Raw genomic sequence first — 72,089 nt, forward strand, 5'->3', positions numbered from 1 at the left:
TCCTTTTTAGAGAGACACTCATGAATCGTGATTTATTAGAATACTATATGTGCTTCACTTATATCTTTTGAGCTAGGCAATTTTGCTCTAGTGCTTAACTTATATCTTTTTAGAGCATAGCGGTGGTTTTATTTTATAGAAATTGTTGAACTCCCATGCTGCACTTATATTATTTTGAGAGTCTTTAAACAGCATGGTAATTTTCTTTGGTTATAAATTTAGTCCTAATATGATAGGCATCCAAGAGGGATATAATAAAACTTTCATATAAAGTGCATTGAATACTATGAGAAGTTTGATTCCTTATGACTGTTTTGAGATATAAAGATGGTGATATTAGAGTCATGCTAGTAAGTAATTGTGAATTTGAGAAATACTTGTGTTAAAGTTTGTGATTCCCGTAGCATGCACGTATGGTGAACCGTTATGTGATGAAGTCGGAGCACGATTTATTTATTGATTGTCTTCCTTATGAGTGGCGGTCAGGGACAAGCGATGGTCTTTTCCTACCAATCTATCCCCCTAGGAGCATGCGGGTAGTACTTTGTTTCGATGACTAATAGATTTTTGCAATAAGTATGTGAGTTCTTTATGACTAATGTTGAGTCCATGGATTATATGCACTCTCACCCTTCCACCATTGCTAGCCTCTCTAGTACCGCGCAACTTTTGCCGGTGCCATAAACCCACCATATTCCTCAAAACTGCCATCATACCTACCTATTATGCCATTTCCATAGCCAATCCGAGATATATTGCCATGCAACTTTCCACCGTTCCGTTTATTATGACACGCTCCCACTACTGGAATCAGAAGATTTGCCGTCCGCCCCATTTTTGCCGTCAGCTAGCGGATGGCAAAGAAAGGCTTTGCCATCAGCCAATGGAAAGCAGACGGCAAAGAGGCAGCCGACGGCAAAGGAAGGCTTTGCCATCAGCCAACATTTTGTCGTCCGCTAGCTGACGGCAAAGAGGGTGTTGGGCCAACTGGCTGTTAAGCCCTAACGGGCCCCCTCTTTGCCGTCCGCCAGCGGTCGGCAAAGCGTCTGTTGCCCTCAGCTTGCGGACGACAAAGGCGACACGGACGACAAAGCTTCAAAATAAGTTAACGGCTCGCGCCCCCGCCGTCGCCCTATCTCTTTCTCCTCTCCTCTCCTCTCCTCTCCGCCCAACGAGCACCGCCGCCGCCCCGTCGCCCCACGGCCCCGCCGCCCCACCGGCCCACCACCTCTCAGTCGCAGCCCCGTCGCTGCCCCCCCTCCCCGCCCGGTCGCCGCCCCCTCCCTGCCTCCCCACCCACCTCCCGAGCCTCCTCGCCGCAGCCGCCGGTGGACCGCCCCTGAGGAGCACCGCCCATCGCCGCCCCCTCCCCGCCCCCGAGGAGCGCCGCCCGTCGCCGCCCCCTCCCCCAAAGTGAGCCCCTGCCACCCCATCTCCTGTTTTTTTTTGTTTTTTCTGTTTTTTAGTATAGGTTTAGGTTATTTAGTTTAATTAGTTCATGTTTTTAGTTTAGTTAGTTTAGGTTTAATTTGTTTAGGTTATTTAGTTTAATTAGTTCAGGTTTAATTAGTTTAGGTTGTTTAGTTTAGTTAGTTTAGGTTTAATTAGTTTAGGTTTTCTAGTTTAGTTAGTTTAGGTTTAATTAGTCTAGGTTATTTAGTTTAATTAGTTTAGGTTTTTTAGTTTAGTTAGTTTAGGTTTAATTAGTTTAGGTTATTTAGTTTAATTAGTTTAGGTTATTTTTTAAGAATAAACAAGAAATATGAAAAAAAAGAAGTAAAAGAAGAAGAGGAAGAAGAAGAAGAAAAAGAGGTGTCGGGGTGTCGTGTCGAGGGTCGAGGGGTCGGGGTGTTGGGCTGTCATGTCGAGGGTCAAGGGGTCGAGGGTCGCCGAGGGGTCGAGGGGTCGAGGATTTGCCATCCCGACCATGACACCCCGACCCCTCGACCCTCGACCCGACACCCCGACCCCTCGACCCTCGACACGACACCCCGACCCCTCGACCCTCGACACGACACCCCGACACCCCGACCCTCGACACGACACCCCGACCCCTCGACCCTCGACACGACACCACCGACACCCGGACCCCCGAGGGTTGCCCAGGGGCACCCCGACCCCGACAGAACACCCTGACACGACACCACCGACACCCCGACCCCCGACACGACAACCCGAGATCCCGACACGGCATCCCCGACACTGACACCCCGATATTAATTAGTTAATGTTATTAGGAATTTAATTTTTTATTATGTTCATGATGATGATACACACTAATTTTTTTATTATGTTTATGTTGTACTAATTTCGTTTACTCTTTGTCATTGCAGGTGTTGACAGATGGTGGGCTTGGGTCGAGAGCGCTCCGAGCCTCCTACCTCGGTGCGTGGGAGGGGTGTTATTATTGCACCCCAGAACCTTCAGAGAGCACTGGTAGATAGCATGCATACACCCCCAGCACCTTCGGCGGGCGCTTCTTCTTCGGCCGAGAGAGGAGGTCGGGGGAAGAAGAGGGGTGGAGGTAGAGGTGGACGGGGCGCTGGGAGAGGTAGGAAGGTTGTTCCGCCTTCCTCGCCGCCACCCCCCCCCCCCCCCCCCCGCTGAGTCTCCGGACCACCGGAGTGCTCCGTCTCAGGTGGACCCGTCTGACCTGGACCTGTGTCGGACTCCGGTCCACGAGCCTCAGGTCGACGAGCCTCTGGTCCCAGTGTCTTCCTCCCAGGACACTCGGGTCCCACAATCTTCCTCCCAGGAGACTCCGGTCCCATAGTCTTCGTCACACGTGACTCCGGGGACTAGCGACCATGGTGATGGTGTCGAGGAGACCTTATCTGAGGATAGCTACAGCGAGGGTGCGCTGGTTGAGGAGGGCAAACAGGTCTACCAGCGTGGTGGTACTAAGCTACCGTCCGTGCCGGCGACCCGCGACCAGAGGTGGTTGATTCAGCCTAACGGGGAGAAGTAAGTGTTTGTTCAAATTAATATCTTTTTTAACCTTTTGCCTTCATGTTTGTTCAAATTAATATCTAATGTGTTGGCCTTGTCATACTGCAAGGGTTGGATACACGCAGATAAGGTCCGCAGGCCCAACCAGGTCCTTGGTACTCTAGTCCGGCACCACTTCCCGGGGTGGGTCATGTTGCCCGGTGAGGGTGAGCTTCCACAGCTAGCACTGACCTGGGAGCTGTACGGGGCTACCCCGGCCCCACCGAGGGAGATGGTCGACGGTGTCGTGTGTGAGACGATGGCCGACATTGTGAGACGGCGGTTTTGGGTAATTTCTCCTTTATAGAATTAAAAATCAACAGTACCTAGTGATTGTACTAATCAGTGTTGTCTTGTTTGATTGCAGACCTTCTACAGGTGTCTTGAGGAACACGAGGCAGACGCGGCTATGGTTCTCGAAGCTGAGTGCAGGCGCCTACTTCAGAACCTACGTCACGAGGCTCGGGTGCAATGTGTTCGAGACTACTACGCCTCGACTAACATCAGGAGGGAGAAGAAGAAGTGTCGTGCCAAGTATCTGAGTAAGGACAAGTACATGAAGGTAATTACCTATTCTTAAGGCCTTGTACTAGTTTCCTTGATTTGATTCGTAGGCGTAGCGCTGAAATTTCTCTTTGTCTAACTTAGGCGCCCCCGAGATGGTGTGCGGATAAGATGGGCTGTTGGGAGAGGTTGGTGGATGAGTGGTGCTCTCCCCAATGGCTAGTCGTCCACAACAAGAACAGGGACAAGCGTGCCCAGATGCAAGGTGTGCCGCACCATCAAGGGAGCTCCAACCTGTTTGAGTACGGGAATCACTGGGTATGTGGTTCGAGCCCTTAACGATTCATGCAATTTCATGCTTCATGCTTGCTTTAATTACTAATTTACCATGTTCCTCTCTTTCAGGCGTGACACAACAAGAAGGAGGTGCCGCCGCTGTACGACCTCTATGCCATGGCCCATAGTGCCCCGTACAAGAAGGCCAAGGCATTCTCGGAGGATGACCTCGATCATCCAGAGAGCTTCACCAACATCTCCTCCCACGACAAGCTTGTGAGGTACAGAGACTAGGGGAAGAAGATGAAAGGTGAGGAGTTCAACCTGAGCCAGAGTCCTTTTGATCCTGAGCTCGTGATGCTATTTGGTGATGGGAGGAAACATGGCTCAGTAGCCATTGGGGATGGACTCATACGTTGTCCTAGAAGTCTCCTGGAGATCAAGAAGCGCCAGACGAAGTCTCTTCCCGAGATGAGGCCTCGACCACGGCCAATGGAGCTCGCTATCGAGGCTAGGGCCAAGGAGCTTGTTATGGAGGCAAGCAAGCAGGCGGAGGAGAAGGTGAGGGAGATGGAGGAGAGGACGACTATTCTGTTGGAGGCGGAGAGGAACCGGAACGATGCGGGTCACCGGGCCCTATACGAGCTCCTCGTGGTAAGTTTCTCCCGCATACTAGCCAAAAAATGGCATAACTACGTAGGTTAGCTCCAAAATGACCTATTTACCTAGCTTAGCTCTAAAATGACCTACACACTTGGCATTTTTACCTACCTTAGCTAAAAAAATGGCATTTTCACCTACCTTAGTTAAAAAAGCTTCCATCTTTCCTAATTTGCAGATTTGCTTGAGATGAGGAAGCAGCTAGCATTGATGGAAACTTGTTGCAAACTTTACTTGTGCTCGTGCTTCCTTTTTATTTATGGAAACATTTTGCAAACTTGTTGGAAACTTGTATGTATATGTTGATGTTGGAAATGTGTATATGTTCTTGGAAACTTATTGTTGGTATGTCAAATTGATTGTTGAAATTATGTTGAAATGTGTATATATATGTGAAATTCTGTCAAATTGAATGAATATAGGAAAAAACAGGAAAAACAGGGGCTATATAGCCACTTTGCCGTCCGCTGGCGGACGGCAAAGGTCTTTGCCGTCAGCCGCGGACGGCAAAGATTCCACGTGGCAGCTACCTGTACAACCTGGGGCGGAAGGGCTGGCCTATTTGGCAGATTTGCCGTCAGCCAACGGACGGTAAAGGCCCTTGCATCTTTGCCGTCCGCTGGCTGACGGCAACGATGCAAGGGCCTTTTCCATCAGCTGGCTGACGGCAAAGCATGTCGTTAACCACTTAACGGACCTGAACTGCCACGTGTGTCATCCAGCCTCTTTGCCATCTGTCAGCGGATGGCAAAGCCCTTTGCATCTTTGCCGTCCGCCAGCGGACGGCAAGGAGGCCTTTGTCGTAGCCTATTCGGCCGAACCTGTAGTCGTCCGCTGGCTGACGGCAAAGGTCTTTGCCGTCAGCCATCCATGCCTTTGCCGTTAGCCATGGCTAACGGCAAAGTGCCTGATTCCTGTAGTGTCCATCATTGTCATATTGCTTTGTATGATCATGTAATTGACATCATATTTGTGGCAAACCCACCATTCATAATTATTTTATACATGTCACTCTTGATTCATTACACATCCCGGTACACCGCCGGAGGCATTCATATAGAGTCATATTTTGTTCTAAGTATCGAGTTGTTCATAATTCTTTAAAAGTGTGATGATCTTCATTATTAGAGCATTGTCCCATGTGAGGAAAGGATGATGGAGACTATGATTCCCCACAAGTCGGGATGAGACTCTGGACGAAAAAAAGAGGCCAAAAAATGAAAAAATATGAGAGAAAAGAGAGAAGGGGCATTCATATACTAGTGGGAATCTTTAATTATAGAACTTGGCTTGTATATTCCAATGATGGGCTTCCTCAAAATGCCCTAGGTCTTCATGAGCAAGCGAGTTGGATGCACACCCACTTAGTTTCTTTTTGAGCTTTCGTAAACTTATAGCTCTAGTGCATCCATTGCATGGCAATCCCTACTCACTCACATTGATATCTATTGATGGGCATCTCCATAGCCCGTTGATACGCCTAGTTGATGTGAGACTATCTCCTTATTTTTGCCTTCTCCACAACCACCTTCTATTCCACCTAAAGTGTTATGTCCATGGCTCACGCTCATGTATTGCGTGAAAGTTGAAAAAGTTTGAGAACATCAAAAGTATGAAACAATTGCTTGGCTTGTCATCGGGGTTGTGCATGATTTAAATATTTCGTGTGATGAAGATGGATCATAGCCAAACTATATGATTTTTTGGGGATAAGCTTTCTTTGGCCATGTTATCTTGAGAAGACATAATTGCCTTGTTAGTATGCTTGAAGTATTATTGTTTTTATGTCAATATTAAACTTTTGTTTTGAATCATACGGATCTGAACATTCATGCCACAATAAAGAAATTGCATGGATAAATATGTTAGGCAGCATTCCACATAAAAAATTCTGTTTTTATCATTTACCTACTCAAGGACGAGCAGGAATTAAGCTTGGGGATGCTTGATACGTCTCCAACGTATCTATAATTTTTTATTGTTCCATGCTATTATATTATCTATTTTGGATGTTTTATATGCATTAATATGCTATTTTATATTATTTTCGAGACTAACCTGTTAACCTAGAGCCTGGTGCCAGTTCCTGTTTTTCCCTTGTTTTTGAGTTTCACAGAAAAGGAATACCAAACGGAGTCCAAACGGAATAAAACCTTCGCGATGGTTTTTCTTGGACCAGAAGACAACCAGGAGACTTGGAGATGAAGTCGGAGGAGCCACGAGGCGGCCACAAGTATGGAGGGCGCGCCCCTACCCTTGTGGGCCCCTCGTGCACCTCCTGACCTAATTCTTGCGCATATATATTCCCATATATCCCCAAACCAATAGAAGCATCCATGAAAACACTTTTCCACCGCCGCAACCTTCTGTACCGGTGAGATCCCATCTAGGGACCTTTTCCGGCACCCTGCCGGAGGGGGATTCGATCATGGAGGGCTTCTACATCAACTCTATTGCCCTTTCGATGAAGCGTGAGTAGTTTACCACAGACCTATGGGTCCATAGCTAGTAGCTAGATGTCTTCTTCTCTCTCTTTGATTCTCAATACCATGTTCTCTCGATGATCTTGGAGATCTATTCGATGTAATACTTTTTTGCCGTGTGTTTGCCGAGATCTGATGAATTTTGGATTTATGATCAGCTTATCTATGAATATTATTTGAATCTTCTCTAAATTTTTATATGCATGACTTGATATCTTTGTAATTCTCTTCGAACTACCAGTTTGGTTTGGCAAACTAGATTGGTTTTTCTTGCAATGGGAGAAGTGCTTAGCTTTGGGTTCAATCTTGCGTTGTCCTTTCCCAATGACAGTAGGGGCAGCAAGGCATGTATTGTATCGTTGCCATCGAGGATAAAAAGATGGGTTTTCATCATATTGCTTGAGTTAATTCCTCTACATCATGTCATCTTGCTTAATGTGTTACTCCGTTCTTTATGAACTTAATACTCTAGATGCATGCTGGATAGCGGTCGATGTGTGGAGTAATAGTAGTAGATGCAGAATCGTTTCGATCTACTTGACACGGACGTGATGCCTATATTCATGATCATTGCCTTAGATATCGTCATAACTTTGCACTTTTCTATCAATTGCTCGGCAGTAATTTGTTCACCCACCGTATTATTTTCTATCTTGAGAGAAGCCTCTAGTGAAACCTATGGCCCCCGGGTCTATTTTCCATCATACAAGTTTCTGATATATCATATTAGTTTCCGATCTACTCTTTTTGCAATCTTTTACTTTCCGTTCTATAAACCAAAAATACCAAAAATATTTACTTTACCGTTTATCTATCTCTATCAGATCTCACTTTTGCAAGTAACCGTGAAGGGATTGACAACCCCTTTATCGCGTTGGGTGCAGGTTGTTTGATTGTTTGTGCAAGTATTCGGTGACTTATGCGTTGTCTCCTACTGGATTGATACATTGATTCTCAAACTGAGGGAAATACTTATCTCTACTTTGCTGCATCACCCTTTCCTCTTCAAGGGAAAAACCAACGCAAGCTCAAGAAGTAGCACTGCCGGAGCTAGCAGGGGCAGCCACACGACAACCCCGCTGAGTAGCCGGTGCTTCGGTCGTTGCCCCGGGTGTTGTGTCGCCGCAAGTGGACACCTTCAACAGCCGCCAGCCCTCCAGAAGCCGTAGAAGCGGCCGCCGCCCACCCTCGACGGCCTACGTGAGTACCATCAAAGCTCGGACCAGCCGCCAGCTGGTTTCTTCCACCTCGCACACAACATGTTCGACAAAATTCCCCCAAGGTAAAAATTCGTACAAACCAGGAGTTTTTTATCGGGCATGAAGATGTAGTTTGACGGTGATTTCCGTATTTTAGATGAGATCGTGCAACTCCTCTTTTGGGGAAGATTCCTCATCAGATGAGGAATTCTATTTGACCAAAGAAGAGGACATTGCTATGCTAGTGACAATACACAAGAAGAAGCCGAAGCACGGTGGTTCCGTGTTTGGCCATGAGTTCATCTAGAGAGAATGGGTTGAGGCGCATGAGAGATTAATGCGTAACTATTTTGGTACACCACCCATTTTTCTAGAGAGGTAGTTTCGCCGCCGGTTCAGAATGTCCAAGGATTGTTCATCTACATTTGCAATTCCGTGAAGCAAAATGATCGACACTATGAGCAGTGGAGGAACTGTGTTAGTTTGCTTATTGATGAACAAAGCTTATGGGTTTTTGATACGTCCATTTTGCATGATGATTTCCTACTGTTATTTATAATGTTTTTATGCATAAGAATGCTTTATGGAGTAATTCTAATGTCTTTTCTATCATAATATGCAAGGTTTACACAAAGAGGGAGAATACCGGCAGCTGAAATTCTAGACCTGAAAAAGCTACGTCAGAGATACCTATTTTGCACATCTCCAAATAAGATGAAACTTCACGGAGAATTATTTTGGAATATATAAAAAATACTGGAGCAAATAACTACCGGAGGGGGGCACCTGGTGACCACATGACACCAGGGCGCGCCAGGCCCCCCAGGCGCGCCCTTGTGGGTTGTGGCCAGCCCGGCCCACCTCCGGTGCCCATCTTCTGGTATATAAGTCATTTTGACCTAGAAAAATAAGGAGTGGACTTTCAGGACAGGAGCACGTTTGCCCTTCGGCGAAGCGATTCCGCTAGGGGAACTTCCCTCCCGGAGGGGAAATCGAAGCCATCGTCATCACCAAGAACCCTCTCATCTTTGGGAGGCCAATCTTCATCAACATCTTCAACAGCACCATCTCCTCTCAAACCCTAGTTCATCTCTTGTGTTCAATCTTTGTACCAAAACCTCAGATTGGTACCTGTGGGTGACTAGTAGCTAGTGTTGATTACATCTTGTAGTTGATTACTATATGGTTTATTTGGTGGAAGATTATATGTTTGGATCCATTATGCTATTTAATACTGTCAGATTCCGGGCTCCGCAGACCCTTGAGAGGTTCGAACTCTGGGGTGCGTGCGAAGAACTCAACCTCTCCAGTCTGCCTACTCGCCAATCTCACGGCCTAGCTCGATGAACATGAAGGAAATGGGACATGGGAGTTTACCCAGGTCCGGGCCACCTTGCGGTGTAAAACCCTACTCATGTTTTGTGGTGGATTAGCCTCGAGGGGCTGAGGATGAACTGGTATAGTGGGAGAATAGCCTCAGGAGGAGGTGTGTTCTTGTGCTCAAGTGAGCTGGCGAGTGCAAGGATGGAATGGATCCGATCCGATCCGCCTTTCTACGGTGGTGGTTTTGCTCTACTTATAGCGGCCTTGGTCCTCTTCCCAAATAAAGGCGGGAAGGGATCCCGCAATGGCCAAATTCGAAGGGAGGCAACTAGTACATGTTATCCTCACAAAAGTAGTCTTCGCCTGCAAAAGCCTCTGGTCGTGACGCCGTGGTGGGCTCGGCGATGACCTCCGTCCTGGCGGTCTTGGTCTTGTTGCACTTGAATGGAAACCTTTAGTTGATTCCTCGGGACTCCGCACCTGCGCTTGCCTCCTTAGCACCAAAGAGGAAACTGCTGCCTTGTGCCCGTTGGCGCCCGCCTGGCCTTGGTAGTCATGGCTCACATCACCCGAACCTCCCGAGGTGAGGCTTGCATAGAAACCTCCGCTCCTCAGGAGCCAACCTGAGGAGGCCGCTCCTTCTGGAGGTCTTGGTGTCGTCCGCCTCGCGAGGGTCTTGAGTTGTTGATGCCGAAGGTGAGCCGTACCAGGCCGTCGATGAAGCCACGCCGTGAGCCGCAGGCAGGCAAGTCTGGATACCCCCGTTCCCAGAATGCCGACAAATACCCCTATGATCTTGAGCATGAATATCATTTGTGAGTAGTTACTTTTGTTCCTGAGGTCATGGGAGAAGTCATGTTGCAAGTAATCATGTGAACTTGATATGTGTTTGATATTTTGATGATATGTATGTTGTGATTCCCTTAGTGGTGTCATGTGAACGTCGACTACATGGCACTTCACCATCTTTGGGCCTAAGGGAATGCATTGTGGAGTAGTCATTAGATGATGGGTTGCTAGAGTGATAGAAGCTTAAACCCTAGTTTATCCGCTACTTCGTAAGGGGCCGATTTGGATCCAAATGTTTAATGCTATGGTTAGATTTTATCTTAATACTTTTCTCGTAGTTGCGGATGATTGCGAGGGGCTTAATCACAAGTGGGAGGTTTGTTCAAGTAAGAAAAACACCCAAGCACCGGTCCACCCACATATCAAATTATCAAAGTAGTGAATGCAAATCACACCAACATGATCAAAGTGACTAGATGAAATTCCTGTGTGCCCTCAAGAACACTCTGCTTATTATAAGAGACCGTTTTGGCCTGTCCTTTGCCACAAAAGGATGGGGCTACCTTGCTGCACTTTATTTACCATTACCGTTACTTTCTCGTTACAAATTATCTTGCTATCAAACTACTCGTTACCGACATTTTAGTGCTTGCAGAAATTACCTTGCTGAAAACCACTTGTCATTTCCTTCTGCTCCTCATTGGGTTCGACACTCTTACTTATCGAAAGGACTACTATTGATCCCCTATACTTGTGGGTCATCAAGACTCTTTTCTGGTGCCGTTGCCGGGGAGTGAAGTGCTCTTGGTAAGTGGAAATTTGTAAGGAAAAATTTATATTACGTGCTGAAATTTATTGTCACTTGTTACTATGGAAAACCATCCTTTGAGGGGTTTGTTCAGGGTATCTTCACCTCGACCGAAAGCACAATTAGTTTCCCCTCAACCTACTGCGCCTATTGAAAATATTGGTTATTAAATTCCTTCGGGTATGATAGAACAACTGCTAGCTAATCCTTATGCGGGAGACAGAACGGAACATCCTGATATGTATTTGATATATGTGGATGAAACTAAGAAGATTTATCCGGAGATGAAGCTAAGAAGAAGGTTTTCCCTTTATCTTTGAAGGGAAAAGCATTGACATGGTATAGGCTATGTGATGATATTAGATCTTGGAACTGGAACCGATTGAAATTGGAATTTCACCAAAAAAATATCCTATGCATCTAGTTCATCGTGATCGGAATTATATATATAATTTTTGGCCTCGTGAAGGAGAAAGTATCGCTCTAGCTTGGGGGAGGCTTAAGTCAATGTTATATTCATACCACAATCATGAGCTCTCAAGAGAAATTATCATTCAGATTTTTTATGCTCGGCTTTCTCGTGATGATCAATCCATGCTCGATACTTCTTGTACTGGTTCTTTTATGAAGAAGACTTTTGAATTCAAGTGGGATCTTTTGGAAAGAATTAAATGCAACTCTGAAGATTGTGAAATCGACGAAAGTAAAGAGTCAGGTATTAAGCTTGAGTTTGATTGTGTTAAATCTTTTATGCATACCAATGCCTTTTACAAGTTTAGCACTAAATATGGACTTGACTCTGAGATAGTAGCCTCTTTCTGTGAATCATTTGCTACTCGTGTTGATCTCCCTAAGGAGAAGTGTTTTAAATATCACCCCCCTATTAAAGAAGAAATTAAATAACCGGTCATAGCTAACGATGAAACTATCATTTACAATGTTGATCCAGTTGTGCCTATTGCTTATATTGAAAAACCACCTTTCTCTGTTAGGATAAAGGAACACACTAAGGTACCAGCTGTGGTTCGCAGAAGTAATATTAAAGCACCTAAACCCTCTGAACAAATTAAAGTAGAACCTAGTGTTGCTATGTTTAAAGATCTCTTGGTAGAAAATATTGATGGGCATGTTATTTACTTTTGTGGCGAAGCTGCTAGAATTGCTAAACCCGATGAAAAAGATAAACATAGACCTGTTGTTGGCATGCCTGTTGTCTCGGTTAAAATAGGAGATCACTGTTATTATGGTTTATGTGATTTAGGTGCTAGTGTGAGTGTTATTACTTTTACCTTATACCAATAAATTATGAATGACATAGCACCCATTGAAATAGAAGATATAGATGTTACTATTAAACTTACTAATAGAGATACCATCACACTACTTGGGATTGTTAGAGATGCTGAAGTCTTGTGTGAGAAAATAAAATATCCTACTGATTTTCTAGTTCTTGGTTCCCCACAAGATGACTTTTGTCCCACTATCTTTGGTAGACCTTTCTTGAACACAATCTATATATTGTCATAAACAAACTGTCACTGTTAGCTTTGGTGATGAGTCTCATGAATTTAATTTCCCCAAGTTTAGTAGACAACCCCATAATAAAGATTTACCTAGTAAGGATGAAATAATTGGTCTTGCTTCTATTGCCATGCCTCCTACTGATCCACTAGAACAATATTTGCTCGACCATGAAAATGATATGCACTTACGTGAAAGAAATGAAATAGATAAAATATTCTTTGAACAACAACCTCTCCTAAAACGCAATTTTCCTATTGAAACTCTTGGAGGTCCTCCTCCACGTAAAGGTGATCTTGTGTTTGAATTAAAGCAATTCCCAAACACTTTGAAATATGCTTATCTTGATGAGAAAAAATATATCCTATTATTATTAGTGCTAACCTTTCAGAACATGAAGAAGAAATATTATTAAAAATTCTGAAGAAGCACCGTGCTGCTATTGGATATACTCTTGATGATCTTAAGGGCATTAGTCCCACTCTATGTCAGCACAAGATTAATATGGAACCTGGTGCTAAACCCGTTGTTGATCACCAACGACGATTGAATCCTAAGATGAAAGAAGTGGTGAGAACTGAAATACTAAAATTTCTGGAAGCACGTATAATCTATCCCATAGCTGATAGTAGATGGGTAAGTCATGTTCATTGTGTCCCTAAGAAGGGAGGTATTACTGTTGTTCCTAATGATAAAAATAAACTTATCCCACAAAGAATTGTTATTGGCTATAGAATGGTAATTGATTTTAGAAAATTAAATAAAGCTACTAGAAAAGATCCTTACCCTCAGCCTTTTATTGATCAAATGTTGGATATTTTATCTAAGCACACACACTTTTGCTTTCTTGCTGGATATTCTGGGTTCTCTCAAATACCTGTTTCAAAACCTCATCAAGAGAAAAACACATTTACTTGCCCTTTTGAACCTATGCTTACAGACATATGCCTTTTGGTTTATGGAATGCACCTGCTACCTTTCAAAGATGTATGACTGCTATATTCCCTGATTTTTGTGAAAAGATTGTTGAGGTTTTCATGGATGATTTTCTGTTTACGGAACTTCTTTTGATGACTGCTTAAGCAACCTTGATCAAGTTTTGCAGAGATGTGAGCAAACTAATCTTATCTTGAATTGGGAGAAGTGCCACTTTATGGTTAATGAAGGTATTGTCTTGGGGCATAAAATTTCTGGACGAGGTATTGAGGTGGATAAAGCTAAAGTTGATGCAATTGAGAAAATGCCATGTCCTAAAGACATTAAAGGTATTCGTAGTTTTCTTGGTCATGTTGGTTTCTATAGGAGGTTTATTAAAGACTTCTCTAAAAATTTTAGGCCTCTTACTAATCTTTTACAAAAGGATGTTCCATTTGTTTTTGATGATGATTCTGTAGAAGCCTTTGAAACACTTAAGAAAGCCTTAACTTCTGCACCTATTGTTCAGCCACCTGATTGGAACTTGCCTTTTGAAATTATGTGTGATGGTAGTGATTATGCTGCTGGTGTTGTTCTAGGACAAAGAGTTGATAAAAAATTAAATGGTATCCATTATGCTAGCAAAACTCTAGACAATGCCCAAAGAAATTATGCTACCACTGAAAAAGAATTTTTGGCGGTTGTGTTTGCTTGTGATAAATTCAGATCTTACATTGTTGATTCCAAAGTAATTGTTCAGACTGATCATGCTGCTATAAAATATCTTATGAAAAAAAAGATGCTAAACCTGGACTCATTAGGTGGGTTCTCTTGCTACAAGTATTTGATTTACATATCACTGATAGGAAAGGAGTTGAGAACCCCGTAGGTGATAACTTGTCTAGGTTATAAAATATTCTTGATGACCCACTACCTATTGATGATAGTTTTCCTGATGAACAACTAGTTGCAATAAATGTTTCTCATAATACTCCTTGGTATGATGACTATGCTAATTACATTGTTGCTAAATATATACCACCTAGTTTCACATACCAACAAAAGAAAAAAAATTCTTTTATGATTTAAGACGTTGTGTACATGAGCATGAACATGAACAAATCTTACGGAAATGTGACCCCAAAGCCTATGGAGGACATCATGCGGGAGATAGAACTGCTCACAAGGTATTGCAATCTGGTTTTTATTGACATACTCTTTTCAAGGATGCATGTAAGTTTGTCTTATCTTGTGATGAATGTCAAAGAATTGGTAATAGCGGTAACCGTCGGGAAATGCCTATGAATTATTCACTTGCTGTTGAACCATTTGATGTTTGGGGTTTTGATTATATGGGACCTTTTCCTTCCTCTAATGGGTATACTCATATTTTGGTTGTTGTTGATTATGTTACTAAGTGGGTAGAAGCTATTCCAACTAGTAGTGTTGATCATAACACTTCCATTAAAATGCTTAAAGAAGTTATTTTCTCAAGGTTTGGAGTCCCTACATATTTAATGACCGATGGTGGTTCACACTTTATTCATGGTGCTTTCCGTAAAATTCTTGCTAAATATGATGTCAACCATAGAATTGCATCACCCTATCATCCTCAATCTAGTGGTCAAGTTGAACTTAGCAATAGAGAAATAAAACTAATATTACAAAAAACTGTCAACAGGTCCCGAAAGAATTGGTCTAAGAAATTAGATGATGCACTTTGAGCCTACAGAACAGCATATAAAAATCCTATGGGTATGTCTCCATATAAAATGGTTTATGGAAAAGCTTGTCATTTGCCTCTTGAGTTAGAACATAAAGCATATTGGGCAATTAAAGAAATCAACTATGATTTCAAACTTGCCGGTGAAAAGATGTTATTTGATATTAGCTCACTAGATGAATGGAGAACCCAAGCTTATGAAAAAGCCAAACTATTCAAAGAAAAATTCAAAAGATGGCATGACAAAAGAATCCAAAAGAGGGAATTCAAAGTTGGAGAATATGCTCTTTTGTACAACTCTCATTTTAGATTATTTGCTGGAAAACTTCTTTCCAAATGGGAAGGGTCATATATTATCGAAGAGGTTTATCGCTCTGGAGCCATCAAGATTAATGATGCCGAAGGTACTAACCCGGAGGTGGTCAATGGGCAAAGAATTAAACACTATATCTCAGGTACGCCTATTAATGTTGAAACCAATATTATCCAAACCATGACACCGGAGGAACACATAAAAGAAACCTTCCGGAACACTCCAGAATCCTGAAAAAGAGGAGGTACGTGATACGGTAAGTAAACGGACTCCGAAAATCCGCAAAAATATTTTCTGTCAGTTTTGGAATATTATAAAAATTAGGAAAATAAGAAATAACCAGGAAGGCAACTGAGGAGGGCACGATACACCAGGGCGCGCCTGCCCTCCCTGACGCGCCCAGGCGGGTTGTGCCCACCTCGGGAACCTTCCCGACTCCATTTTCCTCCCGTTTGCTTGTTTCCCAAGATAAAAAATCTTTATATACCCCCCGAACGTATTGACCACCGTATCGCAGAAAAATCTTCTGTTCTTGTTTCTTGTTGTTTTCTGTCAGATCTATCAGGCCAGGCATCATGTTTCTCCCTCCTCTAGCAACATAGAAGAAGATGCTTGGTTGATGAAGATAGAACTAGAAATAGAAGGACCAAAGGAAGCCATCAAGGAGGACAAAGGCAAGGAAGCTACGGGAGATCAGTCTCAAACAGGAGGGCAGACCATGCCAGTGGAGGAGGAAGAAGATATCCTTCAGCCATACTACAATCATCTCACCCCTACTGAAATTGAAGCCTTTAGAGCCTTTGAAATGGTCCGTGTTCAAAATAAATATCTCACTCATGAAAATATTATGTTGCAAGAGCAAATCATCGCCCTCCGGAGCATCATTCGTAGATTGGAGTACTTTTTGAGCCTAAAGTGTGACACTACTGCTACATCACCACCACCATCATCATCTTCCCCACCAAAGGAGATATGAGTACACGGGTATGGGCACTCCCCTTGGCTTTTGCCAAGCTTGGGGGAGATGCCCCAGTATCATATCACCATCACTTTTTATTGCCTCTACCTATTTTAGTTCGATCTTTAGTTATATCATGAATTAGTTGAATAAAATTTTAGCATGATCTATCTTCGAGTATTGGTTTTCGTAATCTATATATCTATGTAATCGAGTGAGAGTTATATAATAAGTTTAGTTTGAGTTTTTGCTTCTTTAATTTCATGCTGCAATTTAATAAAAGGAAATAAATGAAAAAGATCACATGCTAATCTTATGGTAAGTAATGACATCACATCAGAAAAAGTACTAAGTGGTAAAATTTATTGGAGATTGACAAACATAGAATTGGTCAATGATGCAACTCATGAAAGAATTAGTAAGGGAAGAGAAAATTCACATGCAAATACACTATCTTGGACATCTTTTATAATTGTGAGCCCCCATTAAATATTATATGTCAAAATTGTTGACGTTGGACAAGGAAGACAACGTAATGATTTATGTTTGTTCATATTCACATAGAAGTTATATTGTCATAGATCCTTCAACTTGTGGTGCTTGCTCAATATCTTTGCTAGCCAAATTTCCGCACTAAGTAGAGATATTACTTGTGCATCCAAAAACCCTAAACCCAAATTCATGTTTTGAGATTCCACCATACCTACCTATGGATTGAGTAAGATCCTTCAAGTAAGTTGTCATTGATGCAATAAGGCAATAAAAATTGCTTCTAAATGTGTTTGATCATTTAGTGTAAGAGAACATGAGCGTTGTACGAACTTGTGATGGCTAAGTAATAAAAGCGACAGACTGCATAATAAAGGTTGTTATCATAAGGGGCAATATAACGTGACGTTCTTTTGCATTAAGGGATTTGGCATACAAAACAAAAAGCGCATGACAACCTGTGCTTCCCTCTGCGAAGGGCCTATCTTTTACTTTTATGTATTTACTTTTATGCAAGAGTCAAAGTATTCTTTCCTATTCCTTTTTATTTTCTCTTTTTGCAAGCATCATGTGGTATATCCAGTTGGATATGAGTGAGCATGAGTTATTATTGTTGACATCACCCTTGAGGTGAATACGTTGGGAGGCGAAACTATAAGCTCCTATCTTTCTATGTGTCCGGTTGGAACTTTTTGCTCATGGGTATGCTGTGAGTGTTAGTAATCATAGAAGGTTAAATGATGGTTGAGTATGTGGACTTGCCAAAAGGCTCTGATACGAGTCCCTTCCTGAAAATATGATGAATTGTAGTTGCAAAGTTGACTGAGAACACAGTTTGTTGGTTTTCGATAGAGATTATGCTTTTTACTTCGATGTTGTGATGAATTGTTACTTGTCCATGAGAAGTTATATGATAAAAGTTTTATGATAAAGTTTGTTGCTGTTATGATAATAAGGATGATGCTACTATGTCTGTATTTTGTTTTTATCGACACCTCTCTCTCTCTCTAAGCATGTGGACATGTTTTTCGATATCGGTTTTCGCTTGAGGACAAGCGAGGTCTAAGCTTGGGGAACTTGATACGTCCATTTTGCATCATGATTTCCTACTATATTTATAATGTTTTTATGCATGATAATGCTTTATGGAGTAATTCTAATGTTTTTTCTCTCATAATATGCAAGGTTTACACAAAGAGGGAGAATACCGACTGCTGCAATTCTGGACCTGAAAAAGCTACGTTGGAGATACATATTTTGCACATCTCCAAATAAGCTGAAACTTCACGGAGATTTTTTTTGGAATATATAAAAAATACTGGAACAAACAACTACCAGAGGGGTGCCACCTGGTGACCACAAGATACCAGGACACGCCAGGCCCCCCCGGCGCGCCCTGGTGGGTTGTGGCCAGCCCGGCCCACCTCCGGTGCCCATCTTATGGTATATAAGTCATTTTGACCTAGAAAAAATAAGGGGAGGACTTTCGGGACGGAGCGCCGCCGTCTCGAGGCGGAATTTGGGCATGAGCACTTTTGCCCTCCGACGGAGCGATTCCGCAGGGGGGACTTCCCTCCCGGAGGGGGAAATCGAAGCCATCGTCATCACCAACAACCCTCTCATCTTTGGGAGGCCAATATCCATCAACATCTTCAACAACACCATCTCCTCTCAAACCCTAGTTCATCTCTTGTGTTCAATCTTTGTACCGGAACCTCATATTGGTACTTGTGGGTGACTAGTAGTGTTGGTTACATCTTGTAGTTGATTACTATATGGTTTATTTGGTGGAAGATTATATGTTTTGATCCATTATGCTATTTAATACCCCTCTGATCTTGAGCATGAATATCATTTGTGAGTAGTTACTTCTGTTCTCAAGGTCACGGGAGAAGTCATGTTGCAAGTAATCATGTGAACTTGATATGTGTTTGATATTTTCGATGATATGTACGTTGTAATTCCCTTAGTGGTGTCATATGAACGTTGACTACATGGCACTTCACCGTCTTTGGGCCTAAGGGAATGCATTGTGAAGTAGTATTAGATGATGGGTTGCTAGAGTGACAGAAGCTTAAACCCTAGTTTATGCAGTACTTCGTAAGGGACCGATTTGGATCCAAATGTTTAATGCTATGGTTAGATTTTATCTTAATACCTTTCTCGTAGTTGCGGATGCTTGCGACGGGATTAATCATAAGTGGGAGGTTTGTTCAAGTAAGAACAGCACCCAAGCATCGGTCCACCCACGTATCAAATTATCAACGAACGAAAATCAAACCAACATGATGAAAGTGACTAGATGAAATTCCCGTGAGCCCTCAAGAACACTTTGCCTATTATAAGAGACCGTTTTGGCCCGTCCTTTGCCACAAAAGGATTGGGGTACCTTGCTGCACTTTATTTACCGTTACCGTTACTTGCTTGTTACAAATTATCTTGCTATCAAACTACTCGTTACCGATAATTTCAGTGCTTGCAGAAATTACCTTGCTGAAAACCACTTGTCATTTCCTTCTGCTCCTCATTGGGTTTGACACTCTTACTTATCGAAAGGACTACGATTGATCCCATATACTTGTGGATCATCGGTTTTCAAGTATGCTTGGATCTATCGATTGCATGGACTGGAAGCGGAAGAATTGTCCTAAAGCATGGCATGGACAGTTCAAAGGACACTCCAAGGACGCCACCATCATTCTTGAGGCCGTCGCCGATAAAGAGACATGGATTAGGCATCGTTATTTTGGAATGCCCGGATCTTGCAAAGACATCAATGTGCTCGACCGATCACCTCCTTTTGCCAAGTTTGCCAACAGAGAAGCTCCACCATTGACCTTCGAAGCAAATGGCCGCACCTACAACTATGGGTACTACCTTGCAGATGAAATATATCCGAAGTGGAGTACTTTTATGAAGCCGGCCCAAAGCCCCCAAGGCAAGAAAGAACTCCATTTTCACAATGCTCAAGCGGCAGTTAGGAAAAATGTTGAGAGGGCATTCGAAATTTTGCAATCGCAATTTGCTATTGTGCGAGGACCAACAACATGTTATGCATGATCGGGCTTTGGTATTAGAATAACCTTTCGCACATCATGCCTGCTTGCGTGATCATTGAGAATGAGCTTTGGCGGGATTTGGATTACACCTTCTATGATCACATGGGCGTACACGTTAGGCCGATTAGAAGAGAGGACCGAATCAGACGTTTCATGGAGGTGTACCATGACATTAGAGACGCCGATCTTCAGAAAGATGTGATGGAGGAGTACTGAAAATGGCATGGAGAACAAACCTCCTAGTTTCATTCTTTGTTTGTTGTATTGTGCAAGAACTTTATTGTATTTGTGTTGTATTTGTTGTTGTGGATTTGATGGATTATGTAATAATTTGATATTTTTGACTGATGAAATTTCATGTTTTAATTAGGGATGATTTTTATTTGAAATTGCGAGGTTGTTGTGCGGCTGAAGTGTTTTTGTAGTGCGGCTGTAGCACTGCTGCCGCATGACCGTTAGCCGTTTTTACATCATCTGTTGGAACACTAGTTTTACATCATCAATTAATATTGGAGTTGGGTATTTTTTGATGATGTAAAAAAACACTTTTTGATGATATAAATTATACATCTAGCACTTTTTGATGATTTATTTTACATCATCTATTGAAGATGCTCTAATCTAGGAGATGCGCCCGCAAGTGCTAGGGAGAAAACGAGTGCCCACTAGCCTTGTCCAAAATGAAATCGGGAGAAATACCTCCTCACCTCGTCCTAAATGAAATCAGGGAGAAATCCCTCTTCTTATTTATTTTTTCAATAGTTCATGTAGCGTTTTTTAAAGTGTTATTGTGAGCTCGAGCTCCTATGAGCTCGGATGGACAATAAATTCCTAAAAAAAGTAAAGAAAATCCAAAAATCTGAATTTTTTTGGCAAGAAACACCAATGTTTTTTTTCACACGCGTGCCAATTTTCTCCATGGAATCATATTCACGAAGGCGTGGGCAAAAAAAACAATATCAATGCTTCCAAAAACACTCTTTTTGGAGCATCGGTTCTTTTTTCCACACCTCTGCGAATGTGATTTCATCGCGAAAATTTACACGCGTGTGAAAAAAACATCAATGTTTCTTGCCAAAGAAAATTAGAATTTTTACCTTTTTACTATTTTTTAGAATTTACTGTTCATCCAAGTTCATGTGAGCTCAAGCTCACATACTTCATGTCTCAGTGTTTTCCTCTTTTTGTTTTTGTTTTCGGGAGGCCTATCGGCCCATGAGTTTTTGGTAACTTCAGCCATGAGCCGTATACTTGTTCACAAGGCGTTCCAGTGAGCGCTGAGTACTACGAATAGCCATTTATATATGAGGGCCACTTTGGCTCTCGGGAGCATATGCTTTCGGATGAACAACAAATTCAAAATAAATAGTAAATAAAATTTAAAATTCTGTTTTTTGTGTGTGGATATTCATGTTAGTCTAACAAACCTGTTTGACAATTTTCTTGCGAAAAAGGATAGCAGTGCTTCGTCGATGATTTTTTTTAAGTGTAACATTTGGTGTTCAATTTTTTTTCTTTTCAAGCAGGTCAAAATGCTTAAGCTTTTTCAATAAATATTTGCAGGTAGCATTTGTGTGCAACAATGAACACATATAATTTTTTTGATATTTATGAAAAACATTTTTGACGGGCAGGAGCATATGCTCCCAAGAGCCGAATTGGGTTTCTGCAGAAATCTATTTTTGTTTACTAATAGCTGTTAAGAAATAGGAGTAACATGTACTAACAACAAAGTAAATAGCCTTGGTTTGAAGAACCCCCTACCTTTATTCTTAAAAGCCTCATGAACGATGTATATGATTATTTGAACTCGACAAAGTTGCCATGATGGCTCTAGTCGGCCGCAGTACAAACACAACTTTCTACCGTTTGTGATAATCCAAACAAACCTGCGCGCAATCGCATCCAGGCCGGGGACTGGCTGCTCAATCCGCATATGGTTCACTCGGTCTGCAGCATAACGATGTCGCAAACTTGCAATCGGTCCTTCCTCTACACAATGCTTCTTTTACTCCTCCTAAACAGGTGCCAGTCATCGTCACCTCACCACGTCCTGCACGCAGAGAGTACAAGGATCAAAGCCTGATGGCGTAAGAACTGGACTGCATCGGAAATTCAGAAATGTAGCCGCCCACAGGACATGGCAACAGAGCTGCAGTTTTGATACAGAAAGCTAACGGTGGCTGCTGCCACTTGGAAGGCGAGCGACCTCCCTCAACCATAGAGGTGTGAAGGGCAGCTCATGATCACTGCACAGTTTTGCCATCGAATGGCTAGGCGTCCCAGACCCTGACCTTGTTGGTTCATGGCATTGTGATAGCCACAGGTCGATGTTCTTGACGATCTGCTTCCTTACTATGTTCACAGCTTCTGGGGACGTGCAGTTTGAAGAGTCACCTAACGAAGATAATGTGCAATATATCAGAACTTTCACTGAATTTGATGATGAGTCAAAGGCTTCAGATAAGCTACTACATTGTAGGAAAAATAATAATCAATTACTCCCTCCAGTCCATATTAATTGTGGATCGGAGGGAGTACTACTTTTGGTCCTCAAGAAAATGAAGGCATGACAACTAATTTTGAGAAGAGTTATGTTGTACTCCCTCTGTAAAGAAATATAAGATCGTTTAGATCACAGGAGTACTCTATATTCTCATAATAAGCTTTGCAGGAAACCAAGTTTTGCAATCCACCTTCAATCCTGAAAGGAAGCTGGGGACATCCTCTCAAATCAGTGCCATGTCCGCAGTTGCTACATTTGATTATGTATGATGGCACTGCACATGTTGTATTACCACCATTAGTACACACACCAAAGCGCGAGAAATCGTTCCAGAGGTGTATAGTAAATGCCCTAAAGAGCAAGGCTATTGAGACATGAAATAGCCAGAATGTACGTAGAAATTTAAAGGCTCACTGTCTTCCGATGACTTCTGTTTGGAGGCATGACGCCATGGATCTTGAGAGCCATTTGTAAACACAATTTTAGAAGCTGCACATGTGTAATGCAAAATTAGGAAGAAAGCAAATTGGACCATCACCATCAATAATTTATAAATCACAAAAGTTGCAATCCGTTACAGCACTACACTCCTAAGTGTTTGGTACCACCACTTTCTCGGAAAAAGAAGTTGCAATCCATAAAATTAAAATCAGAGAAGCCATAGTATGCTCATGGTTACTTGGTAGGCACACAAATGCAACAATTAAGATCCACAAAAAGGGTCAATTGATGTAGATGCGGCTGTGTTACCAGCTACATGACTAAGAGCATTGTAAGGGTGCCAACTGGACTGCCGATGCCATTTTACAAGCACATATACCTTAACTATCGCAAGTAACTTGATTTACTAAATAGGGGACATTGTAAAGTAAACATGGGAAAAATAAAGTGAAAGACGAACCGGCAATACTTGTGCCTCCATAATATAAGTTTGTCATGAACACATCAGGATAAACTCCTTCTCCATAAACATTTTTACACAGGTCCAAATTGTACCTAGAGGAACACAAAAGCAAAGCAATCATAAGAAATACTAACTAGTTTATAATTTATACCTGATTTCAGAAAGATAAGCAACAGATAGTTGTAAAACATATCTAGGATATATGCCATGCCGCACTGACTTTTTGGGATCAATTAGAGATGCCCTTAAGTTGCCTTTCTCTTTCTCACCATCTCAGCAGGAAGCAATTTTGGCTTTTGGGACCTTTTCAAAGATAATTCAGGTGGAGAATTTTCCCCTCCCCAGTACATACTGAGGAAAAAAGCATGGCACAATACCTTGTATTGACCTGCGCAGAACGAACACTATCATTTTTGGGTGCGACTTGAAAATAGGCAACTTCACTGCAAACTTGGAACCACCAAAGCCTAGAACCTAAAAAAAATAACGGAAAAGGTAAATGAACAGTAAATATTTCAGCCATGTCTATCAGTAACAAACAAGAAATGTCATGGTGTTTCACTCGATGGTCTTCAATGTCAGTACGGTTTCCATTCCACACCAAAAGAAAACAAGTAGAGCCATCATTTAAACATACTAGAATCATCGGGAGTTGTCTCCTTCAAATACTCTTGATCATAAGAAGATACTGTAGTCCCCAATTTTTTAACAAAGTAATCTTTCACAAAGTGAGCATATGTTTCCTGCAAAGTCAGTACATCGAATTTTATAAATCCATGTGCATATCCACAAAAAGTTGCTAGAATAGTGAAAATGGATCAGGAAGGAAACTAGAATAGTCACAAATTCGCTAAATGAAAAATAAGAAATAGTCACATGCCGATTACGTGTGAAATTTAAAATGTTTGAATCACCATCACCCAGATGAGAGTACATCAGCTAAATAGTCGCCATGTGCCTCTCACTGGTCAGTGGCTCTTAGATAGTATTTACTCTCATTTCTAGAAAGCTTTTCACGAAGCCTAAAAAACCAAGCAAACGAGAGGTGCTCATGTATGATTAATTGATTAAAAAACGAAGGTATTTAGTTACTCACCACCAAACTTTCCCCCTTTTTCTTCGCATTTGCTAGAGGAGAGCACAAGGCATCAGGATTCCCATACTGGAACTGCAAAATATCATAGGTTCTCAGTAAACCCAAAATATATGACAATGTGATAGTAAAGCAGCATTACAAATCGACTGTTCATACTGTTGTGGCTGCTGCATCTGCCAGTAGAAAGAGGAAGTCACCGTCATTTTTCAACTGCATGTACAGGAAACAGATGGACAGCGAGGTGAAGATTGTGAAGTTACTGAACACTAGTTAATTTGGCCACATGAAATTTGCAGCCAACTGTCATGTTCCAAAGTAAAACTGCACTGCACCTACTAAATCATACTGACAATACACAAGGGTGACAAGGGATTACCGAGTCCGCTCCGAACAAGGCCTTCACCGAGTGGCTATCCGACCGAAGCTGTTCGTCGACAAGTCTAGTTATTTCCTGGAGGGCAGCTTTGCACTCAGGGCCAGCCGAAACTCCGACCTGCGTAAAGGCGACCAGGCAGAAACTTTGAATTGAACCCAATATAGAGCAGACAGCAATACAGCAGCAGGGGTTTAATCCAATCCATCCCACAGAATCATGGCGTGTCTCCATGGCAGTGTGTGCAAGCAAACCTGCTTGTCGAAATCAGTGAAGTTGTACACAGCAAGAACCACCCCGGAGCTCGCGAGGCTTCCGCATGTCAGGTGTGGGAACTTGAGCCTGAACCATGCGCTGAGAGCCCCGGAGTAGGAGACCCCGAAGACGAACCACGGATTGTCGAACCCCGCGCTCCGGTTGTACTGAGAATTCAGTTTTTCCTACGAATCCCAGAGAAAAAACAAGATGCGATTCAGAACAAATAATCAGACGACACAGTTCATATGTACACTCCGTATTCTGTAAAGCGTGACCCGGCCGACCTGGTAATACTGGCGGAAGACGGCGAGGTCGAAGAGCGCCTGCTTGGACGAGAGGAACCTGAGGTTGTCGGTGGTGAGGCTGTCGAACGGGGAGCTCTTGCCGTAGTACCGGTGCTCCGGCGTCACCACCGCGGCGCCGAACTTCTTGGCGATGACGGCCAGGTAGTCGTTGGGGAGGCCGTCGCAGGAGGACTCGCCGCAGATGCGCAGGAACACCGGGCCGGTGGGGTCGTCGTGGTAGTCCAGGAACTCGAAGTAGCGCTGCTTGAATTGGCGATGGTCCTGCAGGCGAGATCGTACATGGCGCCCATGGATCACACGGACGGAATTCTTAGGCAGATGCGCGCAGGGAGCTATTTACGTATCGCGCATAATTCCAGGGGTGTAAAAGGGATCTTACGGTGGGGGAGAAGTGGTCCAGGCGCTGGCTCATCCAGCGCTCCTCCCGCGTCAGGTATCTGCTCGGGGCGGCCGAGAGCTCGTCGCCGGCGGTCGTCGGGCGGTGGTTGAACCCGAGCGGCTCGGCGCTGCGCAGGAGGAGCAGGAGGAAGGAGGCGCCGAGGAGGGAGGCGAACCCAGCGCGGGACACCATTCTTTCCGCCTGCTAGACTCTCCTTCCCTTCCCTTCCCACTGTCGAGTGTTTGTTTTGGAGCGCGACCGCGCCGGTAGCCGATTGACTAGTATCAGTGGTACGCACAAACACGAAGCAAAAAACAAGAAGCAGCTAATTTAAATACTCCCTCAGTTCCTAAATATAAGTCTTTTTAGACATTTGAAATGGACTACAACATACGGATATATGTAGACATATTCTAGAGTGTAGATTCACTCATTTTGCTTCGTATGTAGTTACTTGTTGTAATTTCTAGAAAGACTTATATTTTGTAACGGAGGGAGTAGAAATTTAAATGTTTTTGTTATTATTATATAGGAGTACTATCAATTTAAACGTGGACGCTGGGGCGTCGCTTTTTTTCTCGATGCGACGTGAACTAGAGGCTATCGTCACAGAGATAACAATTTTTCCAATCTACTGTACGTCGCAGCCGCTGCACGGAAAGAATGCCCAATTACTTATCGGTTACTTCCTCCGTCCTATTATAATATAAGACGTTTTTTAAAACTGCACTAGCTTAAAAAACGTTTTACATTATACGTAGAACAGAGGGATACTATATAGTGACGAAGCAACCGCGAGACATGCCCGAGGACCGATCGCCAGTTCACCAACCTTTCTGGATAATTCAACTTGTTGCAAAGCGCGCCATGCTCTGGCATAGCTGTCCTAGGGAGATGTGCCAAAAGCTCATTTGTAGAGAAACAATGCACTCGTATGTATTCCCCTCGTTTTCTAAATAAGTCCTTTTAGAGATTTTAATATGGATTACATACGAATCTATATAGACATATTTTAGAGTATAGATTCATTCATTTTGCTTCGTATGTAGTTCATATTGGAATATCTAAAAAGACTTGTATTTAGGAACGGAGGGAGTAGCAAGGTGCTCTCATGGTCATACATTCTCAGAAGATGCTTCCCAAGTCATATATTCAGGTATTTTCAAACTCTCTGCACCCGTATCTAGTAAGTTTAGTGGGCAATCCGGTTACATACACGTAGTATATATCACTCTCTGCACGTATAACATCCCTGACCATACAAGGTACACAACACAAGGAGTCTCATATCCACTCCCCAGTAGTAAGATTTCGTGGCCGCCATGGCGTAGTTGTTTCGTCTGTCTGCCTGTATTATTCGTGTAAATAACAGCAATATGGTGCGTGTTCGCCTGCACAGGTGATCAGTAGGTAGCTATGCTCCATCTGCTCCCCTGCTTCGTCACCGTGTCGCGTCCTGAAACGTGAGGACAGGCCAATGACGCCGCAGACAAAAGAAACTGAATGCCAACTGAATTGCAGGGGTGCAAAAGCGTGGGGTGAACATGTAGACACGTTAGCTAGACAATGCTACGAATTGTTCAAAAGAATAGGTCCAATGATAATATTGCTGTACAGCCCAAATTCTGACCTTGGTCTTGGCATTCCGACAACCACAGGTCGATGTGATCCACGATCTGCTTCCTTACCTTGTTGACTGCTTCTGGAGATGAGCATTTGGATGAATCACCTGGCGAACAAAAAATGCAGACAGCTCACACTTGTATTCAGTTGCAAACAAAAAGAACCTACATAGTTGATGTAATTCAGTTGCAAATAAAAAAAATGTTGAAACATTGGATCTACCTCCAATATTTGAGGGTGCTTGAGGGCATCCGGAGATATCAGTGCAATGCCCACAGTTGCTGCACTCAATTAAGTATGATGGCACTGCAGATATTGAAAAACTTCTATAGTAAGCATGCTAATGTCATTAACAAAAATCTCTTCAACCTTGTTCATAGTGAAAGTATAGTTTGTGCTCTTAAAAGTTAAAACGATGGAAACGTTCACAAAATGGTACGAAGTAGTACAGATCCTTACGTTCTTCCGATGATTTCTGCTTAGAAGCATGGCGCCATGGGTCTTGAGAGCCATTTGCAAAAACAATTTTAGAACCTGCAGGGAGGCAATATATATATTAGGAAATACAGGGATGTCTGACTAGCAGTATAATGCTTAACTCTACCAGTGAAACCTTTACTTCAAATCTGAAGTAATTATTAGCTCAAATCATTACGCATAACTGGATATCCACAATATACGTTTATACACCATGCTATTTCTATCACATATAAAGTTTCCTATGGCAGCAAAGAAGGGCTGTCAGCACTGCAGATACGAGGCCGCTGAACTTTTTTGTATCTATTTACCTATGTTAACTAATCCTTACCTGACATACTTACCTGCATAGCCAATCTTAAGCACACCGGACAATAGGATTTTGTTAATGATGGTGCATTGATGGTGAAAACAAAAAAGGTAGCAGCAAATTTGTGATGTGTATTCACCAAGATTCAAGGTAAAAGGGAAGCAAAATGGCAGAGGCGTATTTCATAGTTAAATAGAGAGATAGAAAGAAAGTTAAAATCGTAACAGGCAGCAGGACTGAAGCTAAATTACTCAAAGGGCCCACCTGCAATTCTTGTGCCTCCATAGTATAAGTTTGTCATGGACACATCAGGATAAACTCCTTCCCCAAAAACATTTTTGCACAAGTCTAAATGATACCTATGAACAAAAGAATCACAAGGACACACAAGTGAATCCAGAATCTAGAAATGTAATCACATTACAGAAAAAGAGAAGATCTTGCAGGTGGGCCCTTGGTGCTTGGTAAGAAACATGAAATGTAAGGAAAGGTATATTTAGTAACCTTGTATCAATCTTTGCAGAACGGACGCTATCATTTTTTGGCGCCACTTGGAAATATGCAACCTCACTGCAAACTTGATACCACCACAATCGATATGCTACATAAAATTAAATTTCAACTGTTAAATGCATGGTCAGTTATATAATATCTGGACAGTATTAACACTGTCTAATATATATGCACAACATTCATTAAGAGCTCTGATATCTCATAATACTGAATGTCAGAGTAAGGATTTACAAGATTCAGCAGGGGTTGTGTTCTTCAAATAGTTCTGATCATATGATGCAACTGATGCCCTAAATGTGCCAACATAATAGTCGTTCACGTAATGAGCAAATGCTTCCTGCACGGAAGAAAGTGTTAGCAAATACCAGATTTGCTGGAAAGTTATGGTAGCACGAGTTAAATAAGAGTCAAGGTCTACAGTGAAGTATTCATGTTATGCGCTTTTGGAAAAATAAAGATCTTGGAGAATTGGTCTCTATGTTCTTAATAGCAGTTATCCGCAGGGTATATTCCTCAATTACTAACATGAATATGCATTGTTCTTTTCAAACGACCATGCAACTTACCACCAAATCCGTACCATTCTTCTTTGCTTCAACTAGTGGGGAGCACAAAACATCAGGGTTGCCATATTGGAACTGCAAATGGTATAGGTTTTCAACACAACAATCATTTCTGATAGACAATACAGTTGCAAAAATCAGCATTAAGCATACCGCAATAGCTGCAGCGTCTGCTAGTAGGTAAAGGAAGTCACCATCATTTTCTAACTGCAAGTGTCCAAACAAATTGATGGATAAGTATAGAATCGTACACACGCTACTAGGTAATGTCACGAAATTTCATGCCATCCAAAGGGAACGCTATAGAACCTGTCAGCAACCATTGGTAGCGCACAAATAGTTTAAACTATTATGTTTACAAGCTCCATAGACATGACAATTCAATTCAAAATTTTGTTCAAAGAAAATATAGAAGAAATATGAGTAGCAATAGGACAGATAGGTCAAGAGATATAAAAAAACAGTCAAAGGCTTGCATGCTCAATAAGAGTCCTACAAAATGTTTAATGGATTGGTAATACTTGTAACACCTTTGTGGAAAAGACCGGCTCTACTAGATTATGACATTATCACCAAAGAAGTTGCATAGTAAGGGAAACATTAATGATTTTTATAGAATCATGATTGTTAAAACCATTGTCAAATTTTGTCCTTTCAAGTTTTTGCATAACAAAACAATGGCAAAGGCCACTTGGTGACGGCAAACTCCTAAATGAGCTGAAATCTTTGTATATCACATGGGATTGATAAGTTATCAAAGAAAAGTAAATACACTTCATGTCGCACAAAAGGACTACCAGTTTTGCTCCAAACAGTTCTTTAACCAAGTTGTGGCCAGACTGAAGTTGTCCATCAACAAGTCTTGTTACTTCTTGAAGTGCTTCTTTGCATTCTGGACCAGCTGACTCCCCAATCTCCAGAGGCATAAATTATACAGAAATGTAAAACTTCAGGTACAGGCCAAAGTGCCGTAACTTTAATAACATAACAGGGTCTGTGCCAGAACCAACCTGTTTGTCGAAGTCAGTAAAGTTGTAAACAGCAAGAACAACCCCTGAACTTGCAAGACTTCCACATGTTAAGTGAGGAAATTTCAATCTGAACCAAGCACTGAGAGCTCCAGAGTACGACCCTCCAAACACAAACCAAGAATTGTCTACTCCTGAGCGATTATACTTGGCATTTAATGTTTCCTTCAAATGACAGAAAGAATAACTCAGTTACGAAAAACACTTGTTTGGACATTGGCGATGCAAACTATTACAAGGAATAAGAACATGTGTATTCGGGTGCTAGGTCAATATATAGTACATGCACAGGTGTTGTATAAGGACGCCAAAACAAATATAGCAAATTCATACCTGATAATACTGGCGGAAAACAGCCAAATCAGATAAAGCCTGCTTCGATGACAAGAACCTTAGATTTTCTGTCGTCAAATCCTCAAAAGGGGAACTCTTCCCATAGTATCGATGCTCGGGAGAAACCAAAGCAGCGCCAAACTTCTTGGCCATCACCTACATACACAATCCAACCCACAAGTATGTTATCGATAACAGATGGAGTTACTGCATGAAGTGTGAACAGTACAAATCATGCCTAGAGCATGCAACAATGCACCAATAAACTCACAGCTAAGTAGTTGTTAGAAATCCCAGTGCATGAAGCTTCTCCACATATATTTAAGAAGACCGGCCCATTTGGAGCTCGGTGGTAATCAAGAAATTCGTAGTACCGCTGCTTGAATTGCCGATGATCCTGCACAGCAATAAAGTTAAATTTCGGGGCTAGTGCACACAAAATACTAGTATAACCGAACAATCCCCACCATGCAACATAGTATTTGGGACTGCATGAGTCAGATGTGAAACAGGGAATTACAAATAACCATGGGCTTTGTTGTACAGTAATTCATGTGTCACTAGAGCCGCTGTTGACAGTGTAGTGTAGTGAGCCCACAGGATCACAAATTTCACATAGATCTGAATGGACAGAAAAACCTACACGATCCACCGAGTTTACAGGGGTGACACTGACAAGCAAACAAGAGGCATCTGTCCTCAACACTGATCTGTTTTTATTATTCGATGCATTTTGAGACATTCATTGTTCATTACTCTGGTCCATGGTCGCATAACTGATGTGAGCCTTCAATCAAGAGTAAACGGCGTTACTAATAATGGACGTGGCTCACGCAGAATCCATACAAAATTCTAGCGTTTTTTCGGCATTATCGACTGCACAAATTTACTAGTTCTTCTAGTGTCCACAGTCGACTCTTGGAAATTCACCCAAACAGATAAAAGGACACATGGCTGAACAGAAATCCCCACAGCGCGGGGCAACTCGCTGAAGGGACAGAGAAGCGGAGGGGGTACTTAACGGTGGGGGAGAAGTGGTCGAGGGTTTGGCTCATCCAGTGCTCCTCCTGCGTCAGGAACCTGCCTGGGGCGGAGCCCAGGAGCCCGGCCTCCGGCGGCGGCCGCCAGAGGCTGACAGCCTCGGCGCCGCGCGCGAGGAGTAGGGGTAACAGCAGGAGTGGAACGACGGCGAGGCGGGAGGTGGCGCCGGCGGTAGTTCCGGCTCCCATCGCCGGTTAGCTGAAGCAGAGCGCGTGTGGAACTGGATGCAGGCGAGGCAAATCTGGCACCTGAGTCTTCTCGATTCTTAGTAGCAGCTGTACGTTTTCGTTTTCATTTTATAAGACGGAAGTGGGTAACGGTTTATTATGCGCGTTGTGTTTTTTCTTGGAAAGAATAATAATGAACCGCAATATCTGAGAAACGTCGGTTACGGTGTTTTTCTTGGAAAAGGAGGATGACCCCCGGCCTCTGCACCTGGGAGATGCATGCGGCCATTTTATTGATTATTTCCTTACAAAGAGAACAACAATATGTCTGAATCCGCCATCTTGGCAACATCTGCCGCTACTCCTATCGAAATGATGAAGGGGTGCAAGCTGGGCCACATACCCAGACCTCTCACCTAAGCCTAACATTTAAAGCCGGAGGCCCCGACCAAGCCATCTGCCGGGTCCGGGGCTCAAACCGGTCTGACGCACTCACATGTGTCGTCGCCACCATCTTCAGAGCAGATTTAGGTGACAACCTTGGCAGGTCCTCCGCCATCGACGCCACCACGACGCCAAACGACGACCTCCACCTACGCGAGCCTTGGCAGGTCCTCCGCCATTGACGCCACCACGACGCCAGCCGACGACCTCCACTTACGCGAGTCCATCTCCAACCAACGGACGTAAATCCATGCTAGGATAGGGCCGCACCACCGCCGTCGCCCACCACCCACAAGCCCCACCCAACCCCAAGGTTCCCAAAGCAGCGCCTTCAAGAAGGGAACAGCGCCGTGAGCGCCGCCGCCGCCCAACAAAGTTAGGGCTTTCGCCCGGGAGACCTAGGGGAAGGTGAAGTGAGGAGATCAGTCCATACCGACGCCTCCAAGGAAGGGAACGGCGCCCTCAGGCGTCGCCGTCGGTGCGGCCGATCATGGCCGGCCAGGGATTTCGCCCGAACTAGATCCCCGCCACCAGCAGTGCCTCCTGTACAGAACCGGCGACCAAGAGGAAGTGCGGCCTGACCAGGCTGGCCTGCACGCCGAACAGGGGAGGAGGGGAGGCGCCAGATCGCGCGCACCGACCGCCGCAGAAGCCGCCAACGACCACCGGATCCCGCCGCCCGCACGACCGGGGCACCAGATCCACCGCCCGCACGGCTGCTAGCAGGCCGTGCCTTGCCAATGAAGCCGCCGCTCCAGATCCGGGGTTCCCCACGCAGATGCAGGGAAACCGAGGCCCCGCCGCCACCATCCTTGGCGCCCCGGGCTTGCCCGACGGCTGCCTCAGGTGGCGGCGAGGAAGGGAAAGGGGGGTGAGGAGGAGGGGCGGCTAGGGTTAGGAGGAGGAGCGGCTGGGTGGGAGGAGGAGGGGCGGCTAGGGTTGGGAGGAGGGGCGGCTGCTCTTGTCGGAGTGGGAAGGATTCAGTCAAAACGCGGTGAATCGACAACATCGACTCGTATACGTCAGTTATGGTGTAGATAACAGCTTATTCTGCGTGTTGTCGTTTTTGTTAGAGGAAGAAGAATGGACCGCAATATTTGAAGAACGTTTACTCTGACGGATTTTCCACCAAATATTTTTGGCTAACCACACACTTTATTTATTGATGATCAACAGTGTTTTGAGAAATACATCTTAATTCAGGGGTTGCAGGAGCAAGACCAAGAGCATCTCCACTCGTCCCCCCCCCCCCAACGCATAGGTCGGCGCTCTTTCGGGCGCTTGCCCGGCGATTTTTAGGCCCTGGGGGTGATCTACGTCCCAGTCACGTCCCAAGGCGTCGCAAATTCAAATTTGGTCCATTCCCGCTCCCAAAAAAGCCACAAGTCCGGCGATCAGCGCCACAGTTCGGCGATCAACTTGCCACAATTCGGCGATCAGATAAAAAGTTTGGCGTGCAAAAGAAAGGACGGACGCGTTGCTTCAAACGACGGTGTCGGCCTCCGGTGTCGAAGGAGTCGGCGTGCGAGGGCTGGTCGGCATCGACGCGGCTTCTGTGTTGGGCGTCGTCGAGGCATCATCGCTCGGGCTTGGCGGCGGCGTGGGAGTTGGCGCCGCGGTCGACGGCATCTGGTTCAGAATGAGGCCACGCTCCGCCAGGTACCACGCCTTGAGCTGCTCGTCGTCGCTCCGGAGCATGTTCGCGCCCCCCATCAGGAAAGCCAGGTCGGTGGTCCTCTTCTTCGCGGCGACGTTGGTCCGGAGCAGGTCGAGCTTGACGGCGCTGTTCGTCATCAACGCCGACCACCACGCCTCGGTTTTCTCTTCCCGTTGGGCGGCCCGGGTCTGGGCGTTGGCGAGGCAATGCTCGATGGACTCTTGCACACGCGCGGTGGCCGACTCGGTGCGTTTCGACGACTTGGCCCTTTTGTTGCCTTCCGGGCACCCGTCGGCCACGCCCAACGTCGGCGTGTCCGGCTTGTACGTCTCCTTAGCCTTGGCGAGGGTGCACCAGACATCCGCCCACTTCTCACACTTCTCGATCCAGGAGAAGACGTGGAGGTACTTGAAATCTTGGTCGCTGCTGTCCTGGCGAAACATGGCGAACACCCGCACCATCTGCGCCGAGGAACAACAGTCGGCGGCGCACACAGCGAAAAGAAAAGGGAGAGACCAGCGTGCCATACCTGATCCTTGATGCTGGCGCCGCTCTCCGGGCGAGCCACGGTCTCCTCGACGATCCCATGCCATTTGTTGCATGCCGCTTGGATGAGCCCCCAATGGTTCGTCATTGTGTTCGACCCGCGCTGCATGTAGACACTTTTGAAGTAGGGGTCGACGAGCTTCCGCTCGTCGAACTCGGCCTTGATGCGCTCCCAATATGTGTTGACGCTCTGGTTCGTGCCGGTGATCGAGTCGAGGCAGACGACTTTCCACGCTTCGGCGAGCCACTCATCCTACTTGGACGCCCACTTGACGCACGGCTCGCCGGTCCTGGCCGCCCGCTCTTCTTCTTCTTCTTGCCTTTCCTTGCCGGAGCAGGCGCTGGCTCCTCCTCCCCCTCCTCCTCCTCCTCTGGCTCCTCCTCGCCATAGTCGAGGTCACCGTCCATGTCGCCGTTGAGGTCCATTGTGTAGTCTTGGGCAGTGAACTCGGGGGAGGCGGCGGCGGCGGCCGAGCCGGTCTTGATGATGTCGTCCATGTCGGCCTTCGACGCGTCGGTGTCGCCGAGATGCGACGAGGAGGCTTGTGAGAAGAGCAGTGCGCCACGGCGGAGAGGTGGCGTCGGGGAGGCTGTGTAGGCCAGCGGCGAATAGGTGTACGGAGGGTACTGCACGCCGACAAAGGCGGGCGAGGGCGTGCGCTGGGCCGGGTGACAATGGGGGAAGGTGATGTTGGGGTTGAACCCGCCGTGCGCGTAGCCCGGCGACGGCGTGCAGCCCTAGGTTGTGGCAATGATGAGAAGCCGGCCGGAGACCCGACGCTTTACTGGCTCCAGGGCGCGTACGGGCCGTGGCCGCCGGGTGGATTCATCATCCCCGCGCGAGCAGCCTCGGCTTGTTCGGCCGTGCGCTCTGCCTGCTCCGCCAGCGCCGCAGCCGCGAGTGCCATCCTGTCCCGGGCCTTCTTGGCGTTGGCTCTGTTTCGCCGGTCGGTGGTTACAGCCTCCCGGCGCTGAGCTTCCGCCCTCCAGTCGGTGTTAGACATGCCCGGGGGCTTGGACGGCGGTGCCCTCTGCTTCCTCTGCTTCGGTTGGGTGGTGGCGGCGGCGGTGGCATCCGTCGCGGCGCGAGGGGGGGGGCGTCGTACTTGGCATGGCGGCCGGCTGGGAGGGGAGTAGGAGGAGATTGGCGGGAGGAATGGAGAATGGGAGGGAAGCCGAGGGGGGGAAACGGGGGAAACGGCGGGAAAAGGGCCTCCTCTCGCTGACAGAGCGGCCCCACGCCCCTTTCGCTTCTGCCAGTGCCTCCAGACGACCCCCGGGCGCTTGGGTTCGGCTTAGATTCGTCGGCTGTTATTTCGGCCCAAACCTGCGCTAAATGAGATCCTGGGGGCGTGACTGGGCCGATTTTCGGGCGCCGGCGCTAAAAAAACGCCTTAGGGGGGCCTGTTGGGGGCGCAGCTGGAGATGCTCTAAGTGTGTGTCTAGCGGGGCTATGTGTCTCAATATTCGAGGCCCTTTCTCCAAACACGAAAGAGTAAGACTGAAACTTCAAAGACATGATCTGAATTTCTCCTATAATATTGCCATGGCTCCCTCCATTGCCTTCCTTGATGTTTGAAACGATTTCATTGCAGTCCGAACTGACAACCAACCTGTGTTTGCATCAAATCCCTCGCAAGGATTAAAGCTTTCCTGTACGCTAAGGCCTCAAGAGTTGCCGGATCAGCCACACCTTCAAAAACTCTGGCGGAGGCCCCCAAGTATGAACCTTCGTTGTTCCTGCAGACCACACCGATCGCTCCAAGATTGGTGTTTTTTGAAACTATCCCCATCAACTCTTAATTTTGCAAACCCCATGGGAAGGAAACCCAACAGGCGTTTGTGTGTGCCATGGTGGTTTGGGTAGCCGTCGAAGACTTACAAGAGGTGATCTCTTGGATGTATCGATCAACAAAACCATGAGTACTGGCGGGGCTTAGGAATTCTTGTTCGTGAATCGTCTTCCATCATGCATGCCAAATAGCCAATGGTGTGACCACGAACGAGAAAATGTCTTCCGTGTAACGGTTGTTCAGCGCGACCGCAAAATCCAACCTAAAATAAACGGTTAGGCCTAGTTAGGGTTTTTAATAAAAAAAATCATCAACAAAAACATAGTTTATCAAGCCCAAAAAATTGTCATCTCAAAGAACAAGAAAAAAGTGGGACAAAAATATAAATAGTGAGTTTACCATGACCATGATTTCATATGCATGAATAAAAAAAGCACATAGAAATTGCCATGACACAATAAAAAATATGTATATATGTAATATAATATGAAGTTGGTATGAAAATAATAGTTGACACGGTATATACAATAAATTTTCCATGGTACAAAATACAACAAAACATACATATGCTTAAAAATTGTCATGATATTTACACGAGAAAACATGAATAATTAAAATTTTGCTATGGTCCATGGCAACTTTGATACAGGATGTTCTATTGATGATGGAAACTTAGCAAAAAAAGTTAGTATATGTGATTAAGGATTTTTTTATGTCAAATATGGCAAATTGTTGGAAATTTTGTAAACATGAAATGGCAACTTGTTGGAAAAAGATTAACTTATCACATGGCAATTTTTTTAAATGTATAGAGGAAGGAAATTTGCATATAATTTATAAAAAGACGTAGAATAATTTGCCATGGTACACTAGAAAAACATACAAAAGACAATGTACTTTTAGTTGTTGTGACATCAAAATTTAAGTTGACATGTCAACAAGCTTTTAGTTTTCGATGACAATGACGCAAAAATTGAGATGTTATACAAACAAAGAAAACTGCCATGATGGAAATAAATAAACATGATATAACATTAAAAAAATTGTGGTGCTCTCAACAAGAAATTGGCTATGTTTTGTATTTTCTTTGTTATAGCATACAAATCGCAGATGGAAAATTGCCAACATCAAAATGATAAAACTGCCATAATGCAGCATGCAAATGTTTCAAAATTTTGCATGCGTTGGAAACCCCTATGTTTTCCATGTGTCCCTTGTAACAATTACGTAAAATGTGCCAAGGTATAGGAAACGCGATGTCCTAAATTTGCCATGTGATTGGACATAAATTTTCTAAAATTGTCACGAAGTACAAAACAAATTTTCCTACATTTGTTTGTGACCATTACAATATTTCTCTAAAATTGTCATGATTTAAGGTCACGAAAATGTTATAAAATTACCATGAGAAAGTATTTGAAAAACCTAAAGTGCCATGTGACTAGTAGAAAACCATTTTAAATTTTGCGAATATGAGAAAATCATATGTTTGCCATGTGACCATCATAGCATTGTCGTAAAATGTGGCATGATATAGGAAACACACTTTCCTAAATTTGACATGTCATTTTTTTAATTGCCATGATGTACAAAACAAAAATTCATACATTTGCCATTTGACCATTACAGTATTTCCCTAAAATTGCCATGATTTAAGGACACAGACATATTATAAAATTGCCATGAGAAATTAGAAAGCAAAAGGAATATTAAAGTGCTATGTGAGCAGTAGATTTTAAAAAAAAAAATCCATGTGTTATGTGAAAAAAAATCATGTATCATAGCAAGCTCGTTTGTATCCGGATGACAAAAGATGACCATGTCAATGACAAACATGAATATGCTGGAAACGGTGTGACATGTGGTGAGATGGCCAGAGCTGACAACCCATTGCAGTAGGTAATTTAGCACGTCGATCACAATGGTGAAGAGCATGGGGGATGGGGAATCCCCCTGATGCAGACCGCGTGCATGAAGAACTGGCGGGCATGGGTTGCCATTGATCTGCACCCAGGCGGAAGCCGATGAAAGGATGATGGAGATCCATTCATGCCATCTCATTCCAAAACCCAAGAGTTGCATAGCCTCACGAACTAATGACCAAGATACGCAATCGAATGCACACGCAATGTCGAGCTTCAGAAGGACGCCTATGTGGGGAACGTAGCATGCAATTTTAGAAAATTTCCTACGATCACGCAAGATCTATCTAGGAGATGCATAGCAACGAGAGGGGAGAGTGTGTCCACGTACCCTCGTAGACCGAAAGCGGAAGCATTAGTACAACGCGGTTGATGTAGTCGAATGTCTTCGCGATCCAACCGATCTAGTACCGAACGTACGGCACCTCCGAGTTCAGCACACGTTCAGCTCGATGATGTCCCACGAACTCTTGATGCAGCAGAGGGTCGAGGGAGAGTTTCGTCAGCACGACGGCGTGGTGACGGTGATGGTGATGTGATCCGCGCAGGGCTTCGCCTAAGCACAACGACGCTATGACCAGAGGAGTAAACTGTGGGGGGGGGCACCGCACACGGCTAAGAGAACAATTGATGTGCTTTGGGGTGCCCCCCTACCCCCGTATATAAAGAAGGGGAGGAGGAGGCCGGCCACCAAGGGGCGCGCCAAGGGGGAGTCCTACTAGGACTCCACTCCTAGTAGGATTCGCCCCCCCCCTTTTTTCCTTTCTCATGGAGGGGAAACAGGGAAGGAGAGGGAGAGGGAGAGGGAAAGAGGAAAGGGGGTCGCGCCCCCTCCCCTTTGTCCAATCCGGAGTCCCTTGGGGGGCGCGCGCCACCCTGCGGGCTCCCCTCTCTTTCTCCCCAATGGCCCATGAAGGCCCATTAATTCCTCGGGGGGTTCCGGTAACCCCTCGGTACCCCGATAAATATCCGAAATGTTCCGAAACCATTCCGGTGTCCGAATACCTTCGTCCAATATATCAATCTTTACCTATTGACTATTTCAAGACTCCTCGTCATGTCCGTGATCTCATCCGGGACTCCGAACAAACTTTGGTCACCAAAACACATAACTCATAATACAAATCGTCATCGAATGTTAAGCGTGCGGACCCTATGGGTTCGAGACCTATGTAGACATGACCAAGACACCTCTCCGGTCAATAACCAATAGCGGAACCTGGATGCTCATATTGGCTCCCACATATTCTACGAAGATCTTTATCGGTCGAACCGTTATGACAACATACGTTATTCCCTTTGTCATCGGTATGTTACTTGCCCGAGATTCGATCGTCGGTATCCACAAACCTAGTTCAATCTTGTTATCGGCAAGTCTCTTTACTCGTTCCGTAATGCATCATCCCGCAACTAACTCATTAGTCACATTGCTTGCAAGGCTTATCATGATGTGCATTACCGAGAGGGTACAAAGATACCTCTCCGATACTCAGAGTGACAAATCCTAATCTCGATCTATGCCAACCGAACAAAACACCTTCAGAGATACTTGTAGAGCATCTTTATAATCACCCATTTACGTTGTGACGTTTGATAGCACACAAGGTATTCCTCCGATATTCAGGAGTTGCATAATGTCATAGTCAAAGGAATATGCATAAGTCATGAAGAAAGCAATAGCAATAAAACTTAACGATCATTATGCTAAGCTAACGGATGGGTCTTGTCCATCACATCATTCTCCTAATGATGTGATCATGTTCATCAAATGACAACACATGTCTATGGTCAGGAAACTTAACCATCTTTGATTAACGAGCTAGTCTAGTAGAGGCATACTAGGGACACTTTGTTTTGTCTATGTATTCACACATGTATCAAGTTTCCGGTTAATACAATTCTAGCATGAATAATAGATATTTATCATGACATAAGGAAATATAAATAACAACTTTATTATTGCCTCTAGGGCATATTTCCTTCAGTCTCCCACTTGCACTAGAGTCAATAATCTAGATTACATTGTAATGATTCTAACACCCATGGAGTCTTGGTGCTGATCATGTTTTGCTCGTGGAAGAGGCTTAGTCAACGGGTCTTCCACATTTAGATCCGTATGTATTTTGCAAATCTCTATGTCTCCCTCCTTGACTTGATCACGGATGGAGTTGAAGCGTCTCTTGATGTGTTTGGTTCTTTTGTGAAATCTGGATTCCTTCGCCAAGGCAATTGCTCCAGTATTGTCACAAAAGATTTTCATTGGACCCGATGCACTAGGTATTACACCTAGATCGGATATGAATGAAGGAAATATGCCCTGGAGGCAATAATAAAGTTGTTATTTATATTTCCTTATATCATGATAAATGTTTATTATTCATGCTAAAATTGTATTAACCGGAAACTTAGTACATGTGTGAATACATAGACATACAGAGTGTCAAGTATGCCTCTACTTGACTAGCCCGTTAATCAAAGATGGTTAAGTTTCCTAACCATGGACATGAGTTGTCATTTGATGAACGAGATCACATCATTAGAGAATGATGTGATTGACAAGACCCATGCGTTAGCTTAGCACTATGATCGTTTAGTTTGTTGCTATTGCTTTCTTCATGACTTATACATGTTCCTATGACTATGAGATTATGCAACTCCCGAATACCGGAGGAACACTTAGTGTGCTATCAAACGTCACAACGTAACTGGGTGATTATAAAGATCCTCTACAGGTGTCTCCGATGGTGTTTGTTGAGTTGGCATAGATCAAGATTAGGATTTGCCACTCCGATTGTTGGAGAGGTATCTCTGGGCCCTCTTGGTAATACACATCACTATAAGCCTTGCAAGCATTGTAACTAATGAGTTAGTTGCGGGATGATGCATTACGGAACGAGTAAAGAGACTTGCCGGTAACGAGATTGAACTAGGTATGGTGATACCGACGATCGAATCTCGGGCAAGTAACATATCGATGACAAAGGGAACAACGTATGTTGTTATGCGGTTTGACCGATAAAGATCTTCGTAGAATATGTAGGAACCAATATGAGCATCCAGGTTCCGCTATTGGTTATTGACTGGGGATGAGTCTCGGTCATGTCTACATAGTTCTCGAACCCGTAGGGTCCGCACGCTTAATGTTCGATGGCAATATGTATTATGAGTTTTGTGATTTGATGTACCAAAGGTTGTTCGGAGTCCTGGATGTGATCACGGACATGACGAGGAGTCTCGAAATGGTCGAGACATGAAGATTGATATATTGGAAGGTTATGTTTGGACACTGGAAAGGTTTCAGATGAGTTCGGGCATTTTCCGGAGTACCAAGGGGTTATCGGAACCCCCCGGGGAGTTAATGGGCCTTAATGGGCCATGGTGGAAGAGAGGAGGAGGCGGCCAAGTGGTGGAGCGCGCCTCCCAAGCCCAATCTGAATTGGGGAGGGGGCCGCCCCCCCTTTCCTTCTCTCCCTCCTCCCTTCCTTCCCCCTCCTATTAGGACTAGGAAAGGGGGAAACCTACTCCTAGTAGGAGTAGGAATCCCCCCTTGGGGCGCGCCCTAGGAGGCCGGCCCTCCCCCTCCTCCACTCCTTTATATATGGGGGAGGGGGGCACCCCATAGACACACAAGTTGATTTTAGCCGTGTGCGGTGCCCCCCTCCACAGATTTCCACCTCGGTCATATTGCTGTAGTGCTTAGGTGAAGCCCTGCGTCGATAACTTCATCATCAACGTCACCACGCCGTCGTGCTGAAGAAACTCTCCCTCGGCCTCAGCTGGATCAAGAGTTCGAGGGACGTCACCGAGTTGAACGTGTGCAGATCGCGGAGGTGCCGTGCGTTCGGTACTTGATCGGTTGGATCGCGAAGACGTTCGACTACATCAACCGCGTTACTTAACGATTCCACTTTCGGTCTACGAGGGTACATAGACACACTCTCCCGCTTGTTGCTATGCATCACATAGATAGATCTTGCGTGATCGTAGGTAAATTTTTTGAAATACTGTGTTCCCCAACAGTGGCATCCGAGCCAGGTCTATGCGTAGATGTTATATGCACGAGTAGAACACACAGAGTTGTGGGCGATAATAGTCATACTGCTTTCCAGCATGTCATACTTTGATTCGGCGGTATTGTTGGATGAAGCGGCCCAGACCGACATTACATGACCGCGTTCATGAGACTAGTTCTACCGCCGTGCTTCGCACATAGGTGGCTAGTGGGTGTCTGTTTCTCCAACTTTAGTTGAATCGAGTGTGACTACGCCCGGTCCTTGTTGAAGGTTAAAATAACACACTTGAGAAAAAATCGTTGTGGTTTTGACGCGTAGGTAAGAACGGTTCTTGCTAAGCCCGTAGTAGCCACGTAAAATTTGCAACAACAAAGTAGAGGACGTCTAACTTGTTTTTGCAGGGCATGCTGTGATGTGATATGGTCAAGACGTGATGATATATAAATTGTTGTATGAGATGATCATGTTTTGTAAAAGTTATCGGCAACTGGCAGGAGCCTTATGGTTGTCACTTTATTGTATGAAATGCAATCGCCATGTAATTGCTTTACTTTATTACTAAGCGGTAGCGATAGTCGTAGAAGCAATAGTTGGCGAGACGACAACGATGCTTCGATGGAGATCAAGGTGTCAAGCCGGTGACGATGGTGATCATGACGGTGCTTTGGAGATGGAGATCAAAGGCACAAGATGATGATGGCCATATCCTATCACTTATATTGATTGCATGTGATGTTTATCCTTTATGCATCTTATTTTGCTTAGTTCGGCGGTAGCATTATAAGATGATCTCTCACTAAATTTCAAGGTATAAGTGTTCTCCCTGAGTATGCACCGTTGCGACAGTTTGTCGTGCCGAGGCACCACGTGATGATCGGGTGTGATAAGCTCTATGTTCACATACAACGGGTGCAAGCCAATTTTGCACACGCAGAATACTCGGGTTAAACTTGACGAGCCTAGCATATGCAGATATGGCCTCGAAACACTGAGACCGAAAGGTCGAGCATGAATCATATAGTAGATATGATCAACATAGTGATGTTCACCATTGAAAACTACTCCATCTCACGTGATGATCGGACATGGTTTAGTTGATTTGGATCACGTGATCACTTAGATGATTAGAGGGATGTCTATCTAAGTGGGAGTTCTTAAGTAACATGATTAATTGAACTTTAATTTATCATGAACTTAGTACCTGATAGTATTTTGCATGTCTATGTTGTTGTGGATCAATGGCCCGTGCTACTATTCTTGAATTTTAATGCATTTCTAGAGAAAGCTAAGTTGAAAGATGATGGTAGCAACTACACGGACTGGGTCCGTAACTTGAGATTATCCTCATTGCTGCACAGAAGAATTACGTCCTGGAAGCACCACTAGGTGCCAGGCCTGCTGCAGATGCTGCTAATGACGTTAAGAACGTCTGGCGGAGTAAAGCTGATGACTACTCGATAGTTCCAGTGTGCCATGCTTTACGGCTTAGAACCGAGACTTCAACGACATTTTGAACGTCATGGAGCATATGAGATGTTCCAGGAGTTGAAGTTAATATTTCAAGCAAATGCCCGGATTGAGAGATATGAAGTCTCCAATAAGTTCTATAGCTGCAAAATGGAGGAGAATAGTTCTGTCAGTGAACATATACTCAGAATGTCTGGGTACCACAACCACTTGACTCAACTGGGAGTTAATCTTCCTGATGATAGTGTCATTGACAGAGTTCTTCAATCACTGCCACCAAGCTACAAAAGCTTCGTGATGAACTATAATATGCAAGGGATGGATAAGACAATTCCTGAGGTCTTCGCAATGCTAAAGGCTGCGGAGGTAGAAATCAATAAGGAGCATCAGGTGTTGATGGTCAACAAGACCACCAGTTTCAAGAAGAAGGGCAAAGGGAAGAAGGGGAACTTCAAGAAGAACGGCAAGCAAGTTGTTGCTCAAGTGAAGAAGCCCGAGTCTGGACCTAAGCCTGAGACTGAGTGCTTCTACTGCAAAGGGACTGGTCACTGGAAGCGGAACTGCCCCAAGCATTTGGCGGATAAGAAGGATGGCAAAGTGAAAGGTATATTTGATATACATGTTATTGATGTGTACTTAACTAATGCTCGCAGTAGCGCCTGGGTATTTGATACTGGTTCTATTGCTCATATTTGCAACTCGAAACAGGGGCTACGGATTAAGTGAAGATTGGCTAAGGACGAGGTGATGATGCGCGTGGGAAATGGTTCCAAAGTCGATGTGATCGCCGTCGGCACGCTACCTCTACATCTACATTCGGGATTAGGTTTAGACCCGAATAATTGTTATTTGGTGCCAGCGTCAAGCATGAACATTATATCTGGATCTTGTTTGATGCGAGACGGTTATTCATTTAAATCAGAGAATAGTGGTTGTTCTATTTAAATGAGTAATATCTTTTATGGTCATGCACCCTTGATGAGTGGTCTATTTTTATTGAATCTCGATAGGAGTGATACACATATTCATAGTGTTGAAGCCAAAAGATATAAGTATAATAATGATAGTGCAACTTATTTGTGGCACTACCGTTTAGGTCATATTGGTGTAAAGCGCATGAAGAAACTCCATGTTGATGGGCTTTTGGAATCACTTGATGCTTGCGAACCATGCCTCATGGGCAAGATGACTAAGACTCTGTTCTCCGGAACAATGGAGCGAGCAACATACTTGTTGGAAATAATACATACCGATGTATGCGGTCCGATGAGTGTTGAGGCTCACGGCGGGTATTGTTATTTTCTGACCTTCACAGATGATTTGAGTAGATATGGGTATATCTACTTGATGAAACATAAGTCCGAAACATTTGAAAAGTTCAAAGAATTTCAAAGTGAAGTGGAAAATCATCGTAACAAGAAAATAAAGTTTCTACGATCTGATCGTGGAGGAGAATATTTGAGTTACGAGTTTGATCTTCATTTGAAACACGGAATAGTTTCGCAGCTCACGCCACCTGGAACACCACAGCGTAATGGTGTGTCCGAACGTCGTAATCGTACTTTATTAGATATGGTGCGATCTATGATGTCTCTTACTGATTTACGCTATTGTTTTGGGGTTATGCTTTAGAGATGGCTGCATTCACGTTAAATAGGGCACCATCTAAATTCGTTGAGACGACACCATATGAACTGTGGTTTGGCAAGAAACCCAAGATGTCGTTTCTTAAAATTTGGGGCTGTGATGCTTATGTGAAAAAGCTTCAACCTGATAAGCTCGAACCCAAATCGGAGAAATGTGTCTTCATAGGATACCCAAAGTAAACTGTTGGGTACACCTTCTATCACAGATCCGAAGGCAAAATATTTGTTGCTAAGAATGGATCCTTTCTAGAGAAGGAGTTTCTCTCGAAAGAAGTGCGTGGGAGGAAAGTAGAACTTGATGAGGTAATTGTACCTTCTCCCGAATTGGAAAGTAGTACATCACAGAAGTCAGTTCGAGTGATTTCTACACCAATTAGTGAGGAAGCTAATGATGTTGATCATGAAACTTCTGATCAAGTTACTACTGAACCTCGTAGGTCAACCAGAGTAAGATCCGCACCAGAGTGGTACGGTAATCCTGTTCTGGAGGTCATGTTACTTGACCATGATGAACCTACGAACTATGAGGAAGCGATGATGAGCCCAGATTCCGCGAAATGGCTTGAGGCCATGAAATCTAAGGTGGGATCCATGTATGAGAACAAATTATGGACTTTGGTTAACTTGCCCGATGATCGGCAAGCCATAGAGAATAAATGGATCTTCAAGAAGAAGACTGACGCTGACGGTAATGTTACTGTCTACAAAGCTCGACTTGTTGCGAAAGGTTTTTGACAAGTTCAAGGAGTTGACTACGATGATACTTTCTCACCTGTAGCGATGCTTAAGTCCGTCCGAATCATGTTAGCAATTGCTGCATTTTATGATTATGAAATTTGGCAAATGGATGTCAAAACTGCATTCCTGAATGGATTTCTGGAAGAAGAGTTGTATATGATGTAACCAGAAGGTTTTGTCGATCCAGAGGATGCTAACAAAGTGTGCAAGCTCCAGCGATCCATTTATGGACTGGTGCAAGCATCTCAGAGTTGGAATAAACGTTTTGATAGTGTGATCAAAGCATATGGTTTTATACATACTTTTGGAGAAGCCTGTATTTACAAGAAAGTGAGTGGGAGCTCTGTAGCATTTCTAATATTATATGTGGATGACATATTGTTGATTCGAAATGATATAGAATTTCTGGATAGCATAAAAGGATACTTGAATAAAAGTTTTTCCATGAAAGACCTCGGTGAAGCTGCTTACATATTGGGCATCAAGATTTATAGAGATAGATCAAGATGCTTAATTGGACTTTCACAAAGCACATACCTTGATAAAGTTTTGAAGAAGTTCAAAATGGATCAAGCAAAGAAAGGGTTCTTGCCTGTGTTACAAGGTGTGAAGTTGAGTCAGACTCAATGCCCGACCACTGCAGAAGATAGAGAGAAAATGAAAGTCATTCCCTATGCTTCAGCCATAGGTTCTATCATGTATGCAATGCTGTGTACCAGACCTGATGTGTGCCTTGCTATCAGTTTAGCAGGGAGGTACCAAAGTAATCCAGGAGTGGATCACTGGACAGCAGTCAAGAACATCCTGAAATACCTGAAAAGGACTAAGGATATGTTTCTGGCTTATGGAGGTGACAAAGAGCTTGCCGTAAATGGTTACGTCGATGCAAGCTTTGACACTGATCTGGATGACTCTAAGTCACAAAACGGATACGTATTTATATTGAACGGTGGAGCTGTCAGTTGGAGCAGTTCTAAACAAAGCTTCGTGGCGGGATCTACGTGTGAAGCGGAGTACATAGCTGCTTCGGAAGCAGCAAATGAAGGAGTCTGGATGAAGGAGTTCATATCCGATCTAGGTGTCATACCTAGTGCATCGGGTCCAATGAAAATCTTGTGTGATAATACTGGTGCAATTGCCTTGGCAAAGGAATCCAGATTTCACAAGAGAACCAAGCACATCAAGAGACGCTTCAATTCCATCCGCGATCAAGTCAAGGAGGGAGACATAGAGATTTGCAAAATACATACGGATCTGAATGTTGCAGACCCGTTGACTAAGCCTCTCTCTCGAGCAAAACATGATCAACACCAAGACTCCATGGGTGTTAGAATCATTACTGTGTAATCTAGATTATTGACTCTAGTGCAAGTGGGAGATTGAAGGAAATATGCCCTAGAGGCAACAATAAAGTTGTTATTTATATTTCCTTATATCATGATAAATGTTTATTATTCATGCTAAAATTGTATTAGCCGGAAACTTAGTACATGTGTGAATACATAGACAAACAGAGTGTCACTAGTATGCCTCTACTTGACTAGCCCGTTAATCAAAGATGGTTAAGTTTCCTAACCATGGACATGAGTTGTCATTTGATGAACGAGATCACATCATTAGAGAATGATGTGATTGACAAGACCCATCCGTTAGCTTAGCACTATGATCGTTTAGATTGTTGCTATTGCTTTCTTCATGACTCATACATGTTCCTATGACTATGAGATTATGCAACTCCCGAATACCGGAGGAACACTTAGTGTGCTATCAAACATCACAACGTAACTGGGTGATTATAAAGATGCTCAACAGGTGTCTCCGATGGTGTTTGTTGAGTTCGCATAGATCAAGATTAGGATTTGTCACTCCGATTGTCGGAGAGGTATCTCTGGGCCCTCTCGGTAATACACATCACTATAAGCCTTGCAAGCAATGTAACTAATGAGTTAGTTGCAGGATGATGCATTACGGAACGAGTAAAGAGACTTGCCGGTAACATGATTGAACTAGGTATGAGATACCGACGATCGAATCTCGGGCAAGTAACATACCGATGACAAAGGGAACAACGTATGTTGTTATGCGGTTTGACCGATAAAGATCTTCGTAGAATATGTAGGAACCAATATGAGCATCCAGGTTCCGCTATTGGTTATTGACCGGAGATGAGTCTCGGTCATGTCTACATAGTTCCCGAACCCGTAGGGTCCGCACGCTTAACGTTCGATGACGATATGTATTATGAGTTTTGTGATTTGATGTACCGAAGGTTGTTCGGAGTCCCGGATGCGATCACGGACATGACGAGGAGTCTCGAAATGGCCGAGACATGAAGATTGATATATTGGAAGGTTATGTTTGGACACCGGAAAGGTTTCGGATGAGTTCGGGCATTTTCCGGAGTACCGAGGGGTTACCGGAACCCCCCGGGGAGTTAATGGGCCTTAATGGGCCATGGTGGAAGAGAGGAGGAGGCGGCCAAGTGGTGGGGCGCCCCCCCCCAAGCCCAATCCGAATTGGGGAGGGGGGCCGGCCCCCCTTTCCTTCTCTCCCTCTTCCCTTCCTTCCCCCTCCTAGTTGGACTAGGAAAGGGGGAAACCTACTCCTAGTAGGAGTAGGAATCCCCCCTTGGGGCGCGCCCTAGGGGGCTGGCCCTCCCCCTCCTCCACTCCTTTATATACGGGGGAGGGGGGCACCCCATAGACACACAAGTTGATTTTAGCCATGTGCGGTGCCCCCCTCCACAGATTTCCACCTCGGTCATATTGCCGTAGTGCTTAGGCGAAGCCCTGCGTCGGTAACTCCATCATCACCGTCACCACGCCGTCGTGCTGACGAAACTCTCCCTCGGCCTCAGCCGGATCAAGAGTTCGAGGGACATCACCGAGCTGAACGTGTGCAGATCGCGGAGGTGCCGTGCGTTCGGTACTTGATCGGTTGGATCGCGAAGACGTTCGACTACATCAACCGCGTTACTAAACGCTTCCGCTTTCGGTCTACGAGGGTACGTGGACACACTCTCCCGCTCGTTGCTATGCATCACATAGATAGATCTTGCATGATCATAGGTAATTTTTTTGAAGTACTGTGTTCCCCAACAATGAATTCCTTCATCCAGACTCCTTCATTCCCTGCTTCCGAAGCAACCATGTACTCCGATTCACACGTAGATCCCGCCACGCCGCTTTGTTTGCAACTGCACCAACTGACAGCTCCACCATTCAATATAAATACGTATACGGTTTGTGACTTAGAGTCATCCGGATCAGTGTCAAAGCTAGCATTGACGTAACCATTTGCAACGAGCTCTTTGCCACCTCCATAAACGAGAAACATATCCTCAGTCCTTTTCAGGTACTCCAGGATGTTCTTGACTGCTTATAGCAAGGCACACATCAGGTCTGGTACACAGCATACATGATAGAACCTATGGTTGAAGCATAGGGAATGACTTTCATTTTCTCTCTATCTTCTGCAGTGGTCGGGCATTGAGTCTGGCTCAACTTCACACCTTGTAACACAGGCAAGAACCCTTTCTTTGACTGATCCATTGTGAACTTCTTCAAAATCTTATCATGGTATGTGCTTTGTGAAAGTCCAATTAAGCGTCTTGATCTATCTCTATAGATCTTGATGCCCACAATATAAGCAGCTTCACCGAGGTCTTTCATTGAAAAACTCTTATTCAAGTATCCTTTTATGCTATCCAGAAATTCTATATCATTTCCAATCAACCATATGTCATCCACATATAATATTAGAAATGCTACAGAGCTCCCACTCACTTTCTTGTAAATACAGGCATCTCCAAAAGTCTGTATAAAACCATATGCTTTGATCACCTCATCAAAATGTATATTCCAACTCCGAGAGGCTTGCACCAGTCCATAGATGGATCGCTGGAGCTTGCACACTTTGTTAGCACCTTTAGGATCGACAAAACCTTCTGGTTGCATCATATACAACTCTTCTTTAGATATCCATTAAGGAATGCAGTTTTGACATCCATTTACCATATTTCATAATCATAAAATGCGGCAATTGCTAACATGATTCGGACAGACTTAGGCATCACTACGGGTGAGAAGGTCTCATCGTAGTCAACTCCTTGAACTTGTCAAAAACCTTTTGCGACAAGTCGAGCTTTGTAGACAGTAACATTACCATCAGCGTCAGTCTTCTTCTTGAAGATCCATTTATTCTATATGGCTTGCCGATCATCGGGCAAGTCCACCAAAGTCCACACTTTGTTCTCATACATGGATACCATCTCAGATTTCATGGCCTCAAGCCATTTTGCGGAATCTGGGCTCATCATCGCTTCCTCATAGTTTGTAGGTTCATCATGGTCTAGTAACATGACTTCCAGAACAGGATTACCGTACCACTCTGGTGCGGAACGTGCTCTAGTTGACCTACGAGGTTTGGTAGTAACTTGATCTGAAGTTTCATGATCATTATCATTAGCTTCTAATTTGTGTAGGCATCACTGGAACTGATTTCTGTGATGAACTACTTTCCAATTCAAGAGAAGGTACAATTACCTCATCAAGTTCTACTTTCCTCCCACCCACTTCTTTCGAGAGAAACTCCTTCTCTAGAAAGGATCCATTCTTAGCAACAAAGATCTTGCCTTCGGATCTGTGATAGAAGGTGTACCCAACAGTCTCTTTTGGGTATCCTGTGAAGACGCACTTCTCCAATTTGGGTTCGAGCTTATCAGGCTGAAGCTTTTGCACATAAGCATCGCAACCTCAAACTTTAAGAAATGACAACTTAGGTTTCTTTGCCAAACCATAGTTCATACGGTGTCATCTCAACGGATTTAGACGGTGCCCTATTTAAAGTGAATGCAGTTGTCTCTAATGCATAGCCCCAAAACGATAATGGTAAATCGGTAAGAGACATCATAGATCACACCATATCTAATAAAGTACGGTTATGACGTTCGGACACACCATTACGCTGTGGTGTTCGAGGTGGCATGAGTTGTGAAACTATTCCACATTGTTGTAAATGATGGCCAAAATCGTAACTCAAATATTCACCTCCGCGATCAGATCATAGAAACTTTATTTTCTTGTTACGATGATTCTCCACTTCACTCTGAAATTCTTTGAACTTTTTAAATGTTTCAGACTTGTGTTTAACTAAGTAGATATACCCATATCTACTCAAATCATCTGTGAATGTCAGAAAATAACGATACCCGCTGCGAGCCTCAACACTCATCGGACCGCATACATCGGTATGTATTATTTTCAATAAGTCAGTAGCTCGCTCCATTGTTCCCGAGAACGGAGTCTTAGTCATCTTGCCCATGAGGCATGGTTCGCAAGCATCAAATGATTCATAATCAAGTGATTCCAAAAGTTCATCTGCATGGAGTTTCTTCATGCGCTTCACACCTATATGACCTAAACGGCAGTGCCACAAATATGTTGCACTATCATTATCAACTTTGCATCTTTTGGCATCAATATTATGAATATGTGTATCACCACGATCGAGATTCAACAAAAATAGACCACTCTTCAAGGGTGCATGACCATAAAAGATATTACTCATATAAATAGAACAACCATTATTCTCCGATTTAAATGAATAACCGTCTCGCATCAAACAAGATCCAAATATAATGTTCATGCTCAACGCTGGCACCAAATAACAATTATTCAGGTCTAAAACTAATCCCGAAGGTAGATGTAGAGGTAGCGTGCCGACGGCGATCACATCGACATTGGAACCATTCCCGACATGCATCGTCACCTCGTCCTTAGCCAATCTTCATTTAATCCGTAGCCCCTGTTTCGAGTTACAAATATGAGCAACCGAACCGGTATCAAATACCCAGGCACTACTACGAGCATTAGTAAGGTACACATCAATAACATGTATATCAAATATACCTTTGTTCACTTTGCCATCCTTCTTATCCACCAAATACTTGGGGCAGTTCCGCTTCTAGTGACCAGACCCTTTGCAGTAGAAGCACTCAGTTTCAGGCTTAGGTCCAGACTTGGGCTTCTTCCCGGGAGTGGCAACTTGCTTGCCATTCTTCTTGAAGTTCCCTTTCTTTCATTTGCCCTTTTTCTTGAAACTAGTGGTCTTGTTAACCATCAACACTTGATGCTCCTTCTTGATTTCTACCTCCGCAGCTTTGAGCATTGCGAAGAGCTCGGGAATAGTGTTCTCCATCCCTTGCATATTATAGTTCATCACGAAGCCTTTATAGCTTGGTGGCAGTGATTCAAGAACTCTGGCAATAACACTATCATCCGAAAGATTAACTCCCAGCTGAGTCAAGTGGTTATGGTACCCAGACATTCTGAGTATGTGTTCACTCACAAAACTGTTCTCCTCCATTTTGCAGCTATAGAACTTGTTGGAGACTTCATAGCTCTCAACTCGGGCATTTGCTTGAAATATTAACTTCAACTCCTGGAACATCTCATATGCTCCATGATGTTCAAAACGTCTTTGAAGTTCCGATTCTAAGCCGTAGAGCATGGCACACTGAACTATCGAGTAGTCATCAACACGCGACTGCCAGGCGTTCACAATGTCTGCAGTTGCTGGAGGTGGTGGTACACCTAGCGGTGCATCAAGGACATAATTCTTCTATGCAGCAATGATGATATTCCTCAAGTTACGGACCCAGTCCGTGTAGTTGCTGCCATCATCTTTCAACTTAGCTTACTATAGGAATGCATTAAAATTCAAAGGAACGGTAGCACGGGCCATTGATCTACAACATAGATATACAAAAACTATCAGGACTAAGTTCATGATAAATTAAGTTCAATTAATCATATTACTTAAGAAATCCCACTTAGATAGACATCCCTCGAGTCATCTAAATGATCACGTGATCCAAATCAACTAAACCATGTCCGATCATCACGTGAGATGGAGTAGTTTTCAATGGTGAACATCTCTATATTGCTCACATCTACTATATGATTCACGCTCGACCTTTCGGTCTCCGGTGTTCCGAGGCCATGTCTGTACATGCTAGGCTCGTCAAGTTTAACCCGAGTATTCCGCACGTGCAAAACTGTCTTGCACCCGTTGTATGTGAACGTAGAGCTTATCACACCCGATCATCACGTGGTGTCTCGGAACGACGAACTGTTGCAACGGTGCATACTTAGGGAGAACACTTATACCTTGAAATTTTAGTAAGGGATCATCTTATAATGCTACCGCCGTACTAAGCAAAATAAGATGCATAAAAGATAAACATCACATGCAATCAAAATATGTGACATGATATGGCCATCATCATCTTGTGCCTTTGATCTCCATCTCCAAAGCACCGTCATGATCTCCATCGTCACCGGCTTGACACCTTGATTTCCATCGTAGCATCGTGGTCGTCTCGCCAACTATTGCTTCTACAACTATCGCTAACACATAGTGATAAAATAAAGCAATTACATGGCGTGTGCATCTCATACAATAAAGCGACAACCATAAGGCTCCTGCCAGTTGACGATAACTTTTACAAAACATGATCATCTCATACAATAACGTATATCACATCATGTCTTGACCATATCACATCACAACATGCCCTGCAAAAACAAGTTAGACGTCCTCTACTTTGTTGTTGCAAGTTTTACGTGGCTGCTACAGGCTTCTAGTAAGAATCGTTCTTACCTACGCATCAAAACCACAACGATCTTTCGTCAAGTGTACTGTTTTAACCTTCAACAAGGACCGGCCGTAGTCAAATTTGATTCAACTAAAGTTGGAGAAACAGACACCCGCTAGCCACCTTTATGCAAAAACAAGTTGCATATCTGTCGGTGGAACTGGTCTCATGAACGCGGTCATGTAAGGTTGGTCCAGGCCGCTTCATCCAACAATACCGCCGAATCAAAATAAGACGTTGGTGGTAAGCAGTATGACTATTATCGCCCACAACTCTTTGTGTTCTACTCGTGCATATCATCTACGCATAGACCTGACTCTGATGCCATTGTTGGGGAACGTATCATGCAATTTCAAAAAAATTCCTACTATCACGCAAGATCTATCTAGGAGATGCATAGCAACGAGAGGGGAGAGTGTGTCCACGTACCCTCGTAGACCGAAAGCGGAAGCGTTAGTACAACACAGTTGATGTAGTCGAACGTCTTCGCGATCCAACCGATCTAGTACCGAACGTACGGCACCTCTGAGTTCAGCACACGTTCAGCTCGATGACGTCCCTCGAGATCTTGATCCAGCAGAGGGTCGAGGGAGAGTTTCATCAGCACGACGGCGTGGTGACAGTGATGGTGATGTGATCCGCGCAGGGCTTCGCCTAAGCACTACGACGCTATGACCGGAGGAGTAAACTGTGGAGGGGGGCATCACACACGGCTAAGAGAACAATTGATATGCTTTGGGGTGCCCCTGCCCCCGTATATAAAAGAGGGGAGGAGGAGGCCGGCCTCCAAGGGGCGCGCCAAGGGGGGAGTCCTACTAGGACTGCACTCCTAGAAGGATTCGCCCCCCTTTTTCCTTTCTCATGGAGGGGAAAGAGGGAAGGAGAGGGAGAGGGAGAGGGAAAGAGGAAAGGGGGCCGCACCCCTCCCCTTTGTCCAATTCGGACTCCCTTGGGGGGGGGGGGGGGCGCCACCCTGCGGGCTCCCCTCTCTTTCTCCCTATGGCCCATGAAGGCCCATTACTTCCCCGGGGGGTTCCGGTAACCCCTCGGTACCCCGATAAATATCTGAAACGTCCCGAAACCATTTCGGTGTCCGAAAACCTTCGTCCAATATATCAATCTTTACCTCTCGACTATTTCGAGACTCCTCGTCATGTCCGTGATCTCATCCGGGACAGCGAACAAACTCCGGTCACCAAAACACATAACTCATAATACAAATCGTCATCGAATGTTAAGCGTGCGGATCCTACGGGTTCGAGAACTATGTAGACATGACCGAGACACCTCTCTGGTCAATAACCAATAGCGGAACCTTGATCCTCATATTGGCTCCCACATATTCTATGAAGATCTTTATCGATCGAACCGTTATGACAACATACGATATTCCCTTTGTCATCGGTATGTTACTTGCCGAGATTCGATCGTCGGTATCCACATACCTCATTCAATCTCGTTACCGGCAAGTCTCTTTACTCGTTCCGTAATGCATCATCCCGCAAGTAAATCATGATGTGCATTACCGATAGGGCCCAGAGATACCTCTCCGATACTTGGAGTGACAAATCCTAATCTCGATCTATGCCAACCCAACAAAACACCTTCGGAGATATATACCTGTAGAGCATCTTTATAATCACCCATTTACGTTGTGACGTTTGATATCACACAAGGTATTCCTCCGGTATTCGGGAGTTGCATAATCTCATAGTCAAAAGAATATGTATAAGTCATGAAGAAAGCAATAGCAATAAAACTTAACAATCATTATGCTAAGCTAACGGATGGGTCTTGTCCATCACATCATTCTCCTAATGATGTGATCCCGTTCATCAAATGACAACACATGTCTATGGTCAGGAAACTTAACCATCTTTGATTAACGAGCTAGTCTAGTAGAGGCATACTAGGGACACTTTGTTTTGTCTATGTATTCACACATGTATCAAGTTTCCGGTTAATACAATTATAGCATGAATAATAGATATTTATCATGACATAAGGAAATATAAATAACAACTTTATTATTGCTTATAGGGCATATTTCCTTCAGCCTATGACCTTGAGGTGGTGTAATTGACGTGCAGTTTGTTAGACAAGCAAAAAGTTGTCATGGTCTTCCGATGATGAACGCACTTTGATTTGTGAGACAATCTCACTAGTCTATGACAAGGTGTAGTGATAGCGCTTTGGTTACAAGTTCCACAAAAGAGGTGGACCAGACTTATCGGTCTTGTAGTTAAATAGTGACGAGGCATAAGGCTTTTTTTTGGCAGCAGAGCGATAAAGGCCTAATTGAGTTTCTGAAATCCCCTTCCAATGAGGACAAAGAATTTCCCAAAGGTTGCACATAAATATGCCTTGATCGTTGGCAACATGTGTGCAAGAATTGGGTTGTGAGGCCATCCGGACTAGGACCAGGAGCCTTGCCTGATGGGTGCTTGCAAGTGCTTGACAATTTTTCACTCCGTCTATGTTCATAAACATGGCAAATTCATATAATGGTCATATGGAAAATTCATGTGATCTTTTTGTTCTCCAATCTTTGTAAGCTGTATACATTTTTTCTAAATCTCACCAGTGAACAAGTTTCTGACTCTTCAAATTCTAACATGGCAATTTTACATACAAGCCGTATGAAAAATTCACACCTTTTCTGGCACTATTTTCATTAATTTTCCCCGTGGACACTTTGTTTTAGAACTACATCTATATAATAGCCATGGCAACTGCAATATGTTATTTGCTGCTTTTCTACGAGGGTATGGCATATACCAATGCCTCTATTTCTGCTAGTGCTATCCTACAGATAAATCTGCTTAACATCATACCTTGTTAAAAACTGAAATGAGAGTGAATTTTGCTGCACGGAAGAGGAGATGAATTCTACGAAGAATGTTGGCATTCTTGACTTTTTTGTGTTTGTAATCACCATTTTGGATAAACGTACATGCCATTTTAGATAAATGTACATGCCATTTTTCTCCCACACACGGCAAATTCATGTTTTTGTGCTTGTACTATGTGCTTGTTCAATTCGCAATGTCATATAGCTGCATGTTTGCCATGGCAAATTTCTGTTTTTGCCATGGGGAATACAACCATCGCAAATACTCAAGTTAGCTCGTGGAAAATCCGTTACCTTTGAGGATAACAACTTTTTGTCCATGGCAAATTGTTAAAAAAATTGCCATGACAAATTTCTGTTTTTGCCATGGGAAAAAGAACCATGGCAAATACTCAATTTTTTTCCATGCAAAATTGTTCAATTTTTTTCCATGGCAAATAGTTAAGTTAGCTCATGGGGCAAATCCGTTAATGTTTTAGCAGGACAACTTTTTTGTCCAAGGCAAATTGTTCAAAAAAAATTCCATGGCAAATCCCTGCTTTTGAAAACAAACCATGGGCAAATACTCAAGTTAGCTCATGGAAAATCCGTTACTAATTAGTGAAAACTTTTGGCAATTGCAAATTGTTCAAATTTGGCCATGGCAAATTTACGATGTTTTTTGTTTTCTACATACGATGGCAAAATTTGCCTTTGTTATGGGTCCCGTGAACTTTTCAACAACTTTTATGTTCTATTTATACTTTCAATAATTACTCCCTCCATCCCATAATATACTAGCGTAAAAAATGCTCTTATATTATGGGACGGAGGGAGTAGATCTCATGGCAATTTTGTTTTCATGGCTACAGCAAATTACTTTGGTCCACCATGGCAAGTTTTGCGTTCATGGCCAAACACATCACTGCTAGCACAGGTCTCCAAGTAGCGACGCAACGCGTACCCCCCTAGTGCGCATGTCCTATGTATAGGCCGGCCTATGTATAGAACCTTCCCTAAACTGGTTTTATTCTTTAGTTTTTTCTTATGGTTTGTTTCCTTTTCTGTTTTTTTTTTCCTTTTTCATTTTTTATTGTGTTTGTTTTTTCTTTCCTTTTCCTTTTAAATTTTTCCTTTTTATTTTTCTTTCATTTTTCATTTTATTTTTATATTTCCTTTCTGCAAACATCTTTCAAATTAGTTAACATTTTCTGAATACACAAGTATTTTTGAATCTTAAACATATTTCAAGTTCGCAAATATTTTTTGAATCATGAAAAAAAAATCACGAACTTTTACAAAAATTATTGTTTTCTGATTTTTTAAATTGGTGTAAATTTTTTGAAACGACAATTCTTTTAAAAAATTGGAAACAAAATTTTAAATTCACGAATAAATTGTTTTTTTGACGAATATTTTTTGAAATCATGAACATTAGTCGACTTCATGAATATTTTTTTAATTGGCCAACATTATTTGAACTGATGTTTCAACAAAATGGGAAATATGTTTGAAATCTGTGAACATTTTTAGCTTTAGCGACCATTTTGAAAAAAATTATGATCATTTTTATGAAATCTAGAACATTTGATTAATTCGTGATTTTTTAATATGTGATTTTTCTCAAAATCACAAATAATTTTTGAATTCGCAAACATTTTCTGAATTTTTTGTGAATTTTTTTGAATTCACAAACATTTTTTGATTTCTTGAACATTATTTCAACATTCGCAAAAATTTGTAATGTTTTTAAATCCCAGATTACATTAAAGAACAAAAGAAATAGAAAATAAAATAAAAACGATATTGAAAAACTGGGGATGTCCAACCCCACACATCGGCCGGCCGAAAGGGTGCGCGGGCTGGCTTATTCGCCAACGCCTTGTGCACGAAATAGGAGACCCTGAAGCGAAGTCCTTGGGGAGCTCCTGCTCGGCGCTTCAGGCGCCAGTTATCCCAACTGGCGCTCACAGCGCAGGCATAGCGGGCCGGCCAAGGAGAAAAAGGTACCGCAGAAAAATAAATGCATTTTTCGCAGAAATAGGGAGAAACAGGATTCGATCCTTGCCCGCTCACTTCTAACATTTGAGGAAATAACCACTTGGTCGACACCACTGTGTTGTCCAGTGTGAGGAAAATACTCTATTTGACCCTTCTTTTAATAAAACATTAGCAGGTAGGAGTAACATATACCCAGTTTGTTCTGCGTTTTCTTTATGATATAAATAAAATAGAATTAACAATGAAATAAAAGTGAACTTGAAGAAAGTTCATCAATTTTAAAAGGTTCATACAAAGTGAAAAAAATGTTCGTCAATTTGAGAAAGATTTCTGATTTTTTAAAAAAGTTCATCAAATTCAAGAAAAGTTCACGATTTTTTAAAAAAAGTTCATCGATTTGGAAAAAAGTTCATCAATTTTGAAAAAATTTAATTCCATTTGAAATAGTTCATCAATTATGAAAAAAGTTCATCGATTATGAAAAAAGTTCACTGGTTTTGAACAAAAAGTTCATCAATTTTAAAAAGTTCATCGATTTTGAAAATAGTTCATCAAATTTGACAAACAGTTCACTGATTGGAAAAAACTTCGTCAAATTTGAAGAAAGTTCATCGATTTAGAAAAAAGTTCATCAAAATGAAAAAACGTTCATTGATTTGGAAAAAGTTAATCAAAATTAGTAAAAAATTTCATCAATTTTAAAAAGTTCATCGAATTTGAAAATAAGTTCAATTTTTTTAAAAGAGTTCGTCCATTTTAACAAAAAAGTACGCGAACCAGGAACAATAAAAAAGAAGAAAGGAAGAAAAAGAAAGATGAAAATAATAGAAAGATGAATGTAGACATGTGATTTCTGGTGGCCAGTTGGTTGATGCATTGCTGCTCGTAGCAAGAGGTTGCCGGTTCGACTCGCAGTTCTCACTTCTTTTTCGTTTCAAAAAACAGGAAAAAAAAGTAGATGGGCCGGCCCAGCTCGCAGCGCTGCAGCCGCCAGTTTGCAAAATGAGCTATAATTGGCGCCTGCAGCGCCAAATAGGAAACGCCAAGTCCTTGTTGAGATGGAACGCTTCGTTCGCTCCAAGCTGGCCCCAAGTCTGATGTTTTGTCAGTATTGATGCATTGCTGGTGGCCAGTTGGTTGATGCATTGCTGCTCGTAGCAAGAGGTTGTCGGTTCGACTCGCAGTTGTCACTTCTTTTTCGTTTCAAAAAACAGGAAAAAGTATCACTTCTTTTTCGTTTCAAAAAACAGGAAAAAAGTAGATGGGCCGGCCCAGCTCGCAGCGCTGCAGCCGGCAGTTTGCAAAATGAGCTATAACTGGCGCCTGCAGCGCCAAATAGGAAACGCCAAGTCCTTGCTGGGATGGAACGTTTCGTTCGCTCCAAGCTGGCCCCAAGTCTGATGTTTTGTGATTGTCAGTATTGGGGTCCAAAAATCTATGACCCAAAGAGGCCTAGTTTTAGCATAGGTGGTGGACACTATTGCGTCCAAGTGCCCCGATGGCAGTAACAACGTTTCTTCTTCCCCCCAAAAAACCAAGTTTCTGCTTAGGTATTACTAGTACGCTTTCGTGATAACTAGCAAAAGAGTTTGTGCGTTGTAACGTGAGAAGAAAATACCACACACCCCTAACATAATAGCCATGACTCAAGACCCGATATGTCCACGTCCTTTATTTCAACATGGCATCTTATCAGTCTTGCCGTTTATCCTTCTTCCAACTCTCATCGACGGACATACATGGTTATAGATGGTTTCTTTCATCTCTAATTTGTTTTTGTTGGGGTGTTCATTTTCAATTTGAATCGGCACTGGTACAAAATAAAGATGGATCATGCACTACTGATTAATGTTGCATCCTAAACATAATTTAAAAAATATTAACATGTTAAACAACATCATATTCAGATTCTACATATTTTTCTAATCAATTTTCATATATAACATGTAAAAATTGGAGTTAGGATTTAAGAGATATGAATATTTTTAAAGCATTTGAATTTGTCCCTAACAACATTTAAAAATGGTTACCGGGTAAAAATAACATCATATTCATATTCTACACATTTTTCTAAGAAATTTTGATATATAACATGTTAAAATTGGAGTTACAATTTAAAAGATATAAATATTTAAAAACATTTGAATATATAAAAATGTTATTTTCTAGACGGACGGCGGGGTAATCAGCTGACATTTCATGGGGGTTTCTGCAAAAAAGTGAAACATTTTCTATTCTCACTTAAAATAGGACCGCAGGTTGATTAACTGAAACCTCGGGGGGGGGGGGGGGGGGGGTTGCAAAAACAGAAACATTTTTTGTTCCCACTTAAATCGGGCCCGCGGGTCGATTTCACAAAAGTGCGGGGATTTTTTTTGCAAAATGTGCGACGACGGATGACCGGGTGGTGCTTTATTATACGCTTTTGTGATAATTAAACCTATCTGTGGCCATGCAAGGGCGATTTGGGAGGCGATGAGGAAGGTCTAGCCCGTCCCAATAGATGTCATTCTGATTGATAATGGCCGGGAGTAGTTATTACATGTACTTGTGAACTGTCGCACGGAATTGAGAGACATGGTGATCATGCTTGTCTGGCGCATTTGGCAACTACATACAGATTATGCTCATGGTAAAGAGTTACCGCCGGTGGAGGTAACAGTTGAGTTCTTGACAAGTTACTACAATTAGTTGGGACTAGCACGTAGCTTCGGTATTGAGGAGATATTGAAGGGCAAGATGTCCATTCATGAGCTTCTACCACGCGTTGCTGACCTTAGGGTTGGACCAGCTGAACTGTGGCCACCATCGACGGCGGACTGGGTCACCCTTTCAGTGGACAGATCGTTATGTCCCATTGATGGATCGACGGCAGTAGGGATGGTGCTGTGGAAGGAGGATGGATCGGCAGCAGCAGGGATGGTGTTGCGGAAGGAGGATGGATCGGCAGCAGCAGGGATGGTGGACAGATCATTATGTCCCATTGATGGACCGAGTGCTATTTCATTGTAATAACGCTCTTGAAGCGGAGGTTCATGCTATGATGCAGGGAATGGCTTTGGCCATCCAACACAGAGATAGACTAATGCTTATGCAGTCTTATTCAGTTGATGCATTGTCCATCCCATCAAATGACAGTATGTTACGATCAGCCTACGGGCAATTGGCCGATGAGATCAACGCACGCACAGTAGATAGGGAGTTTGTTCCCCGGAAAATTAATAGAGTAGCAGATCGGTTGGCTTGTTATAGCCGTACGGAGTCATGCATGTATGTATGTATATTTACATTGTGGACCTCCGTGTATCGAGGACCTCCTGACTCTCAATTGTAACTCTATCTCCATGGAATAAAATTCTCTTTTACCCTGCAAAAAATAATAACTTAACCGACCTGATGCTATACTGCCAAACCGGTTAAGTAGAATTGGTAAACAAACTGTGGGTTTAAGGCTGGGAGTATCGAAGATGGCTCAAGTGTAAATGTGTATCATGATCAGTGGATCTCTAGGGCTGGGAGTATGGTGTCATTGGGTGCCAACTACGTCCAGGGCATGAGCATTGGCTGGGACGCTGCCAAATTACAAAAAAGTTTTATGTGAAGATGAGGTAGTAGATATTCAGAAAATTATTGTGGAAGGCCCAGGCAGTGTTGATTACAGAGCATGGAACCATACGAAATATCACAGGTTTACGGTTTGGTCCGCATACCATCTTGGAGTGACGATGAAGGCGCCGAGTAGGGCACTGGCCACTAGCTCGGAACCGACGGTAAATCAAAAGAGCTGGATGCAACTTTGGGACACGGACGTGCTGAGTATAATGAAGATCCATGCTTGGAGATTAATAAGAATTAAATGGGTTGGATGTTGGTGTTGAGCTAAACCGAAGTAGAATCAAGCCAAGGGTATTCCATGTTGTATGTCACTGGTATAGCGAGGTGCTATACAAACGGTTTTTAACCCCTTTCCGCGATGGCATTTGGAACCGTCGCCAAGTGAGTGTGAGCAATAAGGGAGTCCTTCCCACACGACCCGGAAACCGTTGGGGATATGCCCTACTGGCACACACGCTCGGCAAAATAAGGTTGTGTGCGACCGGCGAGCGATCAAATACGGTTATACGTACAGTAGTGCTAAAAAAATACAATTATACACGTGAAATCATTTCCGGTTGTAAGTATATCCCACACAATCAGTCCCTGCTAAACGTTTCCGTTCGTATATACATCCCACACAGTCGCTTCAAGAAAAACGTTTCCGTTCGCAGGTACATCACACACGATATTAACAATTTTATCGTTTGCATTATTGAATGCATCACACACGGTGCGTAGAAGAAACTGTGTGGCAAAGGCTGTCCATCACACACAGTTTTTATGTAGTAAACGTTTGCGCAAGGTGGCCTAACGTAAACAATTTTCAAGAGAAGGTCGTGTGTGATTGTTCATTGATCCAAGATGGTTTATTCCTATAAACTGTGTGCGTTGCCTGAGGTCATCGTCCATGGTATTTTCTCAATAACCGTTTGCAATAGCAAAACCCAATTAGCAGGCTAATTCGCCATCAGCAGGCTAATTGCCCTATTATTAATAATCTATTTATTAATCTAATTGACATTCATATTAAGCACATAATATATTTCATTTCCATAGTAAGGAAACAAGATTTCATAATTGAAATACATCAGAGTACAACATGATATAGCTTCAGCACTCAGCTACCCCATTACACAACTGCTCTAGCACCAAGTTTCACATGCAACATGTAGAACCTTTCGAAGTTAGCATCATAGACGGTACATAGACAGATGCATCTCATCTGGAAAACTGCTGAAGCGGAAGGCAAATATTGAGCCTTCATTCATCTTGAAGGTCTTTGCAACTTTAGGCCAGTGCCTGTGGATGATTGACCGTCCGTCCTTCGTACTCTTCAGGAACACTTCAATATTGAACCGTGGGTGTTGTATGAAAACCTTCCTCGCCTCCTGACCATAGAGGTGGTTTGAGAGGTAATCATCAGTGAACTGCTTTGAAAACGCCTGAAAACAAGGATGTGCATAAATATCTTCTCTATATTGGAAATGGGGCAAAGGAATAAAAAAAAGCAAGGTATAATAGTTAGTACCATCGTGTAGTGAACTGATGTCTTCTTCATTGTGCAGACAAAGATCTTGTTGTTTTTTGTCGCTAATTTCTTATCCTAACAATCTTTCTAAGTTTCTTGACTTGATTGATATTCATGGACAACTCATTTCCCCATATGCAAAAAGGGTCAAACAGTGGGTCAAAACCTCTGAAAGCAGGATGCTACCTTTTGAGCTTGCATTGGTTTTTTCTTGAAGAGGAAAGGGTGCTGCAGAAAGTAGCGTAAGTATTTCCCTCAGTTTTGAGAACTAAGGTATCAATCCAGTAGGAGACAACGCGACAAGCCACCGAATACCTGCAAAAACAAACACCAACTTGCAACCAACACGACAAAGGGGTTGTCAATCCCTTCATGATTATTCGCAAAGTGAGATCTAATAGAGATGGATAAATGGTAAAGTAATATTTTTGCTATTTTTGGTTTATGCAACGGAAAGTAAAAGATTGTAAAGTAAGGGAACGACGATAGAAATTGGCAAGTTGACGGGAAACTAATATGTTGTAAAATAGACTCGGGGGCCAAAGGATTCACTAGAGGCTTCTCCCAAGATAGAATTTATTACGGTGGGTGAACAAATTACTGCCGAGCAATTGATAGAAAAGCGCAAAGTTATGATGATATCTAAGGCAATGATCATGAATATATGTTGGAAATATGCCCTAGAGGCAATAATAAAATAGTTATTATTATATTTCCTTGTTCATGATAATTGTCTATTGTTCATGCTATAATTGTATTAACCAGAAACCGTAATACATGTGTGAATACATAGATCACAACATGTCCCTAGTGAGCCTCTAGTTGAATAGCTCGTTGATCAATAGATGGTTTTGGTTTCCTGACCATGGACATTAGATGTCATTGATAATGGGATCACATCATTAGGAGAATGATGTGATGGACAAGACCCAACCCTAAGCATAGCACAAGATCGTGTAGTTCGTTTGCTAGAGCTTTTCTAATGTCAAGTATCATTTCCTTCGACCATGAGATTGTGCAACTCCCGGATACCTTAGGAGTGCTTTGGGTGTATCAAACATCACAATGTAACCGGGTGACTATAAAGGTGCACTATAGGTATCTCCGAAAGTGTCTGTTGGGTTGACACGAATCGAGACTGGGATTTGTCACTCCGTATGACGGAGAGGTATCTTTGGGCCCACTCGGTAATGTATCATCATGATGAGATCAATGTGATTAAGGAGTTATCCACGGGATCATGCGTAACGGAACGAGTAAAGAGACTTGCCGGTAACGAGATTGAGCAAGGTATGGGAATACCGACGATCAAATCTCGGGCAAGTAACATACCGATAGACAAAGGGAATTGAATGCGGGATTGATTGAATCCCTGACATCGTGGTTCATCCGATGAGATCATCGTGGAACATGTGGGAGCCAACATGGGTACCCGGATCCCGCTGCTGGTTATTGGCCGGAGAGATGTCTCGGTCATGTCTGCATGGTTCCCGAACCCGTAGGGTTTACACACTTAAGGTTCGGTGACGCTAGAGTTGTTATGCGAAATTGTATATGGTTACTGAAGGTGTTTCGGAGTCTCGGACGTCACGAGGAGTTACGGAATGGTCCGGAGGTGAATATTTATATATGGGAAGTCCAGTTTCAGTCACCGGAATGGTTTCGGGGGTTTTCGATATTGTACCGGGACCACCGAAAGGTGTCCGGGTTCCACCGGGTAGGGCCACCTGCCCCGGAGGACTTAGTGGGCTGAATATGGGTGGGAACCAGCCCCCTAGTGGGCTGGTGTGCCCTCCCCAAGAGCCCAAGGCGCCTAGCGTTGGAAACCCTAGGGGGAGGGGGCGCCTCCCACCTGCTTGGGGGGCAAGTTTCCCCCTCCTGGCTGCCGCCCCCCATCTAGATGGATCTAGGGGGCCGGCCCCCTCTCCCCTTTCCCCTATAAATAGTGGGGTGTGGGAGGGCAGCCGCACCCCTTCCCCTGGCGCAACCCCTCCCTCCTCCAACACCTCCTCCTCCTCCGTAGTGCTTGGCGAAGCCCTGCACGAGAACCGCAAGCTCCACCACCACGCCGTCGTGCTGCCGGAGCTCTCCCTCAACTTCTCCTCTCCCCTTGCTGGATCAAGAAGGAGGAGACATCCCTAGGCTGTACGTGTGTTGAACGCGGAGGCACCGTCCGTTCGGTGCTAGATCGGATCTTCCGCGATTTGAATCGCCGCGAGTATGACTCCATCAACTGCGTTATTGTAATGCTTCCGCTTAGCGATCTTCAAGGGTATGAAGATGCACTCCCTCTCTCTTGTTGCTAGCATCTCCTAGATTGATCTTGGTGAAACGTAGGAACATTTTAAATTATTACTACGTTCCCCAACAGTGGCATCATGAGCTAGGTCTATGCGTAGATTCTATGCACGAGTAGAACACAAAGTAGTTGTGGGCGATGATTTGGTAAATTTGCTTACCGTTACTAGTCTTATCTTGATTCGGCGGCATTGTGGGATGAAGCGTCCCGGACCGACCTTACACGTAAGCTTACGTGAGACTAGTTCCACCGACTGACATGCACTTAATGCATAAGGTGGCTAGTGGGTGTCTGTCTCTCCCACTTTAGTCGTATCTGATTCGATGAAGAGGGTCCTTATGAAGGGTAAATAGCAATTGGCATATCACCGTTGTGGCTTTTGCGAAGGTAAGAAACATTCTTGCTAGAAACCCATAGCAGCCACGTAAAACATGCAACAACAATTAGAGGACGTCTAACTTGTTTTTGCAGGGTATGCTATGTGATGTCTACTACGCAACCTTCTTCTTGTAGACGTTGTTGGGCCTCCAAGTGCAGAAGTTTGTAGGACAGTAGCAAATTTCCCTCAAGTGGATGACCTAAGGTTTATCAATCCGTGGGAGGCATAGGATAAAGATGGTCTCTCTCAAGCAACCCTGCAACCAAATAACAAAGAGTCTCTTGTGTCCCCAACACACCCAATACAATGGTAAATTGTATAGGTGCACTATTTCGGCGAAGAGATGGTGATACAAGTGCAATATGGATGATAGATATGAGTTTTTGTAATCTGAAAATATAAAAACAGCAAGGTAACAACTGGTAAAAGTGAGCGTAAACGGTATTGCAATGCTAGGAAACAAGGCCTAGGGTTCATACTTTCACTAGTGCAAGTTCTCTCAACAATAATAACATAATTGGATCATATAACCATCCCTCAACATGCAACAAAGAGTCACTCCAAAGTCACTAATAGCGGAGAACAAACGAAGAGATTATGGTAGGGTACGAAACCACCTCAAAGTTATCCTTTCTGGTCGATCTATTCAAGAGTCCATAGTAAAATATCAATGAAGCTATTCTTTCCGTTTGATCTATCCTAGAGTTCGTACTAGAATAACACCTTAAGACACAAATCAACCAAAACCCTAATGTCACCTACATACTCCAATGTCACCTCAAGTATCCGTGGGTATGATTATACGATATGCATCACACAATCTCAGATTCATCTATTCAACCAACACAAAGAACTTCAAAGAGTGCCCCAAAGTTTCTACCGGAGAGTCAAGACAAAAACGTGTTCCAACCCCTATGCATAAGTTCACAAGGTCACTGAACCCGCAAGTTGATCACCAAAACATACATCAAGTAGATCACGTGAATATCCCATTGTCACCACAGATAAGCACATGCAAGACATACATCAAGTGTTCTCAAATCCTTAAAGACTCAATCCGATAAGATAACTTCAAAGGGAAAACTCAATCCATTATAAGAGAGTAGAGGGGGAGAAACATCATAAGATCCAACTATAATAGCAAAGCTCGCGGTACATCAAGATCGTGCCAAATCAAGAACACGAGAGAGAGAGAGAGAGATCAAACACATAGCTACTGGTACATACCCTCAGCCCCGAGGGTGAACTACTCCCTCCTCGTCATGGAGAGCGCCGGGATGATGAAGATGGCCACCGGTGAGGGATCCCCCTTCCGGCAGGGTGCCGGAACAGGGTCCCGATTGGTTTTCGGTGGCTACAGAGGCTTGCGGCAGCGGAACTACCAATCTAGGTTATGTTCTGCGGGTTTCTGTATATATAAGAGGTTTTGGCGTCGGGAACAAGTCAGGGGGTGTCTCCGAGGCGGCCACGAGGTAGGGGGGCATGCCCGGGGGGTAGGGCGTGCCCCCCACCCTTGTGGGTGCCTTGGGACTCTTCTGGCCCATCTCCGATACTCCGTGGGCTTCTTCTGGTCCAAAAATAATCTCCATCAATTTTTAGGTCAATTGGACTCCGTTTGGTTTTCCTTTTTTGCGATACTCAAAAACAAGGAAAAAAGAAAAACTGGCACTAGGCTCTAGGTTAATAGGTTAGTCCCCAAAATCATATAAAATAGCATATAAATGCATATAAAACATCATAGGTGGATAATATAATAGCATGGAACAATCAAAAATTATAGATACGTTGGAGACGTATCAGCATCCCCAAGCTTAATTCCTGCTCGTCCTCGAGTAGGTAAATGATAAAAATAGAATTTTTGATGTGGAATGCTACCTAACATAATTTTCAATGTAATTTTCTTTATTGTGACATGAATGTTCAGATCCGAAAGATTCAAGACAAAAGTTTAATACTGACATAAAAATAATAATGCTTCAAGCATACTAACCAAGCAATTATGTCTTCTCAAAATAACATAGCCAAAGAAAGCTCATCCCTACGAAATCATATAGTTTGGCCATGCTTCATTTTCGTCACACAAAATGCTCTCATCATGCACAACCCCGATGACAAGCCAAGCAATTGTTTCATACTTTAGTATTCTCAAACTTTTTTCAACTTTCACGCAATACATGAGCGCGAGCCATGGTCACAGCACTATAGGTGGAATAGAATATGATGATGGAGGTTATGTGGAGAAGACAAAAAGGGAGAAAGTCTCACATCGACGCGGCTAATCAACAGGCTATGGAGATGCCCATCAATTGATGTCAATGCGAGGAGTAGGGATTGCCATGCAACAGATGCACTAGAGCTATAAATGTATAAAAGCTCAACAAAAGAAACTAAGTGGGTGTGCATCCAACTTGCTTGCTCACGAAGACCTAGGGAATTTGAGGAAGCCCATTGTTGGAATATACAAGCCAAATTCTATAATGAAAAATTCCCACTAGTATATGAAAGTGACAACACAGGAGACTCTCTATCATGAAGATCATGGTGCTACTTTGAAGCACAAGTGTGGTAAAAGGATAGTAGCATTGTCCCTTCTCTCTTTTTCTCTCATTCTTTTGTTTTTTGTTTTTTGGGCCTTCCTTTTTTATTTGGCCTTTCCCTTCCTTTTTTTCTTTTTTTTTCGTGCGGAGTCTCACCCCGACTTGTGGGGGAATCATAGTCTCCATCATCCTTTCCTCACATGGGACAATGCTCTAATAAGGAAGATCATCACACTTTTATTTACTTACAACTCAAGAATTACAACTCGATACTAGAACAAAGTATGACTCTATATGATTGCCTCCGGCGGTGTACCGGGATGGGCAATGAATCAAGAGTGACATGTATGAAAAATTATGCATGGTGGCCTTGCCACAAATACGATGTCAACTACATGATCATGCAAGACAATATGACAATGATGAAGCGTGTCATAATAAATGGAACGGTGGAAAGTTGCATGGCAATATATCTCGGAATGACTATGGAAATGCCATAATAGGTAGGTATGGTGGCTGTTTTGAGGAAGATATAAGGAGGCTTATGTGTGATAGAGCGTATCATATCACGGGGTTTGGATGCACTGGCGAAGTTTGCACCAACTCTCAAGGTGAGAAAGGGCAATGCTCGGTATCGAAGAGGCTAGCAATGATGGAAGGTGAGAGTGCGTATAATCCATGGACTCAAGATTAGTCATAAAGAACTCACATACTTATTAAAAAAATCTACAAGTCATCAAAAACCAAGCACTACGCGCATGCTCCTAGGGGGTTGATTGGTAGGAAAAGACCATCGCTCGTCCCCGACCGCCACTCATAAGGATGACAATCAAAGAAACACCTCATGCTTCAAATTTGTTACACAACGTTTACCATACGTTCATGCTATGGGACTTGCAAACTTCAACACAAGTATTTCTCAAATTCACAATTACTCAACTAGCACGACTCTAATATTACCATCTTCATATCTCAAAACAATCATCAAGAATCAAACTTCTCTTAGTATTCAATGCAGTTATTATGAAAGTTTTTATTATATCCCTCTTGGATACCCATCATATTAGGACTAAATTCATAACCTAAGAAAATTACCATGCTGTTCTAAAGACTCTCAAAATAATATAAGTGAAGCATGAGAGTTCATCTATTTCTTCAAAATAAAACTACCGTCGTGCTCAAAAAGATATAAGTGAAGCACTAGAGCAAACGACAAACTACTCCAAAAGATATAAGTGAAGATCAATGAGTAGTTGAATAATTGTGTAACTATGTGAAGACTCTCTAACATTTAAGAATTTTAGATCTTGGTATTTTATCAAACAGCGAGCAAAGCTAAATAAAATAAAATGACGCTCCAAGCAAAGCACATATCATGTGGTGAATAAAAATATAGCTCCAAGTAAAGTTACCGATGAATGAAGACGAAAGAGGGGATGCCTTCCGGGGCATCCCCAAGCTTAGGCTCTTGGTTGTCCTTGAATATTACCTTGGGGTGCCTTGGGCATCCCCAAGCTTAGGCTCTTGCCACTCCTTATTCCATGGTCCATCGAATCTTTACCCAAAACTTGAAAACTTCACAACACAAAACTTAACAGAAAACTCGTAAGGTCCATTAGTATAAGAAAATAAATCACCACTTAGGTACTGTTGGGAACTCATTCTAAATTCATCTTGGTGTAATATATACTGTATTCCAACTTCTCTATGGTTCATACCCTCCGATACTACTCATAGATTCATCAAAATAAGCAAACAAAACATAGAAAACAGAATCTGTCAAAAACAGAACAGTCTGTAGTAATCTGTATCATTCGAATACTTATGTAAATCCAAAAATTCTGAATTAAATTGGTGTACCTGAGGCATTTGTCTATTAATCATCTTCAAAAAGAATCAACCTAAAATCACTCTCCAGTAAAAAATGGAAGCTAATCTCGTGAGCGCAAAAGTTTCTGTTTTTTTACAGCAAGATCGCAAAGACTTCACCCAAGTCTTCCCAAAGGTTCTACTTGGCACAAACACTAATTAAAACATAAAACCACATCTAACCAGAGGCTAGATGAATTATTTGTTACTAAACAGGAGCAAAAGGCAAAGAATAAAATTGGGTTGCCTCCCAACAAGCGCTAACGTTTAACGCCCCTAGCTAGGCATGATGATTTCAATGATGCTCACGTAAAAGATAAGAATTGAAACATAAAGAAAGCATCATGAAGAATATGAATAGCACATTTAAGTCTAACCCATTTCCTATGCATAGGGATTTTGTGAGCAAACAACTTATGGGAACAATAATCAACTAGCATAGGAAGGCAAAACAAGCATAACTTTAAAACTTTAAGCACATAGAGAGAAAACTTGATATTATTGCAATTCCTACAAGCATATATTCCTCCCTCATAATAATTTTCAGTAGCATCATGAATGAATTCAACAATATAACTATCACATAAAGCACTATTTTCATGATGCACAAGCATAGAATTTTTATTACTCTCCACATAAGCAAATTTCTTCTCATGAATAGTAGTGGGAGCAAACACAACAAAATAACTATCATGTGAGGCATAATCCAATTGAAAACTAAAATCATGATGACAAGTTTCATGGTTATCATTATTCTTTATAGCATACATGTCATCACAATAATCATCATAGATAGCAACTTTGTTCTCATAATCAATTGTAACCTCTTCCGAAATAGTGGATTCATCACTAAATAAAGTCATGACCTCTCCAAATCCACTTTCATCAATATAATCATCATAAATAGGAGGCATGATTTCATCATAATAAATTTGCTCATCAAAACTTGGGGGACAAAAAATATCATCTTCATCAAACATAGCTTCCCCAAGCTTGTGGCTTTGCATATCATTAGCATCATGGATATTCAAGGAATTCGTACTAACAACATTGCAATCATGCTCATCATTCAAAGATTTAGTGCCAAACATTTTAATGCATTCTTCCTCTAGCAATTGAGCACAGTTATCGAAATCCTTATTTTCACGAAAGACATTAAAAGATGAAGCATATGAGGCACCCTCAATTCCATTTTTTTGTAGTTTTATTTTATAAACTAAACTAGTGATAAAACAAGAAACTAAAAGATTCAATTGCAAGATCTAAAGATATACCTTCAAGC

The 72,089-nt window shown here is 43.2% G+C and overlaps 2 protein-coding genes across 4 annotated transcripts; both read right to left on the reverse strand.

The window, feature by feature from the left end:
• Window positions 1-21,755: 21,755 nt before the first annotated feature.
• Window positions 21,756-26,136, reverse strand: LOC123181301 (probable serine protease EDA2). Of its 3 annotated transcripts, none has more exons than XM_044593560.1 (13): window positions 25,830-26,136; window positions 25,430-25,711; window positions 25,142-25,327; window positions 24,891-25,007; window positions 24,671-24,724; window positions 24,515-24,586; window positions 24,056-24,161; window positions 23,796-23,892; window positions 23,425-23,510; window positions 22,929-23,003; window positions 22,705-22,788; window positions 22,303-22,405; window positions 21,756-22,061 (listed from the first exon to the last, which is right to left on the reverse strand). In XM_044593560.1, the coding sequence occupies exons 1-13, from the start codon at window positions 26,019-26,021 to the stop codon at window positions 22,052-22,054; spliced, it is 1,464 nt and encodes a 487-aa protein (XP_044449495.1). In that variant the 5' UTR covers window positions 26,022-26,136; the 3' UTR covers window positions 21,756-22,051. The 3 variants fall into 3 exon arrangements, with proteins under 3 accessions (XP_044449495.1, XP_044449494.1, XP_044449493.1); XM_044593559.1 differs by having other exon boundaries at window positions 23,416-23,510; XM_044593558.1 differs by lacking the exon at window positions 21,756-22,061 and having other exon boundaries at window positions 22,167-22,405; window positions 23,416-23,510.
• An 815-nt stretch (window positions 26,137-26,951) lies between these two features.
• On the reverse strand, window positions 26,952-32,005 carry LOC123181302 (probable serine protease EDA2). The gene is made up of 14 exons (XM_044593561.1): window positions 31,699-32,005; window positions 30,948-31,073; window positions 30,677-30,832; window positions 30,326-30,508; window positions 30,113-30,229; window positions 29,469-29,522; window positions 29,319-29,390; window positions 28,984-29,089; window positions 28,744-28,840; window positions 28,504-28,598; window positions 27,912-27,986; window positions 27,675-27,758; window positions 27,460-27,558; window positions 26,952-27,285 (listed from the first exon to the last, which is right to left on the reverse strand). The coding sequence occupies exons 1-14, from the start codon at window positions 31,903-31,905 to the stop codon at window positions 27,233-27,235; spliced, it is 1,524 nt and encodes a 507-aa protein (XP_044449496.1). The 5' UTR covers window positions 31,906-32,005; the 3' UTR covers window positions 26,952-27,232.
• Window positions 32,006-72,089: the final 40,084 nt, after the last annotated feature.

The sequence above is a fragment of the Triticum aestivum genome, chromosome 1D (assembly GCF_018294505.1).
Source record: "Triticum aestivum cultivar Chinese Spring chromosome 1D, IWGSC CS RefSeq v2.1, whole genome shotgun sequence".
Classification (NCBI taxonomy): Eukaryota; Viridiplantae; Streptophyta; class Magnoliopsida; order Poales; family Poaceae; genus Triticum; species Triticum aestivum.

What these genes read in the sequence shown, in the direction of transcription:
- LOC123181301 (XM_044593558.1), bottom strand. Translation starts at nt 26,021, where the DNA reads ATGGTGTCCCGCGCTGGGTTCGCCTCCCTCCTCGGCGCCTCCTTCCTC. An exon ending in TGGACCACTTCTCCCCCACC is followed by an intron (nt 25,712 to 25,829) that starts GTAAGATCCCTT and finishes TCTCGCCTGCAG; the next exon opens with GACCATCGCCAATTCAAGCA. An exon ending in CAGATGCAGCAGCCACAACA is followed by an intron (nt 24,587 to 24,670) that starts GTATGAACAGTC and finishes GATATTTTGCAG; the next exon opens with TTCCAGTATGGGAATCCTGA.
- LOC123181302 (XM_044593561.1), bottom strand. Translation starts at nt 31,905, where the DNA reads ATGGGAGCCGGAACTACCGCCGGCGCCACCTCCCGCCTCGCCGTCGTT. An exon ending in TTACTGACTTCGACAAACAG is followed by an intron (nt 30,230 to 30,325) that starts GTTGGTTCTGGC and finishes ATGCCTCTGGAG; the next exon opens with ATTGGGGAGTCAGCTGGTCC. An exon ending in AACTGTTTGGAGCAAAACTG is followed by an intron (nt 29,523 to 30,112) that starts GTAGTCCTTTTG and finishes GGACACTTGCAG; the next exon opens with TTAGAAAATGATGGTGACTT.